The sequence below is a fragment of the Eulemur rufifrons genome, chromosome 4 (assembly GCF_041146395.1).
Source record: "Eulemur rufifrons isolate Redbay chromosome 4, OSU_ERuf_1, whole genome shotgun sequence".
Lineage (NCBI taxonomy): Eukaryota > Metazoa > Chordata > Mammalia > Primates > Lemuridae > Eulemur > Eulemur rufifrons.
Window position 1 is genome coordinate 5,179,148 of NC_090986.1, and position 65,091 is coordinate 5,244,238.

Consider the following 65,091-nt stretch of genomic DNA (forward strand, 5'->3'; position numbering starts at 1 on the left):
ACATGCCCAGCAGGACGGCGCAGAGCACATGCGCGTACGCACTGCACTGATGTCAATTTCCTGGTTTTGATACTGTACTATACTCACGTAAGATGTAGGCAAAAACTGGATGAAGTGTGCATGGTACCTCTTTATCACTTTTGTAACCTCTTTAAATCTATACCTATTTCAAAATCAAAAGTTTAAAAATGTTAACGTAGAGTCTGAAAAATTATAGAGCAAACACTCACATAACCTACCCTCATGCCAGAACCCCCTGAGTTGCCCTTCCCAATCACAAGCCCCCACCCCTCCCAAAGGAAACCAGACTGCTAAAGGCGCACAGCTATATGCCCGCCCTCGGTGTCTCTAGGTCTCTCGCACTGGCATTGAGTCAAGAGGCAGTACTATAAACAAGAGCTTTAAGTGATTCTGAGGAAGGGAGCCCAATGCCCCCCGAGAAGCTACAGCTCAGTGGGAGTGGTGGGCACATTCTCACTCAGGCTCCTGCTTGCCTCCGTGCCTATCTTGATTAATGCAACCTCTGTAAGTCACACTCTCATCCGTATAAAATGGAGATGAAGAAACACATACATCTCCACAAATCACTGGGGAAATGCAAATTGAAATCACAATGAGGTATCATCTCTTATCCCTTAGAATGGCCACTATCAAAAAGACAAAAGATAACAAGGGTTAGTAAGGATGTGGAGCAAAGAGAACACTTACGCACTGTTGGTGGCAATGTAAATTAGTGCAGTCACTACAGAAATTAGCATGGAGTTTCCTTGAAAAACTAAAAATAGAACTACCATATGATCCACCAATCTGACTTCTGGGTATACATCCAACGAATTTGAATTCAGAATCTCTAAGAGATATCGGCAGTTCCACATTTATTGCAGCATTATCTACAATCTCAAGATATGGAAAGACCCTAAATGTCCATCAGTGGATGAATGGATAAGGAAAACGTGATGTATACATAAAATAGAATTTTATTCAGCTTTCAAAAAGGAAAGCCTGCCATTTGCAACAACATGGATGGACCTCGCTTACATGTGAGATGATGATAAAATACTCAAATCCACAGAACCAAAGAGTAGAATGGTGGTTACCAGAGGCTGGTGGTAAAGAGAAATGGGGAGGTGTCACTCAAAATGTACAAAGTTTCAGTTATGCAAGATGAGTATGTTCTGGAGATATACTATCACAACATAGAGCCAATAGTTACTGATACTGTGTTGTATACATGAAAACTTACTAAGAAGGTAGATCTTATTACAAAGGAAAACATATGGATAAATTAATTAACTAACTAATAATGAGGCAGGAGGAATCTTTTGGAGGTGATGGATGGGTTTATGGCCTTGATTGTGGAGATGGTTTATTACATGTATATTTCTTTCCAAACTTGCCAAGTTGTAGACATTGACTATGTTCAGCTTTTTGTATGTCAATCATACGTCAACAAAGTGGTTTTAAAAATCACCTTCCTTAATCCCATGAAAACCCTTTTTAGTATGTTCATTTCAATTACACTGGATCCTAGTTTATTGTAAGGGGCACTGGCATCCTCTTGCTTTTGAATCTTCCCATCCATAAGTATGACACATCTCTCCCTTTATTTGGGTTTTCTTTTGTATGATTTTTGAATAATTTTTGATAGATTTATTCCAGATACCTGATCATTTTTATTGCTATGATTTAGTAGGATTTTTACTACATTTTGAATTGCAGGTACTTAGGAATGCTGTTATTTTAATTTTTAACTTTCCATTTGGAAATAATGCCATGTGTACAGAAAAGCTGCATAACCCCCACCAGATTTATCCACTGTCAACACTGACGTTGACATTCTTGAAGAATACAGTCCTCTTCCCCTTTTTATTAATAGTAGAACTTCCCCATTTGGAGTTTTTCTGATGTAGCCTGATGATTAGATTCTGGGTACACATTCTCATCCAGAAGTCTGCATAGGAGATATCGGTTCTCAAGGTATTTCACCTGAAAGCAAATGCCCATCTGCTCTCATTGATCTTATTTTTCATTATATGATCAAGGTATTGTCCAATTTCTGCACCAGAGATAGTTACTATTTGTCTGTTGTAACTGATTAGTCATCTATGCAGAAATGCTCTCAGGCGAGTATTCTGTTCTTCATTAAAATGTCCCTTAGGTGTAGTCAGCATCCACTGGTGCTTCAAGCCTGATCCGACCTTTATGACTATGGTGGGAAAGAATGATTTTTTTTTCCCAACTTCATGCTGTTGACGTTTGCAGATTGATATTCTATCCAGCCACTTTACTCATTTTTTAGTTCTAATAATGTGGAAAAACCTCATGAATTTTTTTCCAAATAAATAGTAGTCCTGTGAGGTCTTTATCTATCCAGATATTCCTCTGAGCCACTGGGGGTAAACTCTTAAGCTTATCAAGCCGGTTTTTCTTTCCTGACGTCCAGAGGTTCTTCTCTCTTTCAAGCTCAGCTGTGTGTTTTAATCACATTATGTATCAAGCGTGTGGAAGCGTTTGCAGCAGGGGCAGTCTGCAATAGTTCACTTCGCCAGGATGCAGAAAGCAAATCTCTAAGTCCGTGCTACCCAAAAGTGCTGGACAAGACAAAGAGTTTACACCGGAATGTAAATCACACGCTGCTGCCTTGATTAAGACAGTCTTACTATTTTCTTAAAAAAGTCAGTTTATCTAAAAAGCATGTTTAGTAGTGTGATTGAGTCATTAATACATTCTTGTATAAGCTCCTCCTATCAACAGTTCAGAGGCCACGCTTTCAGTGCAGGATTCTGAATGGCTCATTGTGCAGAGGAAGTAATATTTCCATCCTGGGCAATTCAAGACGGTTCAAGAGTTGTGCGTTCGTAGAGAAGCAATTCATCAATATTTATTCATGATTTAATGCCTGTGAAGAGTCATAGATGAACTGTTCCTCGCATGGGATAAATCCAGATTAAGTTGTAACAGCTGCAGACAAGATGCACTTCCTAGGTAACATTTTAATTATGAGTGTAGGTTCAATCTCTCTAAAACCTGCCTCTGAATGACTTTCATCCTCCTGTCCTATCACAGCTGAAATTCCAGCCGTCAGAGTTAGGGTGAGGTGATTTCTTTTTCCATTAACTATGATTGCATCATTTGGCAAAGAGATTTTAAAAATGCATAAAGCAATTTATCTTTAGTAGTTTAGATAAATAATTTAAAAGATTTGTAGGCACTCTTAAAATAAAGAAAAGGAAAAAATTAAACTCAATAAATACAAAAACATATTACATATTTCTGAATTTTCAACTAGCTACAATAAGCATGAATTATTCTTTTATTTTTTTTAATTCAGGATATTATGAGGGTACAAACATTTTGCTTACATGAAATGCATTTGCCTTGCTCAAGCCAGGGGACAAGCGTTTCCTTCCCCCATACAGTGCGCCCTGTCTCCATTAGCTCTAGGCTTACCCCCCCACCCCCTCTAACTCCCACCCCCCACCCCTGCACCTGACCAGCACCCAGTGAGTATCACTACCATGTGAGCACCTTAGTGTTGATCAGTTAGTACCAATTTGATGGCAAGTACATGTGGTGCTTGTTTTTGCATCCTTGTGATACTTCACTTGGAAGGATGGGCTCAATCTCTACCCAGGATAATACAAGAGGTGCTAGATCACCATTGTTTTTTGTGGCTGAGTAGAACTCCATGGTATACATATACCACATTTTATTAATCCACTCATGTACTGACAGGCACTTGGGTTGTTTCCACATCTTTGCAATAGTGAATGGTGCTGCCATAAACATTCTAGTGCAGATGTCTTTATTATAGAATGTCTTTTTTCCCTTTGTGTAGATGCCCAGTAATGGGATTGCTGGATCAAATGGTAGTTCTATTTTTAGCTCTTTGAGGTATCTCCAAATTACTTTCCACAGAGGTTATACTAGTTTGTGGTCCCACCAACAGTGTAAGAGTGTTCCAATCTCTCCACGTCCATGCCAGCTTTGTTGTTTTGAGAGTTTTTGATAAAGGCCATTCTCACTGGAGTTAGGTGATGTCTCATTGTAGTTTTGATTTGCATTTCCCTAATGATTAGAGATGTTGAGCACTTTTTTGTATGTTTGCTGGCCATTAGTCTGTCTTCTTTTGAAAAGTTTCTGTTCATGTCCTTTGCCCATTTATTGATGGGGTTGTTTGATTTTTTTTTATTAGAAAACATAACTGTTACAAAAATTAAAAATAAATAAGTAGCTCCCCCAAAATGCAACATAATACATAGTCAACTAGTTCTGTGTCATGGTCAGTTACTAGAAAGAGAACAGGAATGATGATATGAGCAAAAGGAAACAGAACAAAGACGGAAAAATGATAGGGGGAGTTAGAAAGTGTAAGAAGATGAAAACAGAAACTGTCGTATTAACTGAGTTAATTACAGGAGGTCCCCACGAGGAGCACCCTCTGACTGAGGCGCTGTGACGAGAGCAGTATCACCCGATGATTTTCCTGCCTTGGTACCTTCGCCCAGAGGTAAAGGAGAGGCTCGGGCTCCCCACGCGAAGGCATCATCGGCAAGCTTTTGTCCCCTGATGCTGGCAGGGCAGGATCACAGGGTGGCGGTCTTGGCCCTGGATGGATGAGGGCTCCCGCCACTTGTGGGCCCCTAGCGGGTGGGGGCAAAGAACACTGGCTTCCGGCAGCCCTGGTTCCACCCCTACCACGACGGCTCAAAGACGATGGCCAACTCGGGCTTTTCTTCTTGAAGTGTTTCCAAGGCAAGTTTTGTCTCATAATTGAAATACATTTCACACAACCTGTAGAAGCAAATAGAAAGTCTTGGGTTGTACTCTTCAGAAAGCTCGGAGTTTGGGGCCTTAAAAATCTTAGCATCTCATGCTCCTTAACCCACACACCTCTGAGCTCTAAAATGCTGAGCTTTGTGTCCAGTGTGGCTTCTGTTATATGCTTAACCTTCAAGTTAGGAAAATTTTAAATATACATAAAAGTAGAGAGAATAGTATAATGAATCCCCATGTGTCCATTACCCAAGTTCAACGATTGAAACAGTTCATGGCCAACTTTGTTTCAGCTATTGCCTACCCGCTCCCCTCAATGGATTATTTTAAAAACAGCATTTCATGCTGCTATAAACATTTCACTTTGTAACACTGAATAACGAAGGCTTTTAAAAAATAACCACAATATCTCTATCACACAAAAAGATTTAACAATAATTTCTTAATATCATCAGATATCCAGTGTTTAAATGTCCTCAATTGTCTTGTCAAATTTTTTACATCCTGTTCATTTGCTCAGGAGCCCTCTGAAGTATGCACCGCGCCGTGCTTGCTATGCCTCAGGTCTTTGATACAAGCTCGTGCTCCTCTGCATTAAAGTCTCCCTTGCAACTTAACTAAGGAATCAACCATTTGTCCTGCATCATTTCCAGCCGTCTTGCTTTGGTTGCATTATGGACTGAATGTCTGTCTTCCTTCAAAATTCATACACTGAAGCCCTAACCCGTAATGTAATTGTATTTGGGGATGGGGCCTTTGGGAGGTAGGTAGAGTTATACAAAGTCATGAGAGTGGTGAGATTAGCAAGTCAGGAAGAGGACCCTCACCGGCAACTGAAATAGCCAAACCTTGAATTTGGACTTTCCAGTTTCCAACTCTGTGAGAAAATAAATTGCTGCTGTTGAAGCTACCCAGTCTATAGGACTTTGCTATGGGAGCCTGAGATAAGACGGGATGATTCACATCCATGCATTCATCAGTCTGTTTTGAGCCTTCCGCCCCCACCCCCAGTCCTGAATATCCCCCAGGACTGGGTCAGTGATCCTACAAATAGCAATGTCTCCAGCTTCAGCCACACTAATCCGTCCCTTTGTTCCTTCATTTGTCTCAGCTCTGGGAATGTCAGCTTGTCCTACGGCAAACATGCTCCACTGTGTCTGCACAAGGATGCAATGTTTATCTAAACTTTTGTTTATTCAAGCCAGGCGCGATGGCTCATGTTTGTAATCCCAGACCTAGCACTTCCGGAGGCTGAGGCAGGAGGATTGTTTGAGCCCAGGAGTCTGAGGTTGCTGTGAGCTGTGATGACGCCACGGCACTCTCGCCCGGGCAACAGAGCGAGACTGTCTCTAAATACATACATACATACATACATACATAAACTTCTGTTTATTCAAATGTGCATTCCAGCAGATCCTCAGCCTTGAGGTCATGGATGTGGACTGAAGTCCCTAGACTAAAGGAATTTATATTTTGGGGAAAAGAGATAGATAATAAATAAACAAGAAAACGACACAGCACAAAAAATGGTGATCTACACACACAGGAAAATAAGAAGGGAAGAGGAAAGGCCATGCTGGGCTGCTGTTTTCAGTAAGATGGTCAAAGACAGCCTCCCAGAGAGCACCACGCAGAGAGTTTAGGGATGTGAGAACAAGAAGGGGAGAGAGTTCCAGGCAGAGGGAAGAGCAAGTGCAAACAACAGATCACTGTGATGGAGCAGAACAAGCAAAGGTTGGAAGATGAGTCTTCAGAAGCAGCAGGGGCCGGATCATGGGGGGCACAGAAGCCGCCATGAGTTTGTAGCTCTTACTTTGAAAGTGACGGGAAGTCACAGGAGGATGCTGACTTGTGTTTCAGCTACACCCTTCGTCTGCTACAGTCAGAGCAACAGGTACAGGGAGTCTGTCAGGACGCCACCACGACAACCCAGATGCCGGGGAGGATGGCTTCAGCCGGGGCGGGAGCCGTGACGTGGTCAGTGAGTGGACAGACTGTGAAAGAGGTGCTAACAGGACATGCCAGTGTATTGGACGTGGGTAGGAGATAAAGGAGACGTCAAAAACAGCACCAGGTATTTTTTGGCCTGAGCAACTAGGAGTAAGTTACCCTTGACCGAGAGGGGAAAGAAGCAGGTCTTAGACAGAAATGAGTAACACAGGTTTGGACTTGGACAGATGAGACAGACATTCAGACGTGGAATTCATGCAGATGCAACGTGGAGGGCAGAGCACATACACAGTAAAGCAAGAAGACCAGATGATTTAAATGAGGGAGAAAGTATAGAGAAGAAAAATTAGCCCATGAACTGAGCTCGAGGATTCAACACATAAAAGTCAGGATGATAAAGAAAGACCAAAAAAGAGACTGAACAGAAATAGCTGATGAAGTAGGAGAAAATCCAGAGAATATTAACTCAAAACCAAGCAACGAAAATGTCTTAAGTGAAAACTGTGATCATCATGGCTGACAAAAGCCACAAGACTCACTAGGAAACTCTTACTAAAGAGGTAATGACTACCTTAGTGGTATCACTAAAGATGGAAGTGAGCCAACAGTCCCCTAACACACTGCTGTATTTCCTAATCTTGGTGTTTCCAGAGCACTCTTTTCCCATTTAGAAATCTTCAGAAACAAAACAACATCTCAACAGCAAAGACTTTGGCAATGAGGATGAACCACAGACTACTTCTACAAAGTACAATCTCTTGCATAGAAATATAATCCGATTTGGCCATTATTTCATTAGGACTTGTGTCTCTTTGGGGAATACGGATGCAAAGTCTTTTCACACCCAGCTGAACTTGATTACTCTAAATGTCTGCATGAAGTTAAACAGGTAGTTCACAAGCTATTAAAAAACAAATCTTCAGTGACCGGCCCAGTCCCAACCTAACCCTGAGTGCAAATGAAGCCAGAGCCATCCCGAATTTTGGTCACTGGTCAAATTTTTCTTAGAACTCTGAATGCCACCACCTGAATGTCCATAGCGCACACTTACTGAAGGCTTTCCAGGAGGCAGCTCTGCTGTTTCAGGACTTCACAGAGCATCATGACGCCCAGGTCACCCAGGTCATTGTTGCCCAGGCTCAGCTTTCGCAGGCTGTGGTTGGAGGTGAGAAGTGTGGAAAGATCCCAGCAGCAGTGTGAGGTGAGACTGCAGTTGTCTAGTCTGCAAGAAAGGGGGTGATTTAAGAAAAATGTCTGCTTAGCCATCCCTCCAGGTCCCCAAGATCTTAACCTGTATTGCTCCAAATGCAATTTAAAAAACCAAGCATGAGGCCGGGCGCAGTGGCTCACGCCTGTAATCCTAGCACTCTGGGAGGCCGAGGCGGGTGGATCGCTTGAGGTCAGGAGTTCAAGACCAGCCTGAGTAAGAGCGAGACCCTGTCTCTACTAAAAATAGAAAGAAAATTATCTGGCCAACTAAAAATATATATAGAAAAAAAATTAGCCAGGCATGGTGGCGCATGCCTGTAGTCCCAGCTACTCGGGAGGCTGAGGCAGTAGGATCGCTTAAGCCCAGGAGTTTGAGGTTGCTGTGAGCTAGGCTGACGCCACGGCACTCACTCTAGCCCAGGCAACAAAGCGAGACTCTGTCTCAAAAAAAAAAAAAACACCCAAGCATGAGATGAACTTGCTTGAAGCACTCTTGTATGCCCACACTTGCTCTTCTCTCCTTTTTACCTGGGAGTATCTTTCTCAAGTCTACTAGACTGTGCAGATCCAATTAGTAGCAGTGGTTTGTGAATTGATTTTTCCCAAATTCTGTGTCTTCCTCTAAATTACCATAAAATGCAAGGGCCATACGGCCCTACTCGTTTGTGGTACAAAGGACTGTGGCAGAAGGGACTCAAGTGTCTACCTTAACACCATCTAGAATGGCGTTAAGGCGGTCCCCAACCTTTTTGGCATCAGGGACCAGTTTTAGAAAACAATTTTTTCATGGACTGGGGGTAGGGGTGTGGTGGGTGGGCCGGGGCATGGTGCGGAGCTCAGGGGGTGACACGCCGCCTTTTTCTAACATCCCACGGACTGGCAGTGGGCTGTGGCCCAGGGGTTGAGGACCGCAGATCTAGAAGAACTCCTCCCAGTCCCAAGATCTTGTAATCAATTAAACCCTAGGAAGACACCTCACTTTCCAGATACAGATTATCTCGCGGTCGTTCCCCCAAACTCCCCTCTGCCCCCTGGACTCCCGTCGCGCAGTGAGCCAAGGTACTTACTCCAGCACCTGCAGCTTGCAGCTGGGCAGCAGGAGCCCCTCGCAGAGTAGCTTGACCCCTGCGTCTCCAAGAGCATTGCCTCGCAGGTAAAGGTGCGTGAGATTCAGATTAGTGCTGAGCACCGAGGACAGAGCCGAGCAACAAACTGACGAAAGGCCAGAATTCACCAACCTGCAGAAGGAACAGGAAGAGAGTCCTCAGTGTCCTATCTCAGCGGCTGCATCCTTCAACTTAAAGGTCAGGAGCGAGGATCTTGGATATCATCCCAGGAGAGCCTTTCCTCTGGCCCCCACAGGAGAGGCAGATGGTGGTCGCAGCAGACACTTTGCTGGAATCAGTACAACAGGCAGAGCAAAAGCAAACTGATTCGGATTCCCGCCCACACTTCCCTACCTTCTTACACAGATTCCTTCTGGCAGTGAATGCCCCTCACAGCACTGATTCCAGAAAGACACCTGAGTGCCCCTGACCAATCCTGCCCCAACCCTGCAGAGACCTGTCTTACCCGATCCCCGTGTCAACCTGGCAAGGTGGCAGTGCAGCTGTAACCGTCTCACACCTTTCACAGATGAGACGTTTGAGCCTCACGAAATCCTGTGTTTCTCGCAAGGTCAAAGAGCAGGTGTGTGGCAGAGCATAAAGGCCCAGGTTTGCATTAAGCTTAATACTATCCTTGGGTCAAGTTAAGCATATTCTGTCACCCCAAGAGAGAATGAGGGCTCTGAAACAGACAGCTGTGTCCCTGCCGCACTGGGGCTCACAGGGCGGTATGTTACACAGAAAACCGCGTATGCCAGGCATTCAGCAAAGCTTTCATTTGACAGCATCTTACATACACATTACATTCCTCCCTGTCAGAGGTCTTGACAATGGCACGTTTTTTAAGCTCTTTGGTATCTTGGTATCTAAGAATCCAGAAAAATAGAGATACCGAAGGAATTCGTTCAGAGAGTGTGGCATGAACAGATGGCCAGAAGGAAAAAGAAGTATTTACCCATCCATTGGTCTCCATCCTCCCTGTCAAGGATGAATCAAATCAAAAAGGTAGATTAAGCAAGGCTAGGGGGGAAATGAAGCCCAAGGGGGGATGAATAAAAACAAGCAAGTTTTGAATGGCTTCCACTAAGCTCTCATTCCCGGCTAAGAATTCTATACAGAGTCCTTAACGAACATGCAGCAGGTATTTGCAAAAATCAGGAACATTCCAATAGACTAGAGATGGTCTTCAAAGAAAAAGCAAAAAAAAAAAAAATAAGTTATACAGTGGCAAGCTTTATCACTATTTCCAGAAAAAGAGTAGAATGATTATTCAACAGATGCTTGTGGAGCACTACACAGTGCAGTGGCAGCAGTCACAAACACACAGCACGGTTTTGTTAAGAAAAAGTCACACAAATTGTCCAAATGTTGGTAACCATGAAGGCTGAGCTCTGAGTACATGGAGCACATAATAAAGTATTTAGAAAATCAAACAACCACGTCCCACCAACCAATCCACTGGATTAGAAGAATGGGACCAACGCGATGTACCTTGGCTTCAACCAACCCACTCAACTCCGGTCTGCCTTTACTGAGCACATATAACTTGCCACGTACTGCATAAGGTTAATTTGGCGGATTTTAAAAATTTATTAAGTATCTACCTCATGTCACAAAAATATCTTATAATGAAAACTGAAGAAGAACTAACATTTTTTGAGTATTTACTATGTGCTTGACCATAGGATAATGACTTTAAACATGATTATCACCTGAATGCAGTGGCTCACTCCTGTAATCCTACCATCCTGGGAGACTGAGGCGGGAGGATCACTGGAGACTGGGAGTTTGAGGCTGCAGTGGGCTATGATCCCACCACTGCACTCTAGCCTGGGCAAAAGAGCTAGACCTTGTCTCAAAAAAAAAAAAAAAAAAAAAAACACAATTATCTCACCGAATTATTACAAACCCAAAACAGGGGGTGTTGTTTTCATCCCACTTTTAAATTGAAAAAATGAGAATCAGAGCAATTACTTGAAGAATAAGTGGAGCTACTTAGATGAATGGTAGAAAATAGGGGTGGGGATAACTTACTCTCCAGACAAAAGGAAAAGAGTATGTAAGCATAAGAAAGATTAAAAAAGCAGGCCAGGTTCTTAAAACCAAAACCTAATTCAGTCTGACTCAGAATGGACAGGAGGGTGTGGCAGGAGACAGGGCAGGGTCAGGCATGACCTGTGTGCCAACTAAGAGATGCCAAATTCACCCTGACTTCAGAGAAAAGCTTTTGTGGGTTTTTGAACAAAGGCTCAATATTTCCAAAATTTGCATTTTATAAAGTTCCCTTTGTGTTACGTAAGAAAGATGAGAGGTGTAGGGAACTGAAAGTAAAGAGAATTTAGGATTGCCCTAGCTGGGCAGCCTCCTGGAAAGTCCCACTATTCAACAAGGCAGGAAAAAGGAGGGCAGGAGCAGGTCAACAGATGGGGGTTGGGGGGTAGATTATGATAATTAAACCAATTTTTCAAATGTTCAGTATGTGATGCTTGCGTATTAATAATATTGGGGTGGGGGCACAAAATATGCAGCCAGAGATAAGGATCTGAAGTTCAAGAAAAGAAAACTGGCTACGCCTAACAAAATATAAAATGCCTAGAAGTTTTGACTCATTTTTGGTTTTGGGGGGGATAGAGTCTCATTCTGTCACCAGGGCTAGAGTGCTGTGGTATCATCATAGCTCACAGCAACCTCAAATTCCTGGACTCAAGCGATCCTCCTGCCTCAGCCTCCCGAGTAGCGGGGACTACAGACATGCGCCACCATGCCCAGCTAATTTTTTCTATTTTTGGTAGAGATGGGGGTCTCACTCTTACTCAGGCTAAGTTTTGACTCATTAATTCCTGTTATAGATATCCATCTCAAAAAAGTACATATGCATAAAATTGTATATGCAAATTGTTGTTTTACAATTTACAGAGTTGTTTATAATAGTGAAACAGTAGAAACTCATCCCAAAATTCATTATTTGATAAGTGGCTAAATAAATTATGGTAATGTAGCCAGGTGCAGCGGCTCATGCCTGTAATCCCAGCCCTTTGGGAGGCCGAGGCAGAAGAATCGCTTGAGGCCTGGAATTCTAGACCAGCCTGCGAACCATGGCAAGACCCCATCTCTACAAAAAATGAGAAAAATTAGCCAGGTACGATGGCACACACCAGTAGTTCCAGCTACTTGGGAGGCTGAGCCAAAAGGGTTGCTTGAGCCTGGGAGTTGGAGGTTACAGTGAGCTGGGATCACGCCACCTTACTCCAATCTGGGTGACAGAGCAAGACCCTAGCAAACTAGGTCATTGAAACCACCATATAAAGTGTATTAGAATGGATAAATGGACGGATGAACAGATGGATGGATGGACTACATAACAATCTGTCTTATAACATATATCTGGGTGGTTATTTGTCAGACTATTGTAAATGGCTCTCTCAGAAGTGGGCTGAGAAGGAGCTTCCACTTTTTACTTTGTGTGCATTATGGTATGTTTACGCTAAGCATGCGTTACTTTTGTAATAAAAAGTTGGTGAGCGATATCTGGGTTTGAGACCTGTTTGGGGAGCCACCTGTCCACAGATTGGTTGTCAAGCAGAAGGGTGTATGAGATTCCAGGGAAGGTGGAAACATTTAGTAAAATAAAGAAAACCAGTGGTGAAATCCCCAGACCATAGGAAGAGAAGCCAACGCAGATTCCAGGGAAGGGGAAGCTATAACATCAGCAGGAAAGACTGAGCAGAGACCTAAAAACAAGAGAGAAGAAGGCGTTCAAAGAGGAAGTGAGACAAATTAAAGGCAGCAGATGTCAGCTAAGATAAGGACTGGGATGGATCTATGACAGTCGGAACCAGGGTCACCGAGGCTCGACTGAGCGCCCGTGCCCTGGGCCCCTTCAGTTCTGCCTGCTCTGCCTGCAGTGCTCCGCCCTGGCTCCTTCACAGCTCCTGCTCACGCTTCGTTTAGGGCCTGCTCCGGTGTCACCTGCTTGAGAGCCATTCACCCGACCTGGGCAAAGAAGCGGCCCTCGCTGCCACTCTAGTTTTTATTGTAGAGCCTATATATGTGCATGCTGCTTTGCTGGTGTATTGTCTATTGTATGTCAGCCCTCCCTGTAAGAATGAGTACTTGTGAAAACAGGGTCTTGGTCTGTTCTACCGTCTGCTACCATCAGCACCCACAACGGAGCCCCCAGCATGCCTGCAAAATAAACAGGCCACATCACGTCTGTTGAACAAACCAAGAATAGCAGAAGCCAAACTGCTTTAAAAAAAAAAAAAAAAAGAGGACGGGCGTGGTGGCTCATGCCTGTAATCCTAGCACTCTGGGAGGCCGAGGCGGGTTGATCGCTTGAGGTCAGGAGTTCGAGACCAGCCTGAGCAAGAGCGAGACCCCATCTCTACTAAAAATAGAAAGAAATTATCTGGCCAACTAAAATATATACAGAAAAAATTAGCCAGGCATGGTGGTGCATGCCTGTAGTCCCAGCTACTCGGGAGGCTGAGGCAGGAGGATCGCTTGAGTCCAGGAGTTTGAGGTTGCTGTGAGCTAGGCTGATGCCACGGCACTCACTCTAGCCTGGGCAACAAAGTGAGACTTTATCTCAAAAAAAAAAAAAAAAAAAAAAAGAGTAATAACATAAGAGGAGGAAATGAAGGCAGTGCACACAGACATTCACAGAGGAGACACGGCAACATCTGGGGAGGGGCTGATGGGACAAGTCCAAGGAAGTAGCAGAGCTTTGTGAACATATATTGGGTGTTAATTATAGATTAGTAACAGATTAATGGATTACTTCTCAGGAAAGACTCTTTCTATTAATATTATATTTTGTCTTGAATGCTGATCTGGTTGGCATTTATATCAGTAATGTGAAATCTATTATTTGTAGATAATATTGACAGAATCAAGATTCAAAAATGCCTAGACAGTGGGTTCAAAGAGAGGTAGGAAGAAATTTAGCAGAGCTAAATGGGAGACCCCACACTTAGGGTGAGAGCCAAACGAAAAAGCCCCTGGGAATTAAGGCAGCGACCGGTGGGGTCACACAGGTGTGTCACATTGAGGTCCACCACCTCCCATCCGGGTGTCCTTGGACAAAGGTGTGAGGCTCCCTAAGCCTTTTTTTCCTCCTTTAGAGACACTAATACCTACTTTGTATCATCTTCATGAGGCCAACTGAGACAACCCACGTAAAGAACATGAAAGAGCAGTGAGACGCCAGGAAGTGCACGATTACTATTAAGTGTTATGTATTATCACTTGCTGCAGAATTCCAACATGAACCAAGAATCTTACGTGATTGCCCAAAACAAGGAAACCACAGGCTCCGCCACAGAGGGCTGCCGCGGGAGGTAAAAGTCCCACCATGCACCTTCAGGTCTGGGCTCCTCGTTTCAAAAAGGGCCATTAACAAACCAGCCCTCACCTGGGAGAACACGACTAAACCGCTGAAGGTGCTGAGCCGTGCCACGGCCAGGGTTAGAGACGGCTACGCAAGATAAGATGGCCTAGACTGCGGGTGTCGTTTCTGGGGAATTGGCACGGGGTTGCTCCTCAAAGCCCCGGGCAGAAGCACAAGGACTAATTCCCAGAAACCAGAGAAGGCGCTGCATGGTGTAAGAGCTCTCTCTTGGTGTGGGCGCCGTATTGCGCGGCAATAAACTGGGTGACTGTTCATGCAGTTGTCTTCCAGAAGCGAGTTTTTTGCTCAGTGGGGAATATACAATCTCTAAGGTTTCTTCCAACTCTGAGATACTTCAATTCTATAATCATAAGTTAGCGTAAATTACCTTATCAGTAATAGTACGTGTCACATGCATCCAGTGCTTCAAACCCCTCTGACATGTTACCTCTTTACCTTCAACTCCATCTGACTGATCTTTTTTAGAGTGACCCCGATGCACGTTCGCCCAACAACTCACCGCTGAAGGGAAGCTGCTTTTCTGCTGAGACGCCCACAAAGACTTACCCCAGTTTCTGCAGGTTACAGTGTGGCTGCCTGGCTTTTTCACACAGGACTCTGACTCCCGAGTCTCCCAAGGCATTTTCCCCCATGTAGAGTCTCGTCAGGGAGCGGCTGGTGCTCAGGACTGAGGCGAGATCCTCACAGCACGCGGACGTGAGGCAGCAGCTGACCAACCTTGCGTAAAGACGGAGGAACGTCACAGTCGTGCCCCTCGCCCAAGCTCCACCAACAAGTAAGGAGGCGCCTGTACCTGCCACTGCCTCTGTTCCAGTCTACACCTGGAAGGCAGTGAGTCCAGGCTCTGTATCAACTTCTGATTTCCGTTCTGTGGTGGAATAACAAGTAAGCACTTTCCAAGCTCATCCCAACACTACACCTTCCCAGCTCCCTGCATTTATTTTTATTGTGGCAAAATATATGTAAGATAAAATTTACCATTTAACCATTTCTCAGTGCGAAATTCAATGGCCTTAAGTACATTCACATTGTTGCGCAACCATCGCCACCATCTATTAATATCTCCAGAACTCTTTTCCTCTTGCAAAACTGAAACTCTGTACCTACTAAACAACTACCCGTTCCCCCTGCCCCCAGCCCCTGGCGACCATCATTCTACTCTCTGTCTCCATGCGTTTCACATATGTACCTTCCATAAGTGGCATCATACAGTACTGGCTCCTTTGTGTCTAGCTTATGTCCTCAAGGGCCATCCAGACTGTAATGTATATAAATAGCCCTCTTTATCCATTTACCCATCAATGGACATTTGGGGTTATTTCCACCTGTTAGCTATTATTAATGCTGCTATAATATGGGCTATAAACACACATTTAAGTCCCTGCTTTCAACTCTTTTGCATATATACCCAGAATCTGCTGGCTCAAATGGTAGTTCCATATTTAATGAATTCTATGTTTTTTAAGGAATCACCGTACTGTTTACCTCATAGCTGTGCCATTTTACATTCCCACCAGCCATGCATAGGCTTCCAGTTTCTCCACACCCTTGCCAACACTTGTTTTCCAGTTATCCTCTTTGTTTTTGTTTTATAACAGCAATCCTAATGGGTGCTAATCAGCCCTACTATTTTTAAGTGCCTTCTTCTCTCCTTCTTCAAAATTCAATTCTTCCAGAAGCATTCAGTGAAGGGCTGCATACAACCTCAAGTGTCTGAACTGCTTTGGCACCATTTTTCCTATTCAGTGTGGGGACCAAGGGCAGGTGGTGATGTTCCAAAACTCTTGGAAAGCAATGCATTACGTTGTTTTATTTTCTCAGCCAGGCTGTAAGTAGTATACCTCAAAGGCAGGCATCATTTTTCTTGTTATTATTTATGCTCCTTGCCAGGGCTTAGTATGTGGCTTTCCCCACAACAAACACTGACTAGATTATCAACAAACCCCCAGAGAGAAACACAGGAAGTCCTCCGGGCAGCCAAGCTATTCTCACACTAAAATTCGGGCTCCTCGTGCCTGCCTGAAGCCAGAGCTCCCCAAACACGCTGTCAGCAGAGCTTCGCACGGGCAATGAGAACAGACTCACCAGAGCTTCTCCAGATTGCAGAATAGATGCTTCAGGCCCACACACAGAAGTCTGATTCCAAAGTCTCCCAGGGCGTTGTCGCTAAGGTCCAATTCTATCAGCTTCTGGTTGCTGCTCAAGACCAAGGAGATGTCGAAGCAGCACTGATGGGAAAGGCCACACCGCCCCAACCTTCACGCCAAGCACAGAAGCAGAAAGCGTCAGAACACGGCCTGCTTCTCTGCCACTGCCTGCCAGCCTACGCTTGGTCTCTGCACCGGGGAGGGCACACATGTTCTCGTGTTGTAAAGGGAAAATTGTAACGAAGTTTTCATGGAAGTACCATCTGATCAAAGAACTCCTGAAAACAGCCCAGGGCACACTGGCAAGGTAGCTCCCAGGCTCCCTGAGACCACAGTGTGGAGCGCCAGTGAACTCCCAGCAGCAAATAATGCCAAGCACATTGTGATCAAGCCTCACATGTATAAATGGCATGTTCCTGGTGTATAAATGGAATGAGCGGTGGACCTGTGGATTCTGCCTCTTCACCACGCGTTACTAACAGTCGAAGTGCCCTCAACTGGGGGCTGCTCTCGCTACAGTTGTACTCATCTACTTCCTGTCTTTGCCAACACTGTCCCCCATCCTGTTCCATGAGTTAATCCCAGCCCTCCCTCTGCCCTGAAGGAGCAAGCAGCTCTGATTCATGACTTGTGTTACAACCACATGAGCGCGCGCGCACACACACACACACACACACACACACCACTACCACCACCACCACCAACAACAACAGAAACAACACTTTGTCCTGGTCATGGGGGCAAGAACAACATTCCAGCTCCTTTCCAGGGCAATAGCTCATCTGTCCTAGACGGCCTGGTGACTACCTTCCTTTTTGTCCCCATCTTTATACCAACTCCAAGCAAATGAATGACTAGATCTCCACTTATCTGCAAAACCTCTCACTATTGCCCCAGCCTCCCTGTTTGTGTCTCACTCTCTGGAATCATGCAGGGCCACCCCTGGCGGGTGACGAGGACGGTGCCATGGATAAAGCTGGAGAAGCAATGTTAAGTGCCCCAAACAGCCAGAGCCTTGAAGACAAGAAGATGATTTGTAACTTATCAAAAGGTCAAAGAGAAAGTATTTAAGCAAGGGAATGGCACCATCAAATTAGTATTTTCTAAATGATCCTCTGCCTTTTATGTGCAGAAGGGATTGGCAGAGGCCAAAGCAGATAAAGGCAGACCAAACAGCCAAAGTTCATTCAATCCTCATTCTTGAACACCCACACATACTAAGATGTCTAGACAGTGCAAAGATAATGGCAAGACAGACGAACGTGAATCCTGCCCTCGATGAGCTGATCGCTAGGTAGTCACTGCCGTGTCCAGGCAAGCAGCGGCGGTTGCTGGACCTGGACTGGTGGAGTGAGGATGAGGAAGAGTGGGCAGTGGCTTGTGCAGTGTGCAAAATTGATAAGACTGGTGACAGGTGAGTATGATGAGCAAGACAGAGAGGTATAAAACATCCCAGAGTGGAAGGCTTTCATACTGGACATGCAGCTTGCAAAACATGCAGACGGCTGCTTGCATCCACAGAGCAAGTGACAAAACAGCCAGAGAAATGGCCCAGACACCTCTGTGCACAGCATGAGGCATGTGAGTCTGATTCACGGCTCAGGCTGAGAGCAGGCACATTACTAATAAAGTCACAGGAGATTCCCTGTGACATTTCAACCAATACCAAGTATTTTGATGGTTTCTAGCTCAAACCATTGCTGTATATGATGAAACTCTCCCAATTCTCATCTACGAACATGGCCATGAGGAAATAGAAGATATTGAAAGTCATGATTTTTTGCTGTACCACCAAGAAACGACTTTCTTTTCAGTTTCCCCTTCTACTTCCCCATCCAAAACTTCCCAAACAGCAGGCCTCCAGGTCATTCTGCCTTCTCACTTGTTAAGGGCTGAATTGTGCCCCCTCAAAATGCACGTCGAAGCCCTAACTCTCAGGACCTCAGAATTTGACTGTATTAGAAATAAGGTCTTTAAAGAGGTAATTAAGTTAAAATGAGGTCACCCATGTGGACCTTCATCCATTCTGACCGATGTACTTAAAGGAAGACAGCAGGACACAGACACAGCTGAAGGCAAGGCAACGTGCAGGTGCGGGGAGAAGACAGCCCTCTGGAACACAAGCCAGGGGCCTCATAAGGAACCAGCCCTGCCAACACCTTGACCTTGGACTCAGCCTCCTAAACCGTGAGAGAATAAATTTCTGTTGTTTAAGCCACTCGGTCTGTGATACTTTGTTATGGCAGCCCTAGCAAAGTAGTACACCACTGACCCAGTCCCTAAGCTCGCTCTCCAGAGTCTGCCTGTCTCTCTCTCCCTGTCACACGCACACTCTGATGCACACGCACAGGGACTTACCACAGTCTCTGAATGTTACAGCCAGGATCCCGCAGCGTTTCACACAACACCCTCATCCCCGGGTCCCCCAGGGTGTTGTCACTGAGGTCCAACTCAGTTAGGCTCTGGCTGGTGCTTAGAACCGAGAAGAGGCCCCGGCAAAAGCTGGAGGTGAGATAGCAGTTCACCAGTCTAGACATTGGAAGGGAGAAGGAGAGAAAAGAAATCAGCCTCTCACAGTAACAAACTGGAGCGGGGGGCCGGGGTCACCCTTTCGGAGAAACGACTCCCAGGGTGAAGACATGGGTCACGAAACCAAAAGTCCTTCCCGGAGGAACAAAGAGGCCACTGAGCCTTGGTAAGACCAGCTCTCACACTTTATGTTGGAAACAGTGTGAGCCTGTGACCCTGGCTGACCATGGGTGGCCTCTAGCCTCTCCCTTGGTGTCCTTCTCCTCCCTCCCTCATCGGTCCACTCTCCTGCCCATGACCTCAGACACTCTGTGCTGAATGTTCCAGAAAACAGTTCTCACACTGGATGCACATAGCATCAGGGGTGCTCTCAAGAGTCCTGAGGCCAAGCCACCCCCATGGCAATAAAGTCTGGGACCAGGGTACATGGATATTCTTTAAAATTCCAGGTGACTCCAACGTGCAGTGACATGTGAATCACCCGTGGCTCGTGCTCCAACGCAGAGTCTGACTCTCTAGGTCCAGGACTGGCTCTGTGATTCGCACTTCTGACAGGTGCCTGGCAGAAGCTCACGCTGCCGGTTCTCAGGAGGGTCTGGGACATAAAGCAAGCTCCCGCCCGCAGAGGAAAGAAGCTGTCATCTGAGACATGGACGCCGAACTTCTCACCAGGAGCTTTAGTCAGAGTGGCCGCGAGCCTTCCTCACAGCTGTGTGGGCTTGGCCAAGACTCTCGTCCTCTCCACCTCGCTTTTAGGACCCTAACGAGTGGGTCTGTCTCTTTTTCTACCTTTCTCTCTCTCTCCCTCTCCCATTGCTATGGTCTAAATGCCTGTGTCCCCCTAAAATGTATATGTTGAAATACTAACCCTCAACATGATGGCATTAGGTAGTTGGTGTCTTGGGGATGTGATCAGGTCACGAGAGTAGAGCCCTCACGGAAGCAATTACTGGCCTTATAAAAGGGACCCGAGAGAGCGGCCTTGCCCCTTCACCATACACGGACACAGCGAGAAGGTGCCACCTATGAAGGAGGAAGTGGGCCCTCACTGGACACCAAAACCACCAGCGCCTTGAGCGTGGACTTCCCAGCCTCCATGACCGTGAGAAATAACTTTCTGTTGTTGTCTATGAGCCACCTGGCCTGTGGCACTTTATTAGAGCGACCCAAATGGACTAAGACAGCGAGTCTTTTCTAGCCATTCTGAGCTGTTTGCCGTTGTTGAAATGTACCCTGCTTTCCTATGCCTGCCCTCTGAAGCCACTATTCCCTCGGTCTGGACCACCCCTCGCCCACACTCAGGTCTCTCGCCCCCATCTTTCAGGATCCAGCTGAGGTGCGACACCGCTCTCAACCGCCTCCTGCTGGCCAAGGCCCACGTGCTCTGCGTGCTCTGCAAGGGCTCTTGTCACGGCCCACAACCCTCTACCGTCTGCACTTGTTTCCTGACTCTCCCCACAACCAGGCTCGAGCCCCCGTGAGCGGGACCTGGATCTTAGCCACCACTGCAGCCCCAGTGGCCGGTCAGTCAGTCCTTCATGGCCAAATGGTGACGAGAAAGTCATCCTGGTAGTGATGACATTAAGGCATGGAGAGCTGAAACCCGCTGCTGCCGGTGGAAGGGCCTAGCTGCCTGTTTCCCTTCCCCTTGCCCTACGTGCAGTGTCTTCCGTAGAGCGCAAGGCCACACGTTAACAGGGTGGCCGCCTTCCCACAGCCACCGCGGTGGCCCCTGGGTAGGAGGGTAGGAGGCACTAAACACTAAACCAGGGAGGGACTCAGAGGTCAGGTGACTCCACCACTTCACTGTTCAGACTTCAGCAACTGGCTCCCAGTGGCTTCCAACCCTCTAGCATGTCTGTGACACGCCCGACAGCGGCTGCTTTTGACAACAGCCTCATGCAAAGCAACACGGGGGCCTAGGACAAAGGCCCTCAGCTTTCCAGCTCTGTTTCCCTCCATTTACCCTCATTATATTTGTTCTAAGAACTCTGTGTCCCTCACTGTCGTGTGCATGTCCTTTATTTTCTCAAACTACGTTCATGACCTTGTTCAACCCTTCACCTTCTCCTCTGCTCACCCAGGTTCTACCAATCCTTTAAGAGAGGCTCAAACTTTACTTTTCTCAGAAAGCTCCCCCAGCCTCCAGCTTGAAGGACCCCCTGTCCTCTGTGTTCCTGGGACACAGAAACGCAGGGTTGTTTGGCCCACTGGGCTCCAACTACCATGCACTAGCGCTCCAAGTAGATTACAAGCAATTTAAGTTGACAAACATTTGTATGGAATCCCATGCCCCATCTAATACCTTGTGCTGGACTGGCATTCCCCAAACTCTTGTTTCTTGTTTTATTATTATATTTTTTTTCTCATCCCATTTATCTACCCACCATAAGTCAATCTCTGCCAATGTAGGGCTCTGGCAGAAATGGGTGGTGGTGGCATTATATAGTTCTGGTAATTGTATTTAGATAATAGTTGAAAAGAGAAGAGAGGAAGAAAGTGCCAAGAAAAAGGTGGCCAACAAGTATATCAAAAAATGCTCAGTATCACTAATCAGCAGAGAAATGAAAGTCAAAACCACAGTGAGATATCATCTCATCCCAGTTAAAATGCCCTTTATCTAAAAGACAGGCAGTAACGAACACTGGCGAGCATGTGAAGAAAGAGGAACTCTCATACGTTATTGGTGAGAATGTAAATTAGTGCAATCACTACAGAGAACAGTATGGAGGTTCCTCAAAAAACTAAAAACAGAATTACCATATGATCCAGCAACTCCACTACTGGGTGTATGTTCAAAAGAAAGAAAAGCAGTGCATCGAAGAGGTATCCACACCCCCATATTTATTGCAGCACTATTCACAATAGCCAAGATGTGGCATCGACCTAAGTGCTCCATGGATGAATGGATACAGAAAATGTGGTGTATATATAAAATGGAATGTTATTCATATTATATCATTTCAAAGAATGAAATCCTGTCATTTGCAGCAACATGGAGATGAAAACGGAGGTCATTACATTAAGTGAAATAAGCCAGGAACAGAAAGACAAATGTCACATGCTCTCACTCATATGTGGTAGCTAAAAATTTTAAAAAATTGAACTCATGGAGACAGACAGTAGAATGATGGTTACCAGAGACTGGGAAGGGTAGCAGGAAGGTGGGGATATAGTGGGGATGCTTAATGGATACAAAAATATAGTTAGATAGAAGGAACAAGATATAACATTTGATAGCAAACTGGGGTGACTATAGTCAACAATAAGTTGACTTACAGTAAGTGATTGTATTCTTTAAAATTTCCAAACACAAAGAAATGATAAATGCTTGAAGCAGTGGATACCCCAGTCACCCTGATTTGAGTACTACACATCGTACGCAGGTATTAAAACATCACATGCACCCCATAAATATAGGAGGGCTGTCCAGAAAGTATCCAGCCATCGTTAATACAACGATCATGGCCACATGGCTGGATACTTTCTGGACAGCCCTCATGTATACCTATTATGTGCCCATAATAATTGAAAAAGTAAAAGAAAGAAAAGAAAAAGGTGGCCAAAAAGCAGAGGGCATGTTCTTCTACCTGCCAGAAGCCGAATTTCCTTACCGATGAGAACAGGCAGCATGAGGACCTGGGAGGACACACCGGACCATGTTAAGGTATCTACCTTCCTCCTCCTCCTCTTCTTCCTCCTTGGGTGTATTATGGAGAAACCCCAGGGAAAGTGATCGTACACTACGACAGTTTGCAATACAAAAAGAAGAAACCACGTGGTCCATTCTGGTGGAGAGATTGATCTCAATTTGGGGGAAGTGGTTCATGGCCCTTTGCACAAAATCCTCCTCCTGCATCTCAAACAAACAGTAGAACAATTCCAGCTGACTGGGCTGGATCTGCAGCTTCTTGGTCTTGGCTTTCACTTCGATCCATTTCAGCAGCTCCAGCCTGATCTGCTGAGAGATCTTGCAACTTAATTTCTTCTCCAAGTAGGAGGTCCTCTCCTGGTTTACAAGGCCAAAGAGGAAACGGACAACAAAAATCAAATACCCCTTCTCAAACTTGCCATAGTTTTCAAGAAGGACCGTCACATCTCGGTTCGGAAGCTTTGAACAACTCCCCCGCACGGTCCTCGTCCCTCTCTCTTCCTCCTCTTCCAGCAGGTAGTACATGGCAGCAAAGAACTCCTGGAAAGTCATGTGGACGAAGCTGTAGAACTTCTCGCAGTCCACTTCCTTCTGGAACAGGTTCATCCTTAGGAAAGCAGACACATCCACCTTCTGCAGGCCGTGATTCCTGAGGTCGGACTCCTCAAAGAGGATTTTCTGGTTCCAGATTCCATCTGCGGCCAAAGAGCAGAGCCCCCGAAGGTGGTGGGAGAGGGGGTGCTCCTGGCTCCCTCCCCGGGATTGCAACAAACTGGAAAGGAAGAAGACGTACACTGCAGTGGTGGTCTTGGACGTCTGGGCAAGACTCTTGCCGCTCTCCATCTGCTGCTTCAGTCCAGTGCACACGATCCAGCAGACCAGCGGAATAAAACACATGGTGAAGAGGACCTCATTTTCCTGGATCAGGCTGAAGGCTTCCCTGGCTTGGGCCTCGTCCGAGAAATACTTGAAGAAATACTCCTTCCTTTTGGCCTCCGAGAAACCCAGGATCTCTATGTGGCGGGGATGGTCCAGCAAGTGCTGCAGTTTCTCCAGGGCCACGGGTCTCGTGGTGATGAGCAGAGAGGCCTCGGGAAGTAGCTTCTTCCTGATGAGGCTGCTCAGGAGAATGTCCCCGCGCTCGGCCTTCTGCCAGTCGGTGCAGAGTGCCCCTACGTGCTCGTCAAAGGCGCCCTGCAGCTCATCAAAGCCATCCATGAGGAAGAGGATCCTGGAGGGCTTCCTTACGATCTTCCACACGGGTGGGTTTGGGTCAGGGCAGCAGCTAACGATCAGGTCCCTCAGACTCCTCTGTGTCACCAGGCTCACCTCCCGACAGTGGATGTAGAACAGATAGTCAAACTTGTCTTGGTAGAGCTTCCCCGACGCCCAGTCCAACATAATCTTCCTGGCCAGTATTGTTTTCCCAATGCCTGCCGCTCCCTGAAATACCACCGTGTGCACAGGCTCCGAGTGTTCGTCGTCGGGATCAAACAGCAGCTCCATCTTAATGGGACTCACGGGCTTGTCCCACATTTTTGTCCTGCCGATGGCCAGGAGGTCGTGCTCCCTCTCCTGCTGGCTTGGGTGCTCCTTAACGAGCTGCAGCCGCGTGTAGCGTTTGTTGAGGTTCACACTCTCACCCAGGCGGGCGTTCCTGTCTTCGATACACTGGAATCTGCTCCTCATGTGTTTTCTGTACTGCTTGCAGTAATCTACGGCAGAGACAGAAAGTTAGGCTTTGGGAAAAGCCTGCACACATCCACCTAGACAGGAGCCTGTGACCCTGAGCGACCAGCGTTGGAATGGAGAAATGGGAAGGGTAGTTCCTCTCCACTGCTTGCATACGGAAGGTCCCAGAAACTCTGGTGTCCGTTTTTCATATACACAGTTGAGCAAAAGACCAGTGCTGTCTATGCAGCCACCAGCCAGAAAACCCTTTTTTTCAATTTTAAGTAATCTGTAGCCCATGCCTTTTAAAACGTGAAACAGCCAATCCCCTCTCCCTGAGTTCTGGGGCTGTAAGGAACCAGGCAAACATGCATCTATTTCTTCAGCTGATGGTGCATTTCTTGAGATAGGCCTTTGCATCCCCAAAGAGCAGGAGTGTGTACAATGGCCAGATTTCCCAGAGCCTCCTGAACCAGGTCTCAAAACCCAATTGGAAGCACTACCGATTGCTTACCTTTCTTCTTTGTACAAATAGAGATTCTGGAAAGGTACCCCAGTAAACCCATCCACTCTTCCTCAATGCTCTCTTCGTGGCATATCACAGGTGGATTAGAAACATGTGCATTATCTGAACATAAAAGGAAAAAAAAAAATACAAAGTGTCAGAAACCAGAACTCTTAACTCAGAGGATGCAACAGACACCCTGCCTAATACTTGGCATGGGTCAAGATGACCCAAACAGCTCCCAAATCAAAACATGGCTCAGAGTTGCAGATGACAGGTGTGTAGTCAAAAGTCCAGCTGGGAGCATTCCTTCACAAATTTCAAAACAATGGCTGTCACCTACCTGCCAACCATTGTGTCCCCACTGTATCCAGTCTCAGAATCTCTTTCCCAGGCCCAGAATTTTGTCTTTGGCAGTCCCTGGCACACTGATTTTGAGGCCATCTTCAATATCCTCAAGAAGGCCCTGGGCTAAGGATCACCCTCCCCTGACTCCAAATGCCTGTGATCTATTTTACCCACATCTTGTGCTTTCAGGTCTAGGTTTCTGGGTCTTTAAGAGTAAGAATTACCAATCTGTTTCATGTCTAATTTGGTGGTTCAGAGTCCTGGCTGGGTCACCTAGGAAAGTTTAAAAAGGTTTTAAAATGCCAACTCCAGGACTCCACCGCCAGAGATTGTTTTTCAATCCACCTGAGGTGAGGCCTAGGCACCCCTACGTAGTCAAAGTTCCCAGGTGATTCCAACATGCATCCACAGCTGAGAACCACAGATCTAAACAGTCACTAGATAACACATCCCAAAGAGGAGTGTTACAGGAGAAATGGCAGCATGGTAGAACAAGAGCTAGTCACCAAGGGAAATGTGTGAGACAGATAGCTTTAGGTGGGTAGGAACCACCTAAGAGTGACATAAAAGATTCTTGGTAATTGTCCACTTATTCTGAAAGCAAATGCCATTGGTACCCTGATCACAAAAAAAAAAAATCCAAACATATAACTCAAACCAAAACCAAAGCCTAATTCTTACCTATAGCCTAACCCTAGCTCAGAAAAAAATGATAATAATTTCTAACCCTTGTTAATAATTTTTCTGCCTCAAAATCCAGATATGGAAGCCCATAAGACATAGTGGTTAACGGCTGGGCTTTGGTCAAAGACACACCTGGCTTGTTACCCTGGTGTCGGCTCTGAGTAAAAAGAAGCAGTGAGAACTCTTCCAGGCTCACTTCATTCGTTTGAAAGTAGGGACAGTATCGGTATCTACCACATGGGGTTCTTGAATGTGAAACAGAATCCATAAACACTGCTTCGGGAAGTACTTCTGCAGCGATGATTGTTATACTTTCATTTGGTTATATGGGTATGTAAGTACCGACACAATTATAATTGCGTTATTAAGTGCAACCACATGTGGTATGAGGAGCTGGATGGAAACCTGGAGGCAAGTCCAGGCACAGAGAGATTTGGAAAAGGTGGGAGTAATGAGGGCAGGCTCCCAGAGATGGGTGAAATCTGATTTGGGTTCCTAAAGGAGTTAGAAAAAACAAACTATTTTCCTCCATCTTCTCATAGCACTACCATGAGAGGAAGAAGCCAAGACAACACAAGAAGTGATTTTTTTAAAAAAACATACTAACTTCTGTGTATTAAAGGACACAGTCAACAAAGTGAAAAGGCAACTTACATAATGGGAGAAAATATTTGCAAATTATATCTCTGATAACGGGTTAATATCCAAAATATATAAAGAACTCCTACAAGTCAAGGATAAAAAGCAAACAACCTGATTAAAAAATGGGGAAAGGACTTGAACATATTTTTCTCCAAGGAAATAAATATAAATAGCCAAGAAGCACTTGAAAAGGTGATCCACATCACTTGCCATTAGGGATATGAAAACAAAACTACAATGACATGCCGCCTCACACTCCTTAGAATGGCTACTATCAGAAAGAAAAAACAGAATAAAGCAAGCGTTCACAAGGATGTGGAGAATTTGGAACCCTTGTGCACTGTGGGAATATAAAACAGTGCAGCTGCTTTAGAAAACAGCATTGCATTTCCTTAAAAAAATAAACATAGGATTACCATATGATCCAGAAATTCCACTTCTGGCCATATACCCAAAGTAATTCAGAGCAGGGCCTTAAAGAGATATTTCAGTAATGCTTACAACAGCATTGTTCACAATAATGAAAGGTGGAAGTGACACAAGTGTCCACTGACAGATGAATAAACGAGCTGTGGTATGTCCATACAGTGGGATATTATTCAGTCTTAAAAAGGAAATTCTGACATGAGTTACAACATGGATGAGCCTTAAGGACATTATGCTCAGTGACATAAGTTGGTCATAAAAAGATGAATACTGTATATGAGTCCACTTCTATGAGGCGCCCAGAATAGTCAAATGCATAGAAAACAAGATGGTGGTTACCATGCTAGGGGCTAGGTCCACGTGGCCCTTGACCATGTCCAAACTTCACAGAACAAATCCCTTTATTAAAAGGATCTGTTCTGAAAAATTTGGATTCATCAAAAGGCTGCATTCAAGGCTTCAGAAGGCCACAGGTTCCTCACCTGTGGGCTAGGAGGATGGGCCAGTGGGGAGGGATGTATGTTTAACAGGTAAGGAGTTTCAGTCTTGCAAGATGTAAAGAGTTCTAGAGATTGGTTGCACAACAGTGTGAATGTACTTAACACTACTGAACTGTACAGTTAAAATTATTAAGATGGTAAATTTTATGTTATACGTACTTTACCACAACTTAAAAACAAAAACAAAAACCTCCTCCTTCCACTCACCCCACTCTGGCTCATCCCTCTTAGCTTTCTCGTAAAGGTCTCTCCTGTTGATTGCAGCAAAAATCCACATGGCCATGGCCCATGCCTTCTCCTCCCCATTGAAATCAATCATCAGGGTGGCCAGATCCACGTGGTCTGCCTTCTCCGTCTGACTCCTCGGGAGTGAGATGCAGCCCTTTTGAGGAGGATAGTCTTCCAAATGCATTTTGAATTTCTTGAAGTCTACATCCTCCAGGTCCTCCAGGTATCTGGCCAGTCTGCAGCGGATGCTTGCCATCTTCATCTGCAACCTTTCTCAGGGTCCCTGGGCTCCGGTCCACACTGGGATACCAGGCAGTGACAAAAGCATATGGATAAGAACAGTCTTTTTAAAAGTCTCCACTTAAAGCAAACTAAATGATCAAAAACTCAGAAAAGTCAAAGGGAAAAAATATTACATGACTATACCAAGTCACCATCACTAACTTTGAGAAGTGGGCCAAAGGCTTACCTGAAGGCTCTCCCGTTGGCTGGATGCAGGAGTATATCCTGAGCCATGGAAGAAGTTTCCCTACGGAGGAAAAAATATGTAAATGAACCCCAAAACATGATCCTATTACAGGCTACAATGAACCACCACGTCATAATGCCTCCTTGACTGTCACCAAGAGAACCTCTGTCACATTGGTTCCTGGGCTATGGCCTGGACAAACTTCTTACTATTCCTGCACTTCAGTTTCCTTATCTATAAAATGAGCGAGCAGAAGAGATTATTTCCAAGTTCCTTCCAACTGAAGGCTCTGGCTCCTTACTTCTGTCCTGACCTGAGGGAGGATGGATGTGGGACAAGGGAAGGAAGAGGCCAGGAGATGAGTTTCTATGGTGATAACAGCACAGCAGGTACATGGCTGGGGAGGGAGGAGAGAGAACAAGGCACCATGGAGGGGAACGGCCTTCAACTGCCCTTCTCTCAATCCGTTCATTGACAGAAACTGGAACTCGGGTGCATAAGGGGGAATAATAAACACACACATGTCCTTAATGGCTTTTTGCAAAACTCACAATTATAATAATTATTATAACTCATATTTACTTAGAGCTTCTCATGGGCTAGGCACTGACCAATGTTTTTTTCTCATCTAACCTGCACAAAGCTCTATGAGGTGTGTATATTCCTAGCCCCATTTTATGGATGTAGAGACTGACTCTTAAGGAGACTAAGCAACTTGCCCAGGGGTTTGCAGGCAGGAAGGAACAGGGCCAGGATTTCTAGCAGAGGTATGACTTAACTAGGTGTTTCGGACAGAAACAAAAACGGAGACAATAAAATAGATGGTGAAAAGACAAATACATTTCCCCAACATCTATCACAAATGTTTTTATTGCAGTGTTCACCAACATAATTTTCCTAACTAGACTTTGAGTTCCACAAAAGCTAGGAATCACCTGCTGTATCTTTTAATCTTCCATATCTCCTAGAGTTTGGATGGATGAACAAGTTGGCTTTGTTTGGAATTGTTCCCTTCCTGATGCCTTCATTTTACTCTATTTGGCAAAGCAACACATCAACACAAAGCCATAGTGATACTCAAGAGAGGGAAAGGTTCGAGAAAATGGCAACACTCCCCAAATGGGAATTTATGTGACTGCAGTTCGATGTTCAAGACACTTCCAATTCACTCATCTGTCCCCTTCTATCTCCACTCATGCCTTGCTACTCCTGGCCTCATGAGCACCCCCAAATCCATCCCTTATGTATCCTAGGGGAGCTGGTTTCCAGACAGGTCTCTCAGCTCTGCAGCCCCTCCCAGCTGCCACCAAATCAGTCTCTCCGTCTATACCAGCTTTCACCTCCCCCCTGCGTTCCTTTAACCCTCACCCTAGGCGCCCTCCGCTCTGACCTTTACCTCTCCCCACCCACATACGAACTTGCACCTGCATACACAGAGGCCCAAATCATGGCAAACAAAAAAGAACATTTCAGAAACACTGCTGAAGGACGGACCTGGAGGCTAGCAGGAGAAATTCTTAGTCCATTAACCGAGACAAGTTGTGCCCCCTCCACGCACCCTCCCCATTGCTCTCCCAGTTCTTTCGCCCGCCCTGCTCCACGTAGCTGGACTCACCCAGACACCAGACTCAGGAACAGCCAGAGAGGAAATGCAATGAATTTATAGCGGTCAAAGCCCCAGCAGCGGCAGGAAGGATGTGGTCTCAGCATGGAGTGAACAAGCTTGCATCACAGGCAAAGTTGGAGGGACTAATGGTTACTCACAGAGCTGGATTTTCCAAACAGAATCAACAGTGTTCTCAGAACTGAGCCTAGGCTGTACGGCTGGGTCCGCCTCGCCTCGCCTCTCCTCCGAGGTGCCCTGCAGAAGGGAAGGCCAGGAAAGTCCGGCGGGGGCTGAAACTGGTGGTGCTCAATCGATGTCACCTCTGGCACTCACAGCAGCCCAGTCAGTGCTGTGACTGTCCCGGTGACAATGAGGCAAGGGAAACTAAGGACATACCAGAGCTAGTAAGTGAGGGATCTAGAGCATGACCGGCCTTCAAACCCCAGACTGCGTGCTCTTTCCCCTCACACGGAGGCAGCTGGCGGGCAGTGCAGGCTCTCTCCATCATGTGTTATTTCTGAGGCATAAACTCTCCTCCCTGGCTTGCCGGCTCACCTGTCTGACTAACAGTTATAGAGCAGCCTGTACATGCCAGGCACGAACACAAAGCCTTACCCTTAAGGAGCTAGAGCAGAGACCGACACACAGACCTGCTTTTGCAGCTCCACATGGTGGCTGCGGGACAACTGCCTGACAGATGCATGAGTTCCACAGGGCTTGGTGAGGGAGAGGCCATCATTCAGCCTCCTGGGTGAGTGTAGGAACCCTGGAGCGAGAAGGACGAGTGTCCAAGTTCAGTGGAAGGGTATTGGCAAGGGATTTAGTCTCTGTGTGCCTCAGTTTCCTAATCTGTAAAATGGGGACAATAATGGCACGATAGGTAAGGGACTGTCAGAAGGACTGAGTGAGTGAGTAAATGTGAGGCCTTTAGAACTGAGACTGGGACAGAGAAGCTGGTGTCAGCAGTTGGGTCCCACTGCTACTGCGGTTGCTATGGATTTGCATGTACAGAACGCTCTGAGAGATGAAGGAAAGGGAAGTAAGGGCAAGAGAGCAGGCCCGAGTTTCAGTGAACCACGTGCTGCATATTGCTAGGAGTTGGGGCCGGAGCGGCAAGGACTTCAGACGCTAACGCTAGAGAGACAGCAGATTAAATATGCTCAAAAAGAAAGGTGTTCATTGGCTGAACAAGGATTTTTGTTTGCTTGTTTGTTTAGTCAGGTGAATTAAGGTATAATTTATATACAGTAAAAATGCACACGTTTATAAAAACAGACTTATAGACCAACGGAACAGAATAAAGCCCAGAAATAAACCCAAGCATATACAGTCAACTAATTTTTGAGAAGGCCACTAAGAATACACAATGGGGAAAGGACAGTCTCTTCAACAAATGATGTTGGGACAACTGGCTTTCCGAATGCAGAAGAATAAGACAGGACCCTTGTCTTATACCATATATAAAAATCAACTCAAAATGGACTAAAAACCGAAACGTAAGACCTGGGACTGTGAAACTCATAGAAGAAAGCCTAATGGGAAAACTCTTCGATACTGGCTTTGGCAAGAATGAACAACTGGGAATACATCAAACTAAAAAGTTTCTGTATAGCAAAGAAAACAATCAATAGAGTGAAAAGGCAGCCAATAAATTGGGAGAAAATATTCATGAACCGTATATAAGATAAAAAGTTAACATTCAAAATATGTAAGAAATTTACACCACTCAATCACAATAAAACAAATAATCCAATCAAAAATGGGCAAAGGACCTGACTAGACATTTCTCCAAAGAGGAAACAAAAATGGCTAGCAGGTATGTGAAAAAGTGCTCAACACCACTAAGCCTCAGGGAAATGAAAATCAAAACCACAATGAGATATCACTTCACACAATAATAGGATGGCTATTATCAAAAAGACAAGAGATAACAAGAGTTGGCAAGGGTGTGGCCACACTGTTGGTGAGAATGTAGATTGATGCAGCCATTGTGGAAAACAATAGAGGTGGTCGGGCATGGTGGCTCACACCTGTAATCCTAGCACTCTGGGAGGCTGAGGCAGAAGAATCCCTTGAGCTCAGGAGTTTGAGACCAGCCTGAGCAAGAGTAAGACCCCCCGACTCTACTAAAAACAGAAAAAATTCGCTGGGCGTGGTGGTGTACGCCTGTAGTCCCAGCTACTCGGGAGGCTGAGGTTGCTGTGAGCTAGGCTGACACCACTGCACTGTAGCCTGGGCAACAGAGTGGGACTCTGTCTCAAAAAAAAGAAAAAGAAAAGAAAACAATACAGATATTCCCAAACAAATTAAAAATAAAACTGCCATATGACCTAGCAATTCTTCTTCTGGGTATACACCCACAGGAAATAAAATTACCACCTTGTAAAGATATCTGTGCATCCAAGTTCATTGCAGCATTATTCACAATAGCCAAGATACGGAAACAACCCAAGTGTCTGTTGACAGAGGAATAAATAAAAAATTGTGGTATGTATACACAAGAGAATATTATTCAGCATTTTAAAAGAAAGAGCCCCTGCCATCTGTCACAACATGGGTCAACCTGGAGGACATTATGCAAAATGCAGTAAGGCAGACACACAAACACTGCGTAGTCTTACTTATATATGGAATCTAAAAACCAAACAAAAACTTGAATACATAGAAACAGTAGAATAGTGGTTACGTGTGGTGCAAGAAGTGGGAGATGGACATCAAAGGGTACAAAGTTTTGGTTAGGCAGGATAAATATTAATAAGCATAGAAATCTAATGTACAGCATGAGGACTATAGTTAAAATATTATATACTGGAAATTTGCTAAGAGGGTAGATTTTAAGTACTTTTAACCTCCCCCCACCACACACACACACACACACACACACACACACACAGTAACTATGTGAGATGATGGAATGTTAATTTGCTTGACTGTCGTAATCATTTCACTATGTATATGAATATAAAAACATCATGTTGTACATCTTAATACAATAAAAAGGGAAACAATTAAAAATAAAATAAAACACATATTCCACTGACTAGTACATGTGTAGATGAATCTGGAAGATCTATATATTTGAACTCCACTTAGGAAGTGGGAAAACAAAGAGGACTTTTATTTTCTACATTATCCATTTATGTATGGATTGACTTTTTTCTTCCAACAAGTACATATAACTTTGTAATTTAAAGTAATTTTTTTTTGTAATTTAAAGGGAGGTGTTATCTAGCACAGGGATCAAGGTGGTGTGATTTGAGTGGCTCTGAAATAGGAAGATGCTAACAATGGATATTTCCTGCTTTTTTAACAACAATCAGCACACCGGTCCTGCCTCTAGTAATGCTTCTCTTTTTGTTCTTTTCTCCTTCCCCAGTAAGTGCTAATTCTTCCTAAAGTCAAGGCATGAATTGCAAAAGGCTAAGTATGTGCTCTGTCCTATGATGCAGCATAGTACCAGCATCAGGTAGGGACAGAACCTACTAGGGTCTAGCAGAAGACAACACGCCTCACTGTCCCAGATGTAGCCTAGAGAGAGTATATACCTCTCAGAGAAATCCCTCTTCTAAAACAACAAAAAAATGGTGGCCAGGTGGGCAGCCAGGACATATTCACAAAACCCTGCGTGGCCCAGACCCAGAGTTCTGGAATTACTGGAAATCTCAAGAGGCCTGAGGCTGGGATGAGGATGTAGTGCCAGATGCAGCTGGGAAGGGGGCTGGTACCCACGCTGCTATGGTGTGAATGACAGTGTCCCCCCCAAAATTCATGGTGACACTTAATCCCCAAAGCAACAGCATTAAGAGGTGTGGCCTTTGGGGGTAATTAAATCATGAGGGCTCCACCCTCATGGGATTAGCACCCTTATAAAAGGCAGAAGGCGTTTCTGCCTTTGGGCATGTGAGGACACAGCAGCAAGGCACTATCTTGGAGGCAGAGGACAGCCCTCAACAGACACCAGTGCCAGCACCTTGATCTTGGACTTCAGCCTCTAGAACGGTAAGAAATAAATTTCTGCTCTTTTTAAATTACCCAGTCTTGGGTATTTTGTTAAAGCAGCACAAATGGACTAAGACACAAGCCCTGATGGATGGGGTGATCTCAGATGGGCTCAGCAAAGGCTGAGATCAGCCCAGCAACCAGACACCCTCTCCCACCAGAGAGAATGGTAGAAATGGGAGGTGGAGAGGGCCAAAGCATCTGAGTTTATCAAAACGGAGACTGTGTTTGAAACTGAAAGTGACTGACCCTAAAAATGGCAATTTCATTTTCTATCATCAGCAGAAATGTGGCATGGTAGGAAGGTAAAAGTCGTGAACGAAGACAAATTCAGTTTTAGCAAGTGCAGTCACATCGTTGCATTACTGAATCTGAGTTCTCGTGAGGAGATGCCACCTTATGTTGCTACGGCTACTCTGCTGCTCTTCTCTCTCACCAACCACAGCTGCTTCCCTGGGGCCTGGACTGCTGGGGTTGCCTCTTTCCCTGTCCAGTCACTCAGCTTCCCCCGCTGAGATGGGTTTTATTCATGTGCTTATGACCCAAGAGTTCCAGAGGCCCCCAATTCTTGGATCTCTACACCTTCCGAGACACAGATTAAAGATCTGGCTGGCCATCATGAAAAACGTTGTCGATTTCTACTTTATAAGAGACAAGTTTTCCATACGACTGTCCCATGTGCCATGTTTGGAATCAGCTTCTCACTGTCATTTATCTTTTCCTTTTCTTGTGTTCGTAATCTGTTCTCTAGAACTTACAAAGAATATTAGAGTCAGAGACCCATGGTGTGGCCTTACAACTATGGTTCTTCACCTCAGCTACCTGTAAGTGATGCCCGCCAATGCTCCCAATATTTCTGCAAGACACATTCCAAGTTAAAACAAATTGAGGAGTCTTTATTGCAAACTCAAAACCAGAAGGAAAACAGATAAACATTCTTGGTTACAGAAGTAGTAGGTGGTACTTGTGAGCCCTACATCAGCTGACTAAAAACCAGTGACTGAGCATAAACACTTCAGTTTTCCACAATCTCCACCACTCCCCACTACATCTCAGATTCAGTCCATTTCTCATATTTATATTGTCTGGTGGAAACTGCAGGAACTTGAATTCACAACTCATGACATTCAGTCTTATCTTTAAACAACAACAACAACAAAAACACAGTTACTTCATCAGAAAGAAGCCACCTCTGAGAAAGTTCAGTTATACATAGGGGGAAAACCCCCATTATTTTAATACATCCTTGTCCACAGCAGCATTATTTACAACAGGCAAAAGGTGGAGGCAACCCAAGTGCCCATCAACATATGAATGGAAAAACAGTGTGTGGCATACACATACCATGGAATATTATTCAGCCTTAAAGAGGAGGGAAATTCTGACACAGGCTACAACATGGATGAACCTTGATGACATTTGCTGAGTAAAATAAGCCAGTCACCAAAGAACAAATACCATATGATTCCACATATACGAGGTTCCTATGGTAGTTAAATTCATAGACAGAAAGTAGAATGGTGGTTTCCAGGGGCCGGGGGAAAAGAGGATTAGGTAATTAGTGTTTAATGAGTGCGGAGTTTTAGTTTTACAAGATGAAAAGAGCCCTGGAGACTGGTTGTACAACAACGTGAGTGTATTTAACACTACAGAACTGCACACTAAGAATAATGAAAATGGTACATTCTATGTGACGTATTTTTTCCAATATAAAAAATAAGAAAAACAGTTATTTTTAATTTTATTTTTTACATATTTATTTTAGAAACAAGGTTTCACTTTGTCACCCATGCTGGAGTGCAGTGGTACAATCATGGCTCACTGCAACCTCGGACTCCTGGGCCAAAGCCTCCTGAGTAGCTGGGACACCACCACGCAAGGATAATTTTCAAACTTTTTTATTGGTAGAGATGGGGTCTGGCTATGTTGCCAGACTGATCTGGAACTCCTGGACTCAAGCATAAAAACAGTCATCTTATACATTTCCACCCCTCATTTTCTCTCTTTCATTTAGCCCAGAGAGAGGAAAGAGCTGTGGTATAGATGCTGTTCCTAGCACTCATAAAGCTAAAAGCAATTACATTTCACTTTATCACATACACCAATACAAATTATAAATGAACTGAATACTTAAAATATTTATATAAGCATAGAGAAAAGAATGAGGAATACACACCATTTTGCCTCTTAGATGATCACTAGAAGAGGTGACTAGGTGGGGAGAAGGAGGAGAAGTTTCCGCTTTATGCAATTCTGTATCATCTGTGTTTGTTGCAGAGAATGTCAGCAATTTGTAAAAAGTTATGGAAAAGCTAAAAAAAAACTTCCTGTTAAAGAGGGCAGAGGAGAAAGCTCTAGCCCGTGTGTCATCTCTGAAATCAACTAAGAACTACAAGAAAGAGAAACAGAAAGGAATCTCCACTTTTATGAAGCCACAACTCAGGAGAGGACTGGCCCCCAGGTGGCTGGCGCCTGGGACTGGACAGACGAGGATGTGATGAGCGAGACCCTCTGTGGACCTTGGGAGCAGTAAAGAGAATCCGGGGTTTGCCAGAGTCGGGGCACACTGCTGTGTGAATCAGCAACCCCAAGCCCCGCCCTTATCGGAGCTGCAAGGTTGAGTGCGTGGGCAAACCCTGAAACACCTTTGAACGTGTGGACCGCAGTAGTGGCAGGAAGCTGAGATGAAACAGGCGTGTGCGTCTGCAAGAGCAGGTGCTTATCTGTTACCCATGTGGGGAGAAACTGAGGGTCAGTACGAGCCTAACCCACATTGACACTGTTCAGCGAAGAAGTGCAAGCTAAATCACCTCAATTCTGTGACATGCAGGGTTTTGCTGTGAGTCGGGGAGACTTCCTGTTAGTCTGGAGAGGACCACACCCAGCGGAGAGGAGGAGAGAGGACAGGAGGAAGGCAGGAATGCTGGACCCACAGTGCCTGCCCTCCCAGCTCACCTCCAGCCCTGGGCCTCGCGCCTGCTCCTGTGCCACATCCTTGCTGCCTCATGGCGTGCACAGATCCCCTCTCAGAATAATGTCTTCAAATGCATGAAACAAAACACAAAGAGTACACAGGGAATATCATCTCAAAATATTTTTAAAAATTTGTAATATTTATACACTGATTAATCAGATCTAGCAGTGGGCCTAATAACTGGTATAATTTGAAAGTAGTGGTGAAGGCAATTGACATTTCAGCATTTCTGTAACAACAGTAAAGTGATATAAAAATATGTAATTTCTACTGGTGAAAAATGTATAGTATTTAATGATGCCAGTGAGCTGTGCTGCCTGCATACATTAAAAAAAATAAAGATGATAATTTTTCCCATTCAAGCTCATAGATCCCCTGAATTGTGTCCCCAGACTCCTTGGCTTTCTTCCAACTACTCTTCAAAAAAGAGCTACTCCATGAAAAAATCCATTATCTCAAAGAAAAGTGACCATATTTTTAAAGGAACCATCATGGAAACTACAAAAAGATAATGTGGGAGGAGAAATAACAGGAAAAAAGGCATACGGGAAACAAAAAGATAATGAAGAACACTTAACAATGATAATATGCCATAAACCAGACGAAAATTCATATTGTAGACACAATAATGGCTCTCAAAGATGCCCACAACCTACTCCCTGGAAACAATGAATGTTATGACACACAGCGCTATGATTCGAATGTGTCTCCTGAAGTTCATGTGTTGGAAACTTAATCCCCAAGGCAACGGGTGCTCGGAAGTGGGGCCTAACAGGAAGTGATCAGGTCCTGAGGGCTCTGCCTTCATGAATGAGTTAATGTCATCATCAAGGGAGCGTGTGAGTTGTTGCAAGAGTGGCTTTGTTACAAAAGCAAGTCTGGCCCTCTCTTGCCCTGTGCCTTCCACTACAGGATATTGCAGAATGAGGGCTCTCGCCAGATGCGGGCACCATGCTCTTGAACTTCCCAGCCTCCAGAACCATGAGTCAAATAAATTTCTGTTCATTATAAATAACCCAGTCTGTGGTATTCTGTTACAGCAACATAAAACGAACTAAGACACATGGCTAAAGAGACTTAAGGTAGCAGATGGAATTAAGTTTGTTAATCAGCTGACCTAAAGGTAGGGATATTATCCTGGATCATCCAGGTGGGCCTAATATAAAGACCCTAATATAAGAGTCCTTACAAGTGACAGAGGGAGATGGAAGGTCAGAGTGATTCCATGTGAGGACTCAGATGGAAGCACTATGAGCTAAGGGATGAGGGAGGCTTTTTCCTCTAGCTAGACTCTAAGGGCTCTAGGGGAGACTCTCGAGACCCCAGAAAGGAACACAGCCCTACCAGCACCATTATTTTAGCTCAGTGAGACATATTTTACTTCAGACATGCAGAACCATAAGATACTAAATTTTTTGTTGTTTTTAAGACTATAAATTTATGGCAATTTGTTATGGCAGCCACAGAAAACTAATACAATTAGTATCAACTAGATCTCTGTGAAGTCAAAGAATTTACAGGAATAATTGTCTATCACAAATAAAAGTCTGATGAAGAGACATAGGGTTGGGCGTTAAGGACATGAACAAATAGAGACGAAATGACAGGCTGACAAACTCAGACCGAAAGCGGGAAAGCCTTGCGGACATGAAGACCGCAATAAAAGCAGCAAAAAAAAAAACAGAATCTGTTAAATCATTCCATGTGGTAGAGAACATGCTTGAGGAACTGAGCAAAAGAAACAGGGAAGTACAAAATATTTAAGAGCATTTTAAGGTCAAACGAAAGATGTTTAAGTCAAAGGAGACCCAATTGTAAGAGCAAACGCATTCATATAGGCAACAGGTTTCTTAGGGCGAACTAAGATGACTGCTGCAGTGTTTTTTCTGGCCTGGCCCCCTGGCTAGCCGGCCTTCTGGGGAGGCGTGAGTCAGCACACTCATGTTACCAAGGTGTTATCTTCTGTGTGAACCCATGTGATCATGCTTCCCGATGGAGTGTTGCCATATATAAGCGCTCACCATGTTCTCGGCCACGCATTTCACCACTGCTTTGTCCCCCCCAACAATAAAGAGCATGTCTCACCTGCCTGCCGCCATTTGCCTTTTCATCCAATTTCCAAAGCCTGTGGCAGAGCACGCGCTAGCCACAGAGCATGCTCCTCACACTCGGTGTAGTAGGCAAGATCCAGAGGGGTAAGTGTCCCCTACACCCCAGCAGCGGAGGACATGTGGCCTCCAATGAGCTCGTGGCAGCCAGTGGCAATGGTCCTCATGTCATGGGCCCCTGCGATGGGGAGCAGGTGGAATGTATCCCTGCAGCCCTGGAAAAGGCCTTGAAGGCGTCGCTGCAGCCTAGGGAGTGAGCGGCGCTGGTTGGGTGGGCCAGCTCTTCCTTACAGCCCTCTAGGAGCAGCATAAGGACATCCTGTGGCAGGAAGCCCAGGTAATGTTAGAGCCGGTTCCCCTCGGCCCACGGAGCAAGGGAGCCACAACAACCAAAGTTGCAAAAGGCAAAGGAGTTTATTTGCTAGCTCGAGCTAGGGTCCAAGTCCCAGAGCACCAACGCAGTGGCCTCTTCACGAACAAGGACCCCGCCTTGTGGTACAAGGTGAGTTTTTATACTCTCTGCTGTTTACAAGACTCTGGTCTCTGGTTTACAAGCGATATTGGGAAACACACGCCTCACACAAGCTGTCCACACACTGATCATGTCTTGCCCTTTTTATCTAATTGGTTGGTTGGAGCCCCGGGACTCCTAGTCCTTCATCAGGAAGTAACTTGCAGTCGCCTCCCTGGGGCCTTGTTTTTCTCAATTTTTCTGAAGCCTGTTATGCCAAGCTAAGCATCAAGCAAGCACGCCATGGATACAGAAGCTGAAATAGGCTGTTAGCCCTTTACAATATTTTCTAGTTCTACAGTAAGGGAGTTATAAGAGATAGAGGAAAATTTGGAAGCCCGCCTGCAGGAGTTGTAGAAAGAGTTAAGGAGCAGTCCGACCTTGGACGCTGATGAAACTGCAAGTATGCAGGAGACTGAGGGCAGGCATCCCCTCTGCTGAGAGCCCGCCCAGTCATAAAACAGAGAATGGAGCATGCACAGCCCACGGGGGATGAGGGCTGGGGGCTGGCTCAGGCACCCTACAGTGACAGAGCAAATCTCTTACTCTGCCTACACCCCCACGGAGCTGCGGGAACTGGGGAAACAGTGCAGATAGCGTCCTGGGGAGACTCTGCCTGCCTGGTTATTGCATTTATGGCATGAAAGGATGGATAGCGTCCTGTGCTCCCCAAGGGAGACAGAGCAATTGGCATCCATGGCTATATGTCCTTCCCTGAGGCAGAGGTTACAGACAAGTGAGCACCGTGGTGAGGGCGACCACGCCTTGCTTGAATGGCTTATGGCTGCCACCTGCACAGCATGGGATGACACCGGAAAACTACCTGAAACCGTGAGTAAGTGGACTTCATACACGGACTTAATTCAGATTCTTCAGGAGTTGGGAATGCACCAAGCTATTTTTGCAGTAGATAACTGGCGGGGGCAGATGCGGAGCGCTTCACTACATGCATGCGCGACCCAATCTTAGCCACAGCTCCCCCAACACGCTGGCAGCTGTGCTCACTCCCTATGTGGGGAAGCAGATACATGAGGTCACCACATCCATGGCGACTCTGGGAGATGCCGAAGAGCAGAAAGGAGGGAAGGGACAAGTACTTATGTTACAAAGACCCAAGAAGGGCCCATGAGCTCAGGGCCCCCTGCAGAAGAAGGCAGTACAAGGAGCCCAGAAGGTGTCTTGAACCCAGATGTGGCTAGACCTCCTACTAGCAGGCCACATCTAGTAGATAAAGAGAAAATAGATAAACAGCATAATGAGGTGTTGCTGGCTCTGTGGAATCAGCCGGCTCCCCACCAGCAGTTCTTGAAAGCACCCAAGAGGCGGGGAGCTAGGACACCCGGCAAAGAGTCCTGCAAAGTGCAGCTGCAAGATTTTATGGTTGAAACCCCCTCTTTGATACAGACTAGGGGTTAGGCCAATGCACCCAGTTGGAGGGGACTCCAGATGACTGGAAGCCACATGTGGAACTTGCTATTCCTTGGTCCCCTATGAATGTGCAGAGGGTTTTGGCCTTGGTGGACACGGGACCTCACTGCTCCCTATCTATGGAAACCCTGAGTGGTTTGCTGGGCAGACAGCCCACATAGATGGCTGTGGTGGGCAAACTGTTGAAGTTAAACAAGTGACTACTCCATTGGGGATAGGGCGTTTGACCCCGAGACCTTACACTGTGTATATGTCCCCCCATGAAGGAATATACCCTGGGTGTTGACATTCTGCGTGGCTTAACCTTAACCACCTCCACAGGTGAGTTCTGCCTCCGAGTTAGGGTTGTGAAGCCTGTGGTGTGCGGCCACCCCCATCACCACCACAGGTTCTGCCCACACCTCATCGTGTGGTACGCACAGTATCGTTTGCCCGGGGGGCACAAAGAAATTTCACAAACCATACTGCAGCTGGAAAAGGCCGGCATAGTATGCCTGGCTCACAGTCCATTCAACTCTCCTGTTTGGTGGGTTAAGAAGCCGGGCAGAATTTGGAGAATGGCCGTAGACTATGGGGAGCTGAATAAAGTGACGCCCCCCTCTGCATGCCGTGGTGCCGTCAATACTGGATCTGAGGGAGCAACTGACTGGTGCTTGGACAGTACCACTGTGTGGTGGACCTGGCCAACGCCTTTCTCTCCACAGACATGGCTATGGACAGTGAAGACAGTTTGCCTTCACGTGGGAAGGCCGACAGGAGACATTTGTAGTGTTACCACAAGGTCACCTCCACTGCCCAACCATATGTCATGGTTTGGTGGCACAGGATTTGGCCACATGGAGTCGGCCATCCTCAGTGTTTCTGTTTCATTATATTGATGATATAATGTTAACTTCTGATTCCCTTACAGATATAGAAGCCGCCACCAGTCTTTGAACCTGTTGGAACAATGGGGTTGGGCAGTGAACAACTCCAAGGTCCAGGGACCTGGTTGTCGGTCAGATTCTTGGGTGTTGTCTGGTAGGGTAAGACAAAAGCAAACCCCAAGGCAGTTATAGATAAGATTCAAGCCTTCCCCCGACCCACTACAGTGAAACAGTTACAAGTGTTTGTGGGGCTTTGGGGTATTGGTGTAGTACTCATTCCCCACTTGGCCCAACTGTTGCAGCCACTGCATTCATTGTGCAAAAAGGGGGCACAGTGGGAATGGTCGCCAGAGGCAGAGGCCTCTTTTATGGCAGCCAAGAGGGCTGTTGCACGGGCCCAGACGCTAAAAGTTGTAGACTGCACATAGCCATTTGCCCTCGATGTGACAGTTGACTCAAGTGGGATGGGCTGGGGTTTGTGGCAATGCCAGCATAAGCAGCGTGTCCCAATTGGGCTTTGGTCCCAGACTTGGAAGGGCCCCCAGGAGCACTATTCCTTGGTGGAAAAGCAGCTGGCGGCTGTGTGTGCCGCCCTTCAGGCCTGTGAAGCTCTAACTGGGCAGTCTAAGGTTCTGGTGCTCACCACATACCCCATAGCAGGATGGCTGAGGTCATGGATAACCAGCCCACGATCAGGGGTAGCCCAGACACCCACTCTGGCGAGGTGGGGGGCTTCCTTGGAGCAACAAGCAGAGTTCAGCTCCAGCCCTTTAACTGCAGAGTTGCAGACAGTACTGGGTCCTGTTGAATTTTTGTCTGAAGCTGACCCTCAGACCGTGGTAATACTAAGGGAATAGAGCCCACTCCTTGCAGGACAGGGTCACTCTCCAGCGGAGGCCTGGTATGCCCATGGATCCAGTCGTGGCCCTTTAGCCTAGTGGACAGCAAGGGCCATCCAGTTGGATCATGATGAAATTGGTTTGAACAGGGCAGGGGCAGAGCAGCCAATGGGCTCAATTGCATGCCATGTGGATCGTAGTTATGCACGAGCCATCCCCTTTGCGTCTCTGCACTGATAGCTGGGCCATGTCTAAGGGTCTCACTGTCTGGTTACCTACATGGAAAGCCCAAGGTTGGCTAGTAGGGCACCGCCCAGTATGGGGACAGGCAATGTGGGAGGACTTGCTGCAGCAAGGACACCAGAAGGAGGTCTGGGTGTATCATGTTTCAGGACATAGACCTCTAATCAGTCCCGGCAATGATGAGGCCAACACCCTGGCAAGAGTGTGATGGATCAGGTCACCCTTGCCGGCTGACAAAGCCATGTGGTTACACCGTTGCCTGGGCCATGCCGGTGTAAAGACTATGGCTCAAGTGAACCAGAGGCGGAATCTACACACACCTATGGCAGATTTATGGACGGCTTGTCGCCAATGTGAGGTATGTGCCCAACAGTATCCACGTTGTAGGCGTCTCCCCACTGTTCCTGGCTATGTCCGACAGGGAGACTGTCCTTTGGAGAGATGGCACGTTGACTGTGTCAGTCCCCTGCCTCGGTCTAACATGGCAGTGTACACCTTCACAGTGGTTGATACCACTATCAGCCTCCCTTTTGCCTAGGCCTCCTTTTTGCCTACTCGGTGGCCCGGGCTGAACAAACATCTACCATAAGGGCACTGGAACATTTAACTGCTCTATATGGGTGGCCCCTCGCTAGAGAAAGTGATCGGGGTAGTCATTTTATGGGACATGAAGTCCAACAGTGGGCACGCCAAATGGACACTGAGTGGATAGCCCACGTGCCCTGCCGGCCTCAGGCTGCTGCATGATAGAGCGATACAATGGTTTGTTGAAGGGGAAGCTAAAACGTGGGACTTTTCCCCTATCTCTCTGGCACTGGACATGGAGGTGGGATCTGGCCATTTGGGCGCTGCATGAGCATCCCTGAAAGGGTGGGCCTGCCCCCTAGATTATTTAACCTACAACAGACCACTCCCCTCCAATTGACAGATGTCTCCAAGGACCCGTTGCTGCGACCCCAGGTAACTCAGGACGAAACTATTCTGCTTCCGGCCCCAGCTCCCCTCAAGGAAGGAGAGATGAAAACCCGGACACGGTCATGGAGTATAACGGGCCCTGAACCCCCGCAGATTGGTCTGTTAGCCCTGTGGGGGGATGGGTATCTCTCCAACATGTCACCCACCATGCTCACCTCTGAGCAGCAATTGGTGACAGTCACAGCGGGCAACTATGGAAAGGGCACCCTCCTCCTCACAGGTATCTTGGTTCTTGCCCTTTGGGTAATTCCCCGGGTTCCCCTTGTCTGGCACCTGAGACCGCCAAACCTGTTATAGGTGAGACTGTGTGGCACCATCGCCCAGGACAAAAGGCAACTCCAGCCACAATCTTGTCTCAGGATGGACAGGTAGCCTGTGTGCTGACTGAAGGACGTGAGTTATCCTTAGTGGTCCCCCATCTGCTCTTTCCTACTGACCTGGGTAATCCGGGCTAACAGCATCACCTCCTGGACTTATGCTCAAGTCGAGAACATTTCTCACTGCTGGGTCTGCATGGAGTTCCCGGTGGAAACCTCCGGTGGCCTGCCCTGGAGCATCGCCCCTGCTTCTCTGCAGAACTGGCCTTTCTTGACCACGTGGCATCCCCAGGACACCGACTAGCACCCCATTCACAGTGTAGTCAAAAAACACCTGCGACAGACTCCGCGCCCACATCCCACTTTGTGATATGCTGTTTGGGACGGTCGGGGTGGCTACTATGGGAAGAAGTAGAATTGTGCCAAGTGGCCCCTCTATGTATGGAACAGGGAATGGGATTGAGAAACCGCACTATGGGATGGATCTTGAAAGAGTTTTGTGAAAACATTACTCAGAATAATTATGCTACCTGCTGGTGGAGGGGAAAACCTTTGGTGGGGACTGTCCCTACGGATAGAGTGCCCCCAGGATTTCTGTGGGTATGTGGCAGACATGGGTGGCTTTATCTTCCTGCTCATTGGACGGGAAGATGCAAATGGGGACGGCCACACATCCCAGGGAAGGTCCTCCGCACCTTTACTGAGAAGCCACATAACTGGGATGCCGTGTTCTCCTCTTGGCATCAGGTGAAGCTGACTCCATGGTGGTTTTCCCAGTAGCCATCCTTTTTCCTGGGGTGGAGCCATTAAGATAGAGATAGAAGTGGATGCCCTAGTGGAGCTACCGCTCGGGCCCTGAATCAAACCCGGCAGGCTTCGGCCCTCCTGATGGATGAGTCACTCAGATGAGGAAAGTGGTTTTGCACAACCGCATGGCTCTTGCTCTCCTCACTGCAGTTCAAGAAGGCCCATGCGCAGTCGTACATACTGAGTGTTGTGTAGAAAACTGATCACCAGGAGGATATCTCCTCCGCACTGAAGGAAGTTGACGGTGAGGTACAGGCCATCCAACAGTTAGCTGGAGACCCACTACAGCAATGGTGGGAATATCTCTCGTCCTCCCGGCGTTGGACCCTTCTAGTGTTAGGAGCTGCTGGCTATGGTCTGGTGATACTGTGTTGTTCCCTGTATTGTTGTTGTGGCCTTTGTGCCCAAAGGGCCTCCCTATGGGCCCGTGTGTCGGCCGCCAAACCCATTACCTAAGGGGTGGAATGTAAGGGAAAATGCATTTGTATAGGCAACAGGTTTCTTAGGCCAAACTAAGATGCCTGCCGCACTGTTTTCTCCAGCCCAGCCCCACTGGCTAGCTGGGCTTCCGGGGAGGCATGAGTCAGCACACTCTTGTAACCAAGGTGTTATCTCATGATTGAACCCATGGGATCTCGCTTCCCCATGGCGTGTTGCCACTATTGTTCAGAGCCATATATAAGGGCTCGTCACATTCTCGGCCATGCATTTCACCACTGCTGTGTCCCCCCAACAGTAAAGAGCATGCCTCACCTGCCTGCTGCCACTTGCCTTTTCTTCCAATTCCTGAAGGCTTCGCTGGAGCACACGCTAGCCACAGAGCATCCTCCTCACACCAACTTACAAATAATTGTTGTTTCTGAAACAAAAGCAAAAGTAAATGCAACAGAAAAAACATTAAAGACTTAAAAAAAAAAAACTTTCCTGAAATAAAGAAATGCTTTGATCTATCAATTGAAAAGGCAGAATGTGTCTCAGGAAAAACTGATTCGGGATGTGCAACACTTGGGAATATCTTTCAAAGACTGAGAAATAATTCTATGGGCAAAAATAGACAAATGAAGGCGTCTATAAATCATAACAATCAAGACTTCTGCTTAACATCATTTAGTTGAAATCTCAAAGCAAAGTTTGACCTAAGAATTTTATATGCAGCCAACATTAATTCATGCAAAAAGTCAAGAAAAAGTTATTTTCAAAACAGATAAGAAATTTTAAAATACCATTTCCATGATCACTTTTTGGAAAAGAAAAAATAAAACCTGGTAGAGTACAACCTTAAGCCAATCATGTAATGAAAGGGAAGATAATGTAAAACAACATTGGTGGGCATTGAATTTGTTTTCAAATTTTAAAATTAACTTTTATCAAAATAATGTATGCCCATGATTTTCCAAAACCACTAAGCAGTCCAGCCTTTCTGTGGCCAATAGTGCTGGTTAAACCCCATTTCGGACAGTCCCAACTTGAGGTGCTTATGTGCCTAGTTAAACTGCTCGTATCCAAGCCTCCTTTGCAAATAGGAATGGCCATCTGTCATAATCCTGGCCAAAGAAATATTAGCAAAAGTCATTGGGTTACTTTTTTAAGGAATCTCTTACAGAGTTCCACTTCCAGAACAGCAGTGTGTAGAGCCAGTGGACCCATTCCTGAGAGAAAAAAACAAACAAAAAAACACCTCTTCTCTTCCCAACCTGAGAGAAATTTCTTTCCCTTCTTATATGGGGCCACTCACCCAGGTTGCTTGGGCCCCTGATGGTGATGGGACATTTCATTCCCCTTCGCTGCATGGTCCTTGCCCTGCCCAACAAGCTTGGCTATGCTCCAGAGGTGGGTGGGGTTTTAGGAAGAGCTTCACACCGCTGCCTCCCATTCAAGACCAGCAGTGAGGCTCTTTCCACTTACAGGATGCTGCACGGTTTTGGCGTCCCTCCCTACGATGTGGCTTCAATCAAGGTACCCTTGCGAGTCAGCTTTGAATAAGGCTCACACCTTTCTTTTCAGGTGCCTGAGCCAAAAGTACTTCAGAGGCTTTTATGGCTAACTGATGGGCCATAACTGGATGGGCGCTGTCCAAATCTGCACAAGGCCCCATGTGAACACGGCTCTAACCCATCCAAATGCCCAGATGCACAAGAACACCTCTTCATGATATAAAGTTAATTCACGCAGCATGAGGGACGTGCACGGTTAGGTTAGTAAGTATGAAATGTCCGATTTCCTTAAGTACTAAGTTTGACAGCTGATACTTCTGATATTTCACTTTGACACTTCGTTTTTTATTTTTATTGTGAAGGCACATCCTCATTTTTTCAAATGCATGGTTTTGGCTTGTGATTATCTTACAAACTTTTTTTAGAGCACTTTTTGTGAAACCACGGATAAATCAAAAATTCATGTTTTCGAGTACAAGTTCTGTTGTGGAACCAATGAAGCGCAGACAGCTCGAAACACCAACAAAGTGTTTGGGAAGGATGTAGCTAATGAATGTGCAGTACATTGATGGTTTGAGAAGTTCTGTTCTGGTGACTTTAAACTTGAAAATGAGCCACATGGGTGACATGGGACCAAAGTGGATAATGATGAGCTGAAAGCTGTGGTGGAAGCGAATCCATCTCAACCTACATGTTAAATTAGCAGCAAGGTTTGACATTATTATTCCAACAATACTGGACCATTTGAAAAAAATTGACAAGGTAAAGAAGCTAGATAGATGGGTTCCGCATGAATTCAATGAGTGTCAGAAGAGAAATCATCTTGAAGCTTGCCTTTTTCTTTGCTGTCACGACATAAAGGCAAACCATTTCCACACCTATTGTTATGTGTGATGAAAAATGTAATATTTTTGACAATCACAAGCATTCCGCACAATGGTTGGATAAAGATGAAGTGCCGAAACACAGTCCAGAACTGAATATTCATCAAAAAAAGCTAATGGTGTCTGTTTGGTGGTCCACCATAGCTTTGTGAAACCTGGTCAATCGATTACAGCAGATGTCTACTGAAATCAACTGGATGAAATGAGGAGGATGCTTAAGATTAAGCAGCTGAGATTGGTCACTAGAGACAGGCCAGTCCTCTTGCAAGACAACACTCAACCACATGTTGCACAAACAACACTGCTCAAACTACAGAGGTTGGACTTGGAAACTCTGTCATCCACCGTATTCACCAGACCTTGCACCAACTGACTACCACTTCGCCCAGGCTTTGGACCCCTTCCTGTAAGGAAAAATATTCAATTCTCAACAAGCTGTGGAAAACGCCTTTAGTGATTTCATCACCACTCGCTCTGCAGGCTTCTTCGCTGCTGGCATAAACAAGCTACCATTAAAATGGCAGAAGTGTGTCGGTAGTTTAGGTACACACTTTGATTAATTGTACTGCTTCTTGTTTGAGATATAATAAGCTACACTTTTGACTCGAAATCAAACATTTCACATTTAACGACCTCACATGCTATGTGTTATGACATACAAACTTTTAAAAAGCTGGAAGCAAATACCCCAAAGTGGGGACAATTCTAGTTGTGCAACAAAACTATGGATGATACTTTTCTTTCCTAGATTTCTATATTTTCACATTTTTTAAAGTCACTGTGTCTTGTTTTCATTTTATTATGTCAAAGAATACATCATATATGTGATAAGCATTTAAGATTAGGGAATTAATTACACATATGGTGATATGTATTTTATGACCCCGTGGTATGCGTGGGTTGAACAGCCGGGAACATAAACCCCTGCTATGGTCTAATGCTTGCACCCCTCTAAATTCACATGTTGAAATCTAATCACCAAGGTGGTGGTGTTAGGAGATGGAGCCTTTGGGAGGTGAATAGGTCATAAGTGTGGAGCCTTCATGAATGGGATTAGTGCCTATAAAAGAGGCCCCAAAGAGCTGCCTTGCTCCCCCTACCATGTGAAGACATAGAGAGAACCAGGAAACAGGCCCCCACAAGGTACAGAATCTGCCAGTGCCTTGACCCAGCCTCCAGAATTGTAAGAAATAAAATTCTGTTGTTTATCAGTCACCCTGTTTACAGTATTTTGTTAGAGCAGCCTGAGTGGACTAAGACAGTCCCCATCAGGCCTTTTCACCATGATGGGCCCTGCTGTAGCCAAGTGTCATTAGACGAGAAAGAACCCCGGCCTCATGCAGGCCAGCCCCATACATCCACACAGTACATGCAAGTAGGCAAAATGGGAATATTGGCAAATATCCATTCATGGTGGACTGAAAGTTTGTGCCACTCTAAAATGTATATGTTAAAAACTAATCCCCAATGTGATGGTATTAGGAAGTGAGGCACTGGAGGAGTAATTAGGTCATGAGAGCAGAGCCCTCGTGAATGGAATTAGTGCTCTTACAGGAAGAGAACGGAGAGTTCTTGCCTTCTTTCCACCAGGTGAGGATATGACAAAAAGTTGGCAGTCTGCAATCTGGAAGACAGCCTTCACCAGAACCCAACCCTGCCGGTACCCAGACCTTGATGGATGTCCAGCCTTCAAAACCGTGATAAATAATTTCTGCTGTTGATATGCTACCCAGTCTACCTTGCTTTGTTATAGCAGCCCAACATGACTGAGACATTATTTAAAAAGAGCAAGAAGAACAAAACCCCCATATGGGAAACCACATTGGCCACATATTAAACATTAAAAAATGCAATTCTTATTAGTAACTTAGGAATAAAGCAAGTTAGATATTCAATGTGCTTTAAATTTTTTGAAGTGGTAAATGGCACACAAATAAAAAATGCCATCTAATATATAAAATTGTAAAATGGGTAGACACTATCCTAAAATATGTGAAAGTCAAGTTTGAGTTGTACAATTTTGTGGCAAATGTGATTGGGCATTGGGCAGACAGACCAGTGTTAGATAAACTGACCTTCAGCCAACTGGCCTACTTTCAACAGCAGGGGTGTTAGGGAGGGACCCCTGGCTTAGAATATATTTCTCCAAGCTTCTTAGCTCCTGCTCAGCATTTTCTTCTCAGAAAACAGATCCTTTCCTCCATGCAAAAAATGCAGAGGTTTAAACTCACATAACTTAGAAATGGACCCAAGGGCTTTACATCCAGGCCAGATGTTGGTTTAAAAAGGGGGCAGGGGTGCAGTGTTTCATGTTTGGAAGAAGAATTGGGGTGGATACAAAACATAGCTTGGAAAGGGCAGCATAGCAGGCGGGACCCTCTTGGCTCCCATTATCATGCTGTTTCTGGTTAACCTTGATGAGATGTACAGAGAGTCTCGGGGCTGGACTCGCACTACCCTTGTTCAAGAAAAATCATTCAATGATACTTGTTAAAGCACAGTAAGGTGGACTTTATGCAGGACCCTCGTGGTAGGTATAGGGACCACCGCCATGGCACTTTGCAGTGGAGATTGAACTGACTCCAAGTACAACAAGGAAAAGTGGGTATCTATTGCCAAGCAGCAAAGTGGGGGGCAGTGGATGGAAAATTACTAAGAGGAAGCATCATAGGTAACAGGGATTCTGGCTAAACTGACCTAATAGGATTCTTGCTGAAGACAGGCCGGGGTGATCAGACACCACCTGGGGGATGGTGGAGGATGAGGAACCTGATCTGATATTGAGGGTGGTCAGATATAAAGGGTTCCTGCCAAACTAACATAGCAGGACTCTTCTTAAAACTGGATTTAACAGTGACATGCACAGATGGGCCTAGGAGAAGGTTCAGGAGCCTGACTAAAGTTTGGTCAAGCAAAGAATCTTTGTCACCCTTGATGTCTCCTCTTAGTAATTTTCTATCCACTGATGCCCTCCCCACTCCTTGGCTGTAAATCCCCACTTGCCCTTGTCATATTCAGAGTTGAGAACAGTCTCTCTCCCCTATTGTAATAGTCCTGAATTAAGTGTCCTCTTATCATTTTAATAAGTGTCAGAATAATTTTTTCTATAACAGCCACTGGGCTGTCACTCAAGCTCCTAATGGTATAACAAAAGTCGCTTGGGCCAGGCATGGTGGCTCACACCTGTAATCCTAACCGAGGGGAGAGGATTACTCAAACTCAGGATTTCAAGACCAGCCTGAGCAAAAATGAGACCCCATATCAACAAAAAACAGAAAAATTAGCCAGGCATGGTGGCACATGCCTGTAGTCCCAGCTACTCGGGAGGCTGAGGCAAGAGGATCACTTGAGCCCAGGAGTTTTGAGGTTGCTGTGAGCTAGGCTGGCACCACAGCACTCTTGCCTGGGCAACAGAGAGAGACTCTGTCTCCAAAACTAAAAATAATAATAATAATAGGTCCCACAGTAAAAATATTTTGCCAAATATATATATACATTTTTGAAGTTTTTCATTAGATAGTTCCATCACTGTTTTTTTTTTTTTTTTTTGCTTACACAGAAAAAAGTATATCATTGCACTGGATCTTGAGTTTTCAGTAAAAGGTTTATTCAATGTAAACATTTCAAACATACCCCAGTGTTGTAACCCTGCTTTGTCATTTCTTCTTTTTTTAACACACTGAGATTCTCATTAAAAAAAAAAAAAAAAAAAAAAAATAGAAGTGGCCTGGAACTGCTGTTGCAATCCTTTTCCTGACCACGTTCTGGGCACTTCTCCTTTCGGGAGCCTGACTCCAGCTGCTGCTCCAGCACATTTTGAGCTGGGGCATCCCAGCACCTCTTAGGCCTGACCTCTTTCTCTTCCCTCTGGGACTCTAAGTATAACCAGCTGCCCGGCCTGGCTTGCCTGGTCTGCAGCCCCCAAGAGCTGACCCCGCTGCTTAACCGGGGGAGACTGCCCCACCTTGGCCCACTGGTGACGCCTGCTACTCTCTTCTGCCCTCTGCTGGTAGTGGATGTTAGTGGCAATCAAACCTACACCCTTCTCCCCACATTAAGGACAGAATAATAAAGAAAAGCAAGGATCAGAGGTGAGTGCAGAGTAGCACCAAAGAGTGGAGAAATTTAGTTGCTGAAAAAGAGTGCACAATGTGACTGATTGAGGTTTCCAGGACAGAGGCAAAGGATGAGATACTGGGGAAAGATGGTGTCTGGATGAAGCCTGAGTTACTTCCTGGACGCTATAAACAATGTGTGTGTCTCTGCCAAATTCATATGTTTAAATCCTAAGGCCTAAGGTAAGGATATCAGGAGGTGAGGCTCAGGGAAGGTGACTGGGTCATGTGAATGGAGCCCTCATGACTGGGATTAGTGCTCTTATAAAGGGCTCCCTTGTCCCTTCCACCATGTGAGGTCATAGCTAACCAACATAGATGGCCATCAATAGTCCAGGAAGGCCCTCACCAGACACTGAATCTAACAGTGCCTTGCTCTTGGCCTTCCCAGCCTCCAGAACTGTGAGAAACGGATTCCTGCTATTTATAAGCCACCCAGTCTACAGTAGTTTGTTCTAGCAGCCCAAAAGTACTTGAGACACGGTGGGTGAGGGAGAATGGGTGGACAAGGACAGGGATGGGAGTGAATCTTGTGTTGTTATTTTGAACTTATGTAAGAAAATGTCTCATTTGGTTGCAAGAGCAGCCAATCCTGAAATCCAGATTCTACAGGTCAGCAGAAGCAAAATCCCTTCCCTGGAGATCTTGAATATTTCTAGAAAGGCAGGGGTGTGACCCTTTTCCCACACTCCTGCTGGTCAGCTTTACTGACGCTGAGGCCCAGCAACCCTGCCCAGGAGGCTGTGAGAGCAAGCCCCTCTTTTGTTGGAAAGTTGGGCCAAAGGCTCCCTATGGCCCCACACAGCTCTGAACATCTAGGACTCCAGGGACATGAAGACAGGGCTACTCCCCACCCTTTCACAGGGTTGTGACAGTGTGCTATCTTGGATTCTTCTGTCCCCTAAGGTCAGGGACCCTGGAAAACTCTACCCTCTAGTTTAAGGAATGCCAAGATAGCTAGTAAAACATTATTTGTGGGTGTGTCTGTGAGGGTGTTCCTGGAAGAGGTTAGCTTTGAATCAGTAGACTGAGTAAAGAAGATCTGCCCTCACCAATATGGGAAGGCATCATCCAACCCACCAAGGGACCCAATAGGACACAAAGGCAGAGGAAGAGCAAATTTGCTCCCTATTTGAGCTGGGACATTCCTCTCCTGCCCTACGACATTAACACTCCTGCTTCTTCAGCCTTTCAACTCAGACGCCACCGTCTTTCCTGGTTCTCCAGCTTGCAGCTAGATTGTGGGGTTTCTTGGTCCATAATTGCATAAGCTGATTGCCTTAAAAAAATCTCCTTATATATCTATATATGTATTCTATAAGTTCTATTTCTCTGAAGATCCTTGACAAATACAGCATCCAACCCTAACTATCTCCATCACTCACTCCCCAGCAACACTTTAATTTGGCCAAGTCCTCAGTTGCTTATACCTGAACAGAAATGCAGCCAAACCCTCAGCAAAACAGGGAAGCAGGAATCCTGTCTCTCTGAAACCTAGAGCCCCATGGGGTGCTCCCCTCCCTTCACCTTCACCAGGTAGATTCACTTGTAAACCTACCTGCCACGTTGCACCATCCTCAAATATTTAGAACTGAAGAGATGCTAGAAATCATCCTATCTAAAATCCTTCCTTTATGAAAGCATACCTTGAGACCAAAGCAGCCAGCGTGCTCAGGGTTTAAAATCTAGAGCAGCGGTTCTCAAATGGTCTGGTTCAAGACCTCATTATATTCTCAAAAATGAAGACCCCGTAGGGCTTTTGTGCATGGATTATATTTACCAATATTTACTGTATCAGAAACAAAAACTGATTTTTAAAAGTTGATTATTTTTTTAAATAACAATAATAAGCATGTGAACATGTATCACACATTTTTTTTTTTTTTTTTTCATGAAAATGACTGTTTCTCCAAACAAAAAAAAAGGTCGGGTGGGTGAGGCATTCAGCTAACTCCAGGATTGTGGAGATTGTTTCAGTGTTAAGAAATTGGTTAAAATATTCCCTATATTAACAGGACAAAAAACACAAAACCATCAGGTGACCACCTCCATAAAGGCTAGCAATAGACTTAATAAAATTCAACATATTTATTTATTTATTTATTTATTTTTGAGACAGAGTCTCACTCTGTTGCCTGGGCTAGAGTACTGTGGCGTCAGCCTTGCTCACAGCAACCTCAAACTCCTGGGCTTAAGCGATCCTCCTGCCTCAGGCTCCCGAGTAGCTGAAACTACAGGCATGCGCCACCATGCCCGGCTAATTTTTTCTATATATATTTTTAGTTGGCCAGATCATTTCTTTCTATTTTTAGTGGAGACAGGGTCTCGCTTTTGCTCAGGCTGGTCTCGAACTCCTGACCTCGAGCGATCCACCCGCCTCAGCCTCCCAGATGCTAGGATTACAGGCGTGAGCCACCGCGACTGCCCTCAACATATTTATTGATTTAAAAATATTCTTAAAAGTAATAATATAATAGGCTGGGTGTGGTGGCTCATGCCTATAATTCTAGCATTTTGGGAGGCCTAGGTGGGAGTAGTGAGAGGAGTAGCACTGTTTTACATCTGGCATGTCTTATTAATGTCTGACCAGTAGAAAACAGCTGAATTCTCTGTCTGCTCCTGCATTTAGTCTACCGCAATATCACAAAGCATTAGCCTGTTAAAAAATTCCAGTCTACTCTTGTGAATGAAAAAGAAAATATCTTAGTATTATTATATTATGAAAACAGTTTTGACCTTGCAGATCCCCTGAAAGGATTTTGGGGTTCCCTGGCGATCCTCTGACCACACTTTGAGAACTGTAAGTATTGCATAAGCAGGAGTATGTCTGGAGTCCACATTTCTTAAACATCCATCTGCTGCCTTTGTATCCTTTAACAGTACTATGCATCACGCTCTCTCACCTCTGTCTTTTAAAAATTCATGTACTCCATAAATGTATACAATTATGATTTGTCAATTAAAAATAATATCGATAAAAAAGCCAATATGTAAAAAATAACTCCACAAAATCAAAATTTCTGGTAGGGCTTTATAGAAAATTCTGGAGAATATGTTAGGGATGTCAGGACTAAAAAAAGAAGTTGCATGAGTCACTCCAAAATGATAGTTTTCTCTTCAGAGAAACTGAACTAGAATTATGAAAGACTCATTCTATGTTGTTGTGGACAGTGGAAAAAAATAGTGATTTCTATCAAAGCCCCAAGCGCCTGGCGCTCCAGAAGTGAGAAGTTTTTCTCCCACGGACAACTCTGTGATACATTCCAGAGCGAGAAGCAAGCAGTCCTGGTCAGTGATTGAGGTCACGCAGTTTGGACCAACCAGTGAGTTAAGGACTTTTTAAGTCTTCATCTCATCATTAGGAAGTCTACAAAAGTTGCTGCAGGAAGGGGAGCTTCTGTCCTGTGACCTACAGGTCATGTTCCATCTCTCAGGGAGGGCTCTGCAAAGCCAGCTGTCTGCCCATCTCCCTCTGCCTCTCTGCAGCTCTCCACTCTCCTCGGCTCGGCTCTGCTCTGCTCAGCTGCACATTCTGCGTATGGTCCTGTCCCACGACCCCAGGGAAGGCCCGCTTTTCTCCAGGTTTAATCCTGACATGCTGAATACAGATGCAAAACTGCTAAACATACACAAACACCCTGAGCCCAGTACCATATCTAAAGACTAAGAGCGGGAGTCGGGTGGGTGAGGCATTCAGCTAACTCCAGGATTGTGGAGATTGTTCAGTATTAAGAAATTGGTTAAAATATTCCCTATATTAACGGCACAAAAAGCACAAAACCATCAGGTGACCACCTCCATAAAGGCTAGCAATAGACTTAATAAAATTCAACATATTTATTGATTTAAAAATATTCTTAAAAATAATAATGTAAGCGGCTGGCTGTGGTGGCTCATGCCTGTAATTCTAGCATTTTGGGAGGCCTAGGTGGGAGGTTCACTTGAGGCCAGGAGTTCGAGGTTGCAGTGAGCTATAATGACACTACTGCACTCCAGCCTGAGTGACAGAGGGGGCCCTGTCTCAAAAAACTTTTTTTTAAATAAAATAATAATATAATCATATGACTACTGATATAACATGATGATAAACATATCTATCACCACCTGTGATGAATCAAATTGATATGGTAAAGTCCTACCCCGCAGTTCCTTATATGGAAATAGGAAAGTCACAGATGTAATTAGTTAAATGAAGTCACATTGAATAAGTTGGACCCTTGATCCACTGTGACTGGTGTCCTTATAAAAAGAGGAATGACAATGTGAAAACACAGACATGCTGTCTTAGTTTGGGCTGCTAAAACAGAATCCACAGACTGGGCGGCTTATCAACAACAGACATTAATTTTCTCACAATTCTGTAGGCTGGCAAGTTCAAGATCAAGGCTGTAGCAGATTCAGTGTCTGGTGAGGACCCACTTCCTGGTTCATAGAGAGCTATCTTTTCGCTGTGTCATCTCATGGCAGAAGGGGTGAGGCGGCTCTTTAGGGTCTCTTCTCTAAGGACATTAATCCCATTCATGGGGGATCCTCCCTCATAACCTAGGCACTTCCTGAAGGCCCCACCTCCAAATACCATCGCATGGGGGATTAGGTCTATAGGACACACATAGGTGGCTATGGGTGAAGGAGGCTAAGGCTGAAGCGATTTTATCTACAGGCCACAGAATGCCAAGGAATGCCAGCGGCACCAGAACCTGGATGAAGCTAGGAAGGATTGGCTCCTACAGGCTTTGGAGAGCATGACCCTGCTGACACCTTGATCTTGGACTTCTAGCCTCTAGAAGAGTAAGACAATAAATTTATGTTTTTTAAGCCCTCAGTTTGTGGTGCTCTGTTACAGCAGCCCTAGGAAAGTAACAGACCACCCAAAAGTCAACATCATGCTGAATGAAAAAACACTAGAGGTATCCCAGTTAAAGATGGGAATAAGACAAATCTACTCACAGTTATTATTTAACACTATTCCAGAGGTAGTGACCCACACAATTAGATAAGAGAGAGAAATTAGCATAAAAATTGAAACAGGGACATCCAATAGTCATTCGTCCAGATGGTGTACCTGTTTACTTAAAAAGATCTATCTCCTTACAATAGAATGACCTAACAATTTGTTAAATATTAGGAGAATTAAAAATTGTGGGCCGGGGCCAGGCGCAGTGGCTCATGCCTGTAATCCTAGCATTCTGGGAGGCCGAGGCAGGAGGATTGCTTGAGGTCGTGAGCTTGAGTACAGCCTGAGCAAAAGCAAGACCCTGTCTCTACTAAAAATAGAAAAAATTAGCCGGGCAACCAAAAATAAAAATAAATTAGCTGGGTGTGGTGGGTCATGCCTGTAGTCCAGCTACTCAGGAAGCTAAGGCAGGAGAATCACTTGAGCCCAGGAGTTTGAGGTTGCTGTGAGGTAGGCTGATGCCATGGCACTCTAGCCTGGTCAGCAGTGTAAGACTCTGTCTCAAAAAAAAAAAAAATTGTGGGCCAGGTGCGATGGCTCATGCCTGTAATCCCAGTGCTTTGGGAGGCCAAGGCAGGGGGATGGCTCAAGGCCCACAGTTCAACACTGTAAGGCTAGTGGCAGGCACCCTTCCCCTCCCTAATGGAAAAAGAAGCAGCCCACGAGACCTGCCAAGGACAATGCCTGCAAGGCCCAGCTAAGTTAAAGGACGACCACACCTGGGTGGTTACCCTGATAAGAGTCTCGGGTCCTAGAGTCCACACATACTACCGGCCCCGCCTATTTCTCAATACCTGCCCTAAAACTGCAACGGAAAATTCCTTGCTCTCCCCACCATAAATCTTCCCGACAAAGAAACCCCTACCCCCAGCCCTAAAAACATATATAAGCCCACTCAAAACTTGTGGGCGATGCGACTTCTTGGGTCTCTCTCTCTCTCTCCCGAGACCCAAAAATCTCGCCCGGGTCCCTCTCTTGGGACTCCTTACCCTCACCCAGGAGCGCCCCAATAAAGCCTCTTTACTTATCCCTTTCAACTTTGCTCGTCTTTCTTTCTCTGGCGCCGGCCACTCCAAAAAACCTTACATTTGGTGCTGAAACCCGAGAGGGTACTTTGACTTTCAGTTGCGCCGCCTTTCCCGTGGACACCAGTCTTAAAACCTTACAAAAACGGGTGTGGGAAACATAGCAAGACTTCATCTCTAAAAAAATTTTTTTAATTGTGGCTGAACATGAAACTGATATATAGAAATCAACACATTTCATGTATAAAAACAAGCTAAAGAGATGATGTTGGTCAAAGAGCAAAAAGTTGCGGTGAAGAGGGCTAAACGATAAGTATTTAAGGTGCTGGATATAGTTAACTAGCTTGATTCAATCATTCTATGCCATACATATATCATAACATCAATGTATGCCCCATAATTATATGACTATAGAATTATAATTTGTCAAAAAATAAAATTTTAAAATAAAGGTAAAAGGGAAGAAAAATATATTTATGAAATTGAATAAAAATATCAAATGCCACATAGGTAGACAGTTGCTTAATAAGAAATGTGCAAGAACTATACAAAGAAACATTTTAGGAAATACTGAGAGGCACCAAAGAAAACTTGAACAAAAGCCAAAGTAAATCTTGCTGGCAAGATTCAGTACTATAAATTTGACATTTCCGCCCCCAGCCCACCCCCGGTAATCTACATGGTAATCTACATAGTTAATGCACTTATGTTACAGAGGGAATGGCCTGAAAAAATGGCAAAGATATTTTCTGTCTCTTTAAAACATCCTCCACTCCTTTTTGATAACTAAAACCTGCATCCCTGCCTCAGGCCAGAGGTTGGGAGGGGCATCGTAATATTTTTTGTGCAACAGGTGATGGGGGGTGGGGGTGGGGGGCAGGCAGAGTCAGGCAAAGGTCCTGGAGGTCCAGGTGTGCAGAGATCACTAAATTCTCTTAGGCAGAGAAGGGACAGAGATAAACTGTAGATGAACAATTGTCTGAAGCTGAATGGCCTCCCTTTAGGAACTCTGGATTTCTGCTTATTATCAGGATGATAACATTTCAGATGAGAGTCTCCATCCTCCTCATTTGCTGGCAAATTAATAAACTCATTCCTTCTCCTCAAACCACTTGTCCTCGTTCTTCTGATGCAGCCTCCAGGACAAGTGCCGAGCTTTTGGTAAGAGGGGAAGGGGAACCACACAGAGTTATGTAAGAAGAGACAGAAAAGTCTGAAAAGGAAGAGTAAAGAACACAAACTACTCCCTCCAGATACTAAAATTAAAATATTTTAGTATTTAGGTGGGACGAGAGCCGCCTGCTCCTCTGTGGCCACTGTTTTGTGCACCCCTTTGTTGGGTCATGTTCCATGTTGTATTTGTTTGTGTCTAGCTCCCAAGCTAGATGTCAGTGTGGAAAGGGGAGGCCTTGCCTCCAACAGGGAAAGATCTAGTCCCGCAATTTCCTAGTAACAACTACAATTAATCCTATGAACTCGTTCTCTGCTCCCTCTGCAGGCAGGCAGGCAGCCAGTTCCGCTTTCACATCTAAAAGGAGCCCAACAGACAAAAATGAAATGTAAATCTTTCCTTTACATTCAGCAGAAACTGCCTTTAGAATTTGTTTTATAGCCTCAAGGTGTTCCTGAGAAGCTCCAGGACAGACAGCAGCGGGGCAAACTCCAGGCATTAGTTTCCTGCCCAAAACCCTATCTCAGGGGCAAAATCAGGTCCTCCAGTCCTCTGTGATAAGCCTGACTACAGCTCAGAGAGAACCAAGTCTCCAGGAGCAGAGAAACAAGAACGATGGACAAGCTGATATCTTACGGCTGCCTCCTGCTAACTAGTGCATAGCCCATAGCCATGTCTGTTTCAACTCACAACAATCACTATCCCCGTAAAAGCAGCGAGCCACTTGGCCTAGTGCTGGCACCCCTTGGGATAAGCAGATGTAAATTCTAGTGTCTCCAGTTAGGCAGAAGGCCAGAGTCCACCCCAGACGCAGAGAAAAGAAAGGTCTCGTGACTAGTGATTATCTAGTGATTCTAGACTGTGTTGATGATTATCTGCTAGCATAGTACAATGGGTGAATAATCAAAGTGACCTAAGGCAGGTCCTAGGTCCAAGGGAAGGGGGAGTCGATTTAACAATACTGCCCAGCTATATGAAGTTAAATTTTACAATGCTTATTTAGGTTGTAGGAAAATGTACTTTGTTCTAACTGATGCTATCTGCTTCTGTGAACCTGCTTGCTTTTTACTGGATTGTTTAAAATAGTTCATCAGATAGGACCGGAGGGTCTTTAGATGCTCTCATAACCTTAAAGCTGGAAATTGTTGCCGAAGATGTCCCAAGGTGTATATATGTTTAATGTTCCATATGGTGCAATGGTGAAGGGTATGTAAGTTATCACAAACCCGTGCTCAGGGCCGCACTCTGAGCTCGGTGGGATTCCCTGCTGGAGAGCGTGCCGCTGGCCAGCTGATAAAGACTCACTAAATTTCAATCAGTCTTTCGTGGCTGACTTTCTCGCTCTGGTCCATAACACCCTTCTTCTTTGGGATGCCACGCCATCTCCCTGCTCTCTTTCCCCACTTCCCCTCTCTCTTTCACTCTCTCACTTTGTCTCTCTCCTCTAAGAAGATAAAATAAACGTTTTTTACATTTATATACCCTAATCTCTGCGTGAGAAATCTTTCTCCACATGTGCCTTTAGCACCTACTACGCTTTCCACCCTAACAGATGTCCAAGGGTCCAGGGGCTCTAGTTTTTTCATCTCTGCATACCCAGTGCCCAGAGTGCTTGGCCCACAAATGGAGCTCAACCAATAATCCAAGGAAAGATGCCTTCATCACATTTCATTTCATTGCATGCCTTTCCGCCTCTCTCCATGAAGGCACACACGTGGGGGCGGGGGGTGGGCAGAGCAGCGGAGCCAGGCTGGCAGCAGCAGATGCTAGCGTGCTCTTGGGGAAGGGGCACATTACTCTCAAACTTTCAGGTGTCTATGTTATACTTCCAAACGTTGAAAATAGGCAGATCACTGAGGTTCTCCATTCACATTGCAAGCGATCTATTTGCTTTATGGGAAGTTGTTCTCCCAGTCAGCTCCTTACCGCTGCCATAAAAATGGCCACACTGCCCAGCCTCCCTTCTCCAGCCCAGCATGCTTTTGCAGGGCTGAGCTCCTGTTCAAGATCCTCAGGATGACAGACAGCCTCCCCTGCCCTCTTGGTAAACCCCCTTCACCCACAAATCTGTCCTGTTGCCAGGAGCTCCCCACCCATCTGTGTGTCCCTGTTTAGATGGTCACAATACTAGAAGGTTGGTTTTTTCTGAGGCCTCGCCCATTGGCTTGTGGATGGCCCCCTTCTTGCTGTGTCCTCACATGGTTTTCCCTCCATATGTGTTCGCGTCCTAATTGTTAGGGCCCAGAGACCATAGACAGCCAATAACCAGCCATTAGCTTCTGTATTATGTTTGCTTGCTTGCTTAGGAGAGTGGAAAATGTCCAGCTGACCCTTATCTGACCCCGAACCTGCCATCTCGCTTCTGCTAGTATGTTTAAGCTTAGAGAATAAGGGGGGTGCATTACACAACTGTCCACAAGATAAACTAGCACTCAGCCCAGGGTCGAAACGCCCTGGAGCACTGAGGCGCCCAACGAGGGGCTGCACCCAGAGGAGCAAAAGTGGAATGTGGAATGTATTTTTTAACTAAGATAAATGTTATCTGTAATCCTACTACTTCAGAGTTAGCTGTGTGATTCCTCCAAAAGCCTACCTAAAAGCTATGGAAAGTTCCCGACCCCTCCCCAATCCTGCTAAAACAAGATAAGAATGTTTGGTGACTAAGATTAACGCTTTCTTTGGCTTCTGTGACCGTTCATGCGCAATTAGATAGTTTTTCAGCATGTGGTTTTTTGCCTTTAAAAGAGCCGGGCTCTCCTGGTTCGAGGCTGCTCTCTATGCACCTGCTTCATAGCAGCACAGGGGGTGGTCGCTGGCCAGCTAATAAAGACTCCTGATTTGGCTCAATTCGGTCTTCAGGTGGTCATTTCTCGCATCTCAGACCATAACACTAATCTCCTCTTATAAGCACAATCACAAAGCACCTTATATATTGCTGTCACCCCTTCTGCGGGTCAGCACCATGCTTTGCAAATAGTTAAGTGCACAGTCAATGCCTGTTGGATTTATATGCAGTAGTTAAAAAGAATTTAATTCCCTTTTCTCAGTTATTTTATTGTAATCCTCATGGAAAACTGCTGCAAGGGCTGTCCACAGCACTTTGTTAATACCACCTTATTGAGCTCTCTAAACTGTTTTTACTCACATCATTTCTGACACAGAATCTGTGGGGTTTTCCTCCACCCAACGACCAATTCTCACCAACCATGTATCCTACAATTCAATTCTGACACTCTCTACCTGGAGCTAGCGTCAGATCTCACAGGTTAAGGGCTCAGTCCCACAAGACTGTCCTCATGTCAGATGCCACTTGAAATTTCCAGGTTGTCATCAGCACTTCTAATTGACCAGCTATAAATTCAAGGGTTCCCATAATCTCCCATTCCAAGTTGGATGATTCAAGAGAATGGCTCACAAAACTCAGGAATGCGTTTGACTTACTATGACCAGATTATTATAAAGGGTACAACTCAGGCACAGCCAGATGAAAGAAATGCATAGCACTAGGTATGGGGCAACGGGCACGGAGCCTGCCTTCTCCAGGCAAGCCACCCTCCCCCCGGCACCTCAGGGTGTTCACTAACCCAGAAGCTCTCTGAGCCCTTAGTTTAGGGGTTTCTATGGATGGTCCACTGCATAGGCATGGATGAAATCACTGGCCATTGGTGATTAAACTCAATCTCCAGCCTCTCTCCCCTCCCTGGAGGTCAGGGGCTGTGGATGAAAGTAGCAACCCTTAATTACGTGGCTGGTTCCTCTGGCGCCCAGCCCCTTGCCTTCAGGAGTCACCTCATTAGCATAAACTCAGGTACAAATGAAAAGGGCTAGTTAGGAATAACAAAAGATGTTCCTCCTCTCACCCCATCACTCAGGAAATTCCAAAGATTTTAGAAGCCTGCAGTCAGGAACCAGTTACAAAGATCAAATCTATAATTCCTATTATCACAAACCCTTAAGGCCATCCTGCCTGGTATGTAGTATTATTACCAACACCCCAGTCTATGGATGAGAAAACTGAAGTTATAATAATCACAGCATGGATCATGGCACTTGTTATGTGTAAGCAACAGTTCTGTGTAAATTATAGACCATACTCTGCTGGGTGCCATAATATATAATCACATACAAACTAGCATAAGATACTATTTCATAATCAAGAAGTAGTATACATCAGTACTTATTATTGCATTATATATGTGCTAAGTTATTTATCCCTGCAATAATTCTATATGGTGAGAAATATTACCATGCTTATTTGACAAGTGAGGAAACTATGTTACCGAGAAGTTAAATAACATGCACGAGGTCACACAGTGGGAGGTGGCAGCTAAGACTGCTCTCTTAGCATTTCCCTAAACCACCCTTCTCGGCCAGACCAACATCTCCATGGTTCCCCAAGAGACAGAGTCCCAGGCCTGACCGAGGGTGTATCTCTCGAGGCCCTTAGTTACTACACAATCTGCCTCCCAGCACATTGAAGAATTTTCTTCAACTTAAAATGTCTACTCCCGCAATCACTTAATGGAAATAAAAATCAGCTTCACATTTCCTAGATTCTATTTTTTTTTTTTTTTTTTTGAGACAGAGTCTCACTCTGTTGCCCTGAGTAAAGTGCCCTGGTGTCAGCCTAGCTCACAGCAACCTCAAACTCCTGGGCTCAAGCGATCCTCCTGCCTCAGCCTCCTAAGTAGCTGGGACTATTGGCACATGTCAGGACGCCCAGCTGATTTTTCTATTTTAAGTAGAGACGGGGTCTGAGCCAGACCGGGTCTCGAACTCCTGACCTCAAGCGTTGCTCCTGCCTCGGCCTCCCAGAGTGCTAGGATTACAGGCATGAGCCACCGCACCCAGACTTCCTAGATTCTAAATCTTGTATTTGACAAAGGATACCATAAATAAAGTTAAAAAGACAAATGGAGAAGGATATTTTTGTGAAAAAATACTTTCATTTTATATAGTAAATTATTAATATCCAAAGTATGTAAAGAGCTCCTAAAATTAAGCAACCAAATAAGACACTGTATAAGCTATCTGTTGCAGCATATCCAAACATAGCGGCTTAAAACCACAAACAATTGTTAGGTCAGTGTCAGTGGGAGGGGTTTAGCTGGTGGTTTCGGTTCAGGTCTTTTCAAAGACTGCATTCGAGCTGGGGGCAGGAGCTGGCCTCACCTGAGGCCTGCCAGGGCTAGAGGATCTACTTCCCAGCCGGCACACAGCTGCAGGTGGGCACTGCAGCTCCTGGCCACACAGGCCTTTCCACGGGGCTGCTCATGACATATTAGTTGTCTTCCCTGGAGCGAGGGGTCAGAGAAAGAGAGAAAGGAGGCAAATGAGCTAGCAAGATGAAAGCCGCAGCTGTTTATAACCTAATCCTGGAAGTGACATTTCAGCACTTCTGCCTATTGGTCACGCAGACCAGCTAGGTACAATATGGGAAGGGCCACAAGGGGTGTGAAGACCAAAGAACAGGAATCACTGGGGCTATTTGAAATGTTGGCCGCCACTGACATAAAAATATTAATAGTTATCCCTATAGGAAGATATTTTTCTCCCCAGTGACTAGGAAGTGCAAATTATAACAATTAGAACCCATTTTCCACCAGATTAACCAAAACTTTAAGTTTGATAATAGTTGTTATTGACCCCAATGTAGGCCTACAGATACTCCTGGAACTGTACATTGAGAGGACAATTTGCAGTAACCTCTGATCTAACTCCACTTGTAGGCGTCTCCTAAAGAAATTCTGACTCATGTTCACAATATGTGTTCAAGGGTGCTCAGGGAAGAACTCTGTGATGTGCCAAGAAAGGAAAAACCAAGAATGGGGAATCACGTTACATCACGTCCACAGTGTGCCTGACGTGTTACTAAGTGAAGAAAACTGTGTACCAAATATATGTATCTCCTGATCCAGTTGAAATAAAAAAATTTTAAATCTTTGTGCAGGTATACACACACACACACACACACACACACCCCGTGAACTGTTTGCCCCGTCCACAGCTCAACCCCCAATGGTGTGAACAGAGCCACCCTGCATAAAAGGTATGCTCCAAAGTACTGTAACATATAGGCATAG

The 65,091-nt window shown here is 45.5% G+C and overlaps 1 protein-coding gene across 1 annotated transcript; it reads right to left on the reverse strand.

Annotated features, from left to right (window-relative positions):
- Positions 1-4,433: 4,433 nt before the first annotated feature.
- NLRP3 (NLR family pyrin domain containing 3) lies at positions 4,434-28,277 on the reverse strand. Its single transcript, XM_069467007.1, has 10 exons — positions 28,253-28,277; positions 27,763-28,083; positions 24,965-25,084; positions 22,742-24,494; positions 18,957-19,127; positions 16,537-16,707; positions 14,998-15,168; positions 9,003-9,173; positions 7,778-7,948; positions 4,434-4,794 (listed from the first exon to the last, which is right to left on the reverse strand). The coding sequence occupies exons 2-10, from the start codon at positions 28,043-28,045 to the stop codon at positions 4,695-4,697; spliced, it is 3,111 nt and encodes a 1,036-aa protein (XP_069323108.1). The 5' UTR covers positions 28,046-28,083; positions 28,253-28,277; the 3' UTR covers positions 4,434-4,694.
- Positions 28,278-65,091: the final 36,814 nt, after the last annotated feature.

What these genes read in the sequence shown, in the direction of transcription:
- NLRP3 (XM_069467007.1), bottom strand. Translation starts at nt 28,045, where the DNA reads ATGAAGATGGCAAGCATCCGCTGCAGACTGGCCAGATACCTGGAGGAC. An exon ending in TGTAACATTCAGAGACTGTG is followed by an intron (nt 16,708 to 18,956) that starts GTAAGTCCCTGT and finishes CTTGGCGTGAAG; the next exon opens with GTTGGGGCGGTGTGGCCTTT. An exon ending in TGCAAGCTGCAGGTGCTGGA is followed by an intron (nt 7,949 to 9,002) that starts GTAAGTACCTTG and finishes CCTTTCTTGCAG; the next exon opens with ACTAGACAACTGCAGTCTCA.